The sequence below is a fragment of the Chrysochloris asiatica genome, unplaced genomic scaffold, assembly GCF_000296735.1.
Source record: "Chrysochloris asiatica unplaced genomic scaffold, ChrAsi1.0 scaffold00124, whole genome shotgun sequence".
Classification (NCBI taxonomy): Eukaryota; Metazoa; Chordata; class Mammalia; order Afrosoricida; family Chrysochloridae; genus Chrysochloris; species Chrysochloris asiatica.
This window is the reverse complement of record NW_006408642.1, coordinates 6008734-6080639: the sequence shown is the minus strand read 5'-3', so window position 1 is coordinate 6080639 and position 71906 is coordinate 6008734. Positions and strand designations below refer to the sequence as shown.

The following is a 71906-nucleotide window of genomic DNA, read 5'->3' as shown; positions in this document are numbered from 1 at the left end:
TGCCATGAAATCAATTCTGAACTCTAAGGAGATGAACTGAGTTTCTGAGAGTAAATCTTTACAGGAACCTCCACTTTCTCCCGTGGAAGAGTTGGTGGGTTTGAACTGCCTACCTTATGGTTGGTAGTATGATGTGATGGTTGTGTACCTTTGACACAATTCACCACATCAACCCAGCCCTGTTGTTTTTAAGTGTCATCAAGTCAGGTTCAACTCATAGAGACCCTGTATAGGGTTTCTGAGGAGCAGCTGGTGGGTCTGAACCACCAACCTGGTGGTTAGCAGTCCAGTGCTTATACCATAGCACCACACCAGGACTCCAGCTCTATTCCTCTATAATAGAAACTGATGAGGCGCCATACCTGGGAGGATTTCAGATGCTCAGCGATCCTCTCAGGAACTGTTAATCCTCTCCTTACTTTGCTTGTTGTTGTGATGTGCCATCAAGTTGGTTCTGACTCATAACGACCCTATACAGGGTTTCTGAGGAGAGACTGGTGAGCTTGGGCCTCCAACTTTGTGGTTCAAACCAACTTTGCGGTTCAGCGCATTAACCCACAGCACCACACCAGGTCACCTTGCTAGGACTGGTCCAAAACTACAAAGCTTGCTAGAAGACAAGAATCTCCCCTACAAAAAAGTGACCTCCTTTAGGAAAAGGGACTACGTCTGATCCAGCTTTGCAGCTTCAAGCCCAACAGGCAAAACTAGACTGATCCACTTTTCAAGTCAGCAGTGAATCTCTAATCACTGCATTATTTTGAAAGACTACTTCAACAAATCTTCATCCTGCATTGCACTGATGGTGCTGGCAATGAAAAAGGCACTGGGAATGGATGGTCAGGCCCATAGCACCCAAAAGGCAACTATTAAACTTACTCCTTTTGAAGGCCACATAACGGAGTCACCATTCACCCCCAATAGCCAAAGCCAGAGTGAGTATACAATCTATCAGGGAGACCAATTGTTTTTGCATGATATACTAGCCATGTTGAACTGCATCTCTCTTTGGAATCTGATCTGGGAAACAGTTGAGAGAAAGGCCTGACAGCTCCTGATGTGGTGGAAAGCTGGATAGGCAATACTGAAGCCAAGGTATTAAGGTGAGGGCAGAAGCTACCAAGATAGAAAGGAAACTAGACAGCAATGGCTAGGAGGAAGGGATGAACTTTAGAAGACAGAAGGGCAGACCAAACCATATAACCCATGAGGGATGGGTAAAAGACAGTGCCCCAGAGATGCTGGAGGACTTTCTGATCCTTGTCATAATCTAATTCTAGTTCTTGACACAATCCCCTTTTTTCTTTGACATAAACTTACTCTCTAGCTCTCAACGCAAAAGAGCTTAACTCTCAAGAGTTATAGGCTGAACCCCAAATGGGATTATTAAGGTTGGGGTATAATGTGGATGGTTTAGGGGAAAAACAAACTTGAAAGGGAGTCAACGGTTTCTTTAGGACTTGTCAGGTGCTTGGTACCTCTCATCATTTCTCACAATCCCACTCCAAGGTGAACAGGTCATCATTTTACCCTGGTACAATCATTCTTACTGTGAATGGTAGACCTAGGAAAGGAACCCTGCTCAGTCTTACTCAAGATGCTCATTCAAAAGGAGACCATGTGACAGTCTGACAGCTGGTAGCAGATTCCTGAACCTCGCCCTAAGCTGGAACAGACCACTGGCTCACAATCACAGCCTGGCAGCTGCATCCACACCTTCCAGCACTTTATAAAAATGTCCATTTCCAGACCCCAGTCTGAGTTTCTGATTCAGAAGGGCAGGTAAAGTCTGGGAATCTGTATTTTGTGGATTAGTGAAATGTGCTTTGAGACTTCAGAGTCACTGAACTAAGATGGAGGTTATTTTCTTGTGCATGACCAAGTAAACCAAGAAACATAGTGTTAGAATTTGGAAATTCTGTAGTTTTCCCTAATTTCCTAAATACTGTAGAGAGGACAAATGTTTGAAAGAGAGTAGTAAAAAACACACAAAAAAAAGCCACACCAAAAAAATGCAAAACAGAGTCCTATAGGAACTGATAATCAACTGGGGGAAAATACTACCTAAAAACATGATAAAGCATGCCATGCCACATACTACGTAAGGTCTAGAAAAACTGGAGGGGTTGGATATCAGAATTTCTCCTACCACTACCTGTTTCACACATGCAGAGATAATGTGGGGTAAACACTGGGCTAACCGAAAGCGTAGCGGTCCAAACCTACCAGCTGCTCCTTAGAAGATGAGGAAGGGTGCTCCTGTAAAGATCTGCAGTTTCACAAACGTTATGTAGGATCACTATCAGTCAGAATCAACTAGAAGGTAGGGGGTTTGGTTGCTGGTCCTGGTGGCACTAATTAGCTGCTGAATAAGTTGCCTAATATCTCACTACTCTAGGTGATACTAGTGTGAGAGAGACTTGATTTTAAAAACGATTGTCTAACCAATTCTTGTCCCCCACCCCCCTTAAGTTCGGTCAAGTCAATTCTGACTTAGAGCAACCCTGTATAGGGTTTCCAAGGAGCAACTGGTGGATTTGAACCACTGATCTTGTGGATAGCAGTCCAGTGCTTATCCTACAGTGCCACACTAGGACTACACACACACACACACAGACACACACACACACATACTCTTAAGGCCACTTTATTTAATGTCACTGAGTACCTATCAACCTATCAAGTGCAGGACACTGGCTAGACACTAGGGATATCATATAGACAGGTCAACACACCATCACGACCAAGATCCATAATGGGAGAGTCACTGGTTTCAAGTCACCTCTGCAACCCAGTTTGGCTCCATGATACTCACCATCCCATCCTTCTAGAAAGCTCATGGCTAAATCTGTACTCATTCCAAGAGCACATTTCAAAAGCCATTTCCACCACCGCCCCAACTAGATCAGGTCTGTTTTTTTCCTTCACAGCACTCAGAATTTTTAAACATTAAATTTATTTTAATTTGTACATCTTCCTTCTAGCATAGGAGCAATATAAGGATTGTTGTTGTTAAGTGTCATAGAGTTGGCTCTGACTCACAGGTGACCCTGTATAGGATTTCCGAGGAGCAGCTGGCGAACTTGAACCACCAACTTTTGGTTCAAACTGACCTTACAGTCTAGTACATGAACCCACAGCACCACACCAGGACTCCAATATAATAAGATGGTGGTGGTGGTATGCTCTGGAGTCGGTTCCGACTCACAGTGAGCCTGCATGGGATTTCTGACACTGTAAATCTTTATGGCAGCAGAAAGCCTGATCGTTCTCCTGCGGAACGGCTGGTAGTTTTGAACTGCTGACCTTTAGGTTCGCAGCCTGATTTGTAACTACACTACCAGAGCTCCTTCCAATATAAGATAGTTTCCTCTTATCTCCCAAGTCTTGTTCAAGCTCACTAGCCGCTCCTTAAACAGGGTCACTATGGGTCGGAACTGACTTGAAGGAACATAACAAGAACAACAAACACAAATAGAACAGACTTAACAGCAACAACAAGGGGAGTCTTTCAAAGTATTACAGTCCCCAGAAATCTTTAGCTCCTTTGACCTCCACTAACTATACCATTCCCTTGGCATGTATCTTTTAGTTCACTGCCTCTATTGCTTGTCTCTCTATCCTTTATTCATTTCACAAAAAGAGCCCCCTGTTTTCCATATAATATGCTGGAGGTTGGGTATGAAGTGAGTAGAAGCAACTAACTTTGCCCAAACTATATTTTAAGTATCTCAAGGCCCAGAACCATAGCTTTCCCCCACCCGCTCCCCACAGCACTCAACATATTAAGAATGTAATAAATTTAAACAATGTGCTGACTGCCTATAAAGTAATGAGGGAGAACTTGCGGCCACATAGGATCTTTGATTATCTGCTGAATAGTGAGTTGCCATGGGAACTAGGGGTTTTTTGTGAGCTATCTCTAACCGTCGGAAGATAGAGACGAGGAAGACACACTTGCTTTCCTGTCATGTGCCCCATGGTGTCACTGTCAGAGATAGAATGTGAGAGAATTGGCTGCAAAGCATAACCAACATTTTGTGGTTGTGGTAGCAAATACCCCAAAGGTTTTTAGATTTAAAAATAAAACGTCATCCATAATGCCTCCCCCAAGCATCTTTCCAGGGGAAAAGCACCTGAACGAAGTTGGTACAAAGGATACAAAAAGGAAGCACAAGCCTAATTGCTTTGAAGAGCATTTTTATATCTTCCCAAATCAAACTCACCTGCCGTTCCTCGGAAACCCTATACAGGGTCACTATGAGTCAGAACTGACTCGATGGCACATAACTAGAAAAAACACAAATAGAACCGACTTGACAGCACTTAACAACAACAAAATACAAATAAAACACACCTGTTACCCAATAACACCTACATATATTTGCCTATTTCTAATCCTGCACCGAGGTATGTAAACTGTTATGTAATATTTAGTCATAATTCCTACTAAAAGTAACATCTCTTCTCCCTCTTCAAAAACATTGTTTCCTCTAGTCTTTGTTTTTGGATGCTGTATAATGAAATCGTAGTGGTTACGAATCGGGCTGCAAACCTTAAGATTAGCAGTTCGAAACTATCAGCCGCTCCGCGGGAGAAAGATGAGGCTTTCTGCTCCCGTAAAGATTTACAGCCTCAGAAACCCTGTACAGGGTCGCTATGGGTCGGAACTGACTCGACGGCACTTAATAACAACAACAACAATCCTAAAGTACAGCTTTAAAGCTTATGGAACTGTGAGTTCTGACTCCATTATCCAGGTTCAAAATGCAACCTGTCAGCTAAATATTGACGTTCATTTCCCCTAGAACCGACACAGAAGATAAAAGTGGGGCATGGCCTTAACTCAGAGCTGTGGAGCTTTAACGACAGCCGGCTACCTTAATCGAATGGCTACATCTTAGGATCACTGAATGCAGTTGGCCTTAGCAGAGAAAGGGGCATGAGGGGAAGGAGGAAGGGCTCCAATAGGTGAGCTGAAGACTTGGATGGGCACACCGCACGGTGGGTGGGTCGGTGGGTCTGTGGGTGGGTGGGTGGAGAAAGAAGTCAATTAGCTCCTTAGCAGGTCCAATATCCTCTAACTCTCGTTCTAGAGTGGTCAAAACTAGGGTCTGAAGTCTGAACACAGATGGTATTGGGTTCTAGTTGTTTTTAGGGACCTTAGTTCTCCACTAGCAAAATGTGAAACTGCAACAATTATGCTACAAACTGCGCCGCCACCTTTTAAACTGTAACATCTTTCCCCTTTTATTTGTAAAACAATGTATATCTTGAGAGCGGCCATGTGCGCTCTCTGTGCCTCCGGACCTTCAGGTGAGGAAGAGGACTAGAAATAACCTGCCTTCTATTTCCTAGGGAGAAAAAAAAAAACAACCTGAGGGTAGGCAAAGTGAAACGTCACAGGAGGTGAACAGATGGCCTTGGAGGAGGTCATTTCCCCCGAGACCTCAGGAATGGCCTGGGGGAGTGCCCACCGCTTTCTGCCCAAGTTTAGAATCCTTTAGACACAAAAAACTTCAAATACAAAAACAATTTTAAATGGATGCTCGCCGCCCAATTTACAACTCGGCGGCGTTGCGGGCTTCGAGATGCAGACGCGGGCCACAGACCCACTTAATCACAAGATGAATCCAGATTCGCGAAAACATGGCTGCCTTCCCTCCTGGTGAACCGGCCGACGCTTACAGGGCCAGGATAAGCCGTGGCCAACCTGCTGCTGCAAGTACCTGGACTCCGTGAACGATGTACACCTTCTCCGCCTCGCTCAGCGCCACAGACGCCATGCTGCCGAGTCGCCCCTCGCGACACACGTCATCATTTCGCACCCCCCGCTCGCGGCCGCGCCCCCAGCGCTCAAGCGTCATCAACCAGCGCGGCGGCCGCTCCTGCAGCCGCTGCTATCGCCGCCGCCGCCGCCGGGTGCTCGATGGGCTTCTCCTGCGCGCCGCCGGGTGTCTGGAGGAGTCCTGGGAGCCGCGGTGCAGCCCGAGGCCGGGTCTCGGGTCGGGGACTGCAAGGAGAGGCGGCGGCGGCGGGCGTCCTCCCAGAGGCCTGGGACTGGGGATCTGCCTCCGGCTTCACGGTCAGTTAAAAGAGGGAACTGGGGTTGGAGTGAAAAGCTAGTGTGAGGCTAGGGGCGCGGGTCAGGGCCAGGGGATACACACTGTGGGAGAGGCGCGCGGGGCAGTTTACGTACAGCGGGAGTTGAGGTAGCAGGGTTTGGGTGTGTGTGAGAGTGTGTCACGGACCCCAAGTGAGAGAGCCGGACGTCGTGATTGGCCCGGGGGACTATCTACCCTGTCTCCCCGCCCCTCCATCTCTCTATTCTTCGAATGGTTGAAGAGAAGTAGCAATGAAGCTCTTTTCGGTTCATTATCGGTTGAAGGGTCAGGGCCGGGAGTGGGGTCACTACTTCCGCGGTATTGTCACCACCCCCCCATCCCACCCCGAGGACAGATAGAATGCTGACCCGGGACCTTCTAGGTCCTCTTTTCCAGATGGTCCCTGGAGCGTTGTCCCGAAAAAGAAAAAAGAGAGAAAAAGGTAGGGAGTAGGATCTTGGCAACCGGTACTGGCGACGGCGAAGTTCCCGAGCGCCCTCAGACCTTCCCTGAGGTGGCTGGAAGCCCCGACTTGATGGGGGTGATCATGGGAACTGTGGCAGCTTCCCGGAAAGAAAAAAAAAAAGCCAGCTCCGCTAGGTGGCTTAGTCGAAGTGTGGATATTAATATCCAGAAAGGATACCAAAAAGGTGAAGCTCGGAAACCCTGTACAGGGTCGCTATGGGTTGGAACCGACTCGACGGCACTTAACAACAACAACCGTCACCATAGGAGCGTCTTAAGGCAGGACAGACTGGGTCAGGTACAAATTTTAAAGGGCCATGCTGACCAATGGGGGGAAATTGATCTAAAGTGATTGAAACAAGGAGTGGGTCTGACGACTTCCTGGTGTATCACTTAAGGAATCTCCTTCCCTGTTCTGAAAAGTGAAACTAACCTTTAGCAGTTTAATTATCCAAAGAATGATTGGTTTTCACAGATGTTGGCTTCAGTACAATGTCACCGGTAACTATTGGGAGCCTTCTACAGATGGCTTTGTGCTAGCTTTGGGACACGTAATACAAGTAAAACACAACTTCTGCCTAGAGAAACTTTCCGTGCAGAAGGGGAAGTTGAAGTATTGACAAGACCATAGAAGATTGTGGTTAGAACTATGATAGATGGTAGCACCAATAGTTGCAGTGGGACTCAGAATCAGGTGAGTCAGAGAAGGGTAGCGAGAGGAAATGACTGCCCACGTGTTTAAGTGCTTAACTGTTGTGCCACAAAATTAAGGATCATTTCTTCTTAGTAGAGTGGGCATTAGTTATTTCTAAAGTCTCTCCAGAGTTCTCTAGAAAGGTGCACCTATAGAGACGATACCTTTCAGGGTTGGACTTTGCGCTCCAGTGAAACTAGGAGAGGTGAAACCAGAAGAGTGCCCTCCCCAGTGAAGACACAGGTGCTCCACCTGTTGTTGCACCCAGATCCCTCAGTATATGGTTGAACAGCTGAATTCTATGTAAGGAACTTTGTGTTGAGATAACAAGGGACTGCTGAAGATAGAAACAGTATGAGGGGGTTCAGAAAGTTCTTGGAAAAATGGAATGAAAAAGATAGTGGAATTTTCCTACAAACTTTTTGAAGCCCCCTTGTATTTTGTATTAGCAATTACTCAGAAGGGAGAGTCCCTGAAAGTGGAGTTTTAGTTGTTAAGGTATCTCAGGATATTGAAGATTTCAAAGGTGCCAGCAGATTGATTGATCACAAATGGCACAAAGAAAGAAAAGTTTGAATTTGGATACATACCATGGAGTCATTTTTATTTAAAAAAAAAAAAAAAAAGACTTACAATATGTACTTTTAAGCACACAGCGTATATTTAAACTGTCCTGTTGACTGGCAGAGAGTTACTTGTTGGAGAGAAGGGTCAACAGTATTGCCAGTACTGTTATGTTATATAACATAAATACTGTTATGAATGATATCTGATGTTAGGGTAAGTAGGTATGGGAGGTGTAAACAATAGAATGTTTATTTTAAATTCTCAACTAAAACAGTACATTTTCACTCATTTTTTTGCTTAAATGTTTCCAGAACTTTTATCACATTTGTTGGGATAATGATTTGACCTTTTTAAAACCCATAAATTCACAGTTCTTTGTTTAGTCCAAAGTTTAAGAAGTCAGGATAGCAAATAATCCCATTAAACCAACTTGTTTTCCCATCACTGTCAGATTCTTTTGGGGGCATATTATTTTGTAGGTCTGTGTTTTCTGAAACACTGAACTCTATTTAACACAAACTGATATAATGCTGATTATATGCCAAACACTGTTGTTAGCACTTTGAAAAGTTAACTCATTCAGTCCTCATAAGAAATAATGAGCAAGGCATTATTCCCATTTTACAGAGTCGTAAACTGGTTTACAGAAAAGTTAAGCATCTCTGCCAAGGTCGCAGGTCATATAGGCTAGTAAGTAGCAGAACCAGAATTTGAGCCCAGGTGATCTAGCTCCCCTGCCTGCACTTCTCCCTATCACCTATACATTCTCCACCCTCAGACCCCATCTCATTCCCCAGAGTAGTTGAAGGAGGTCTTTATTATTATGAAATTAGCAACTGTTCCATAAACTATGTTGTTATTGCCATCAATCAAATCAGTCTGACTCCTAATGACCAAATGTGTGCAGAGTAGAACTAGCCCATAGGGTTTCCAGGGTTGTAAATCTCTACGGAAACAGACGGCCTTGGTTTTTTCCTTGTTGAGCAGCCCAGTGTTTTAATACCATGTCACCAGAGCTCCTTGCCAGGGACTGTGTTGATATCAGAGTCCTGTGATGCTGTAGGATAAGCACTGGACTGCTAATCCCATATAGGGTCTCTATGAGTCAGAACCAACTCGACAGCACTGAACAACAACAACAATGTTGTTAGATGTCATTGAGTTGGTTCTGACTTATTGTGACCCTGTATTCAACAGAACAAAACACTACCGGGATCCAAAATTGAGAAGTCCATGTCAGGTATAAACTCACAACCCTTGACTTGGTTTTTTTTTCTTCTTGAGGAACATGTGCTGGTGGGAAGTTGCTGTGTCTGTTTCAGTCCAACCTTGTAAATGAGGATAAAGGTTAGATGCAGGCTTGGTAGAGCTTAACTCCAAGTAGCTGATAAGAGCCCTCACCAACAATGAGGCCAATGGATCTGATAGAGAGGGCCGAAGTAGACATCCCAGCTTCCAACCATGTGCCATATTTCTAGGACAGACATCTGGAAACTTCATACACTCAACAAGTGGTGTTTGCATGCCTGAAAAGTCCCTACTGTGCTTATGGGCCCAAAGAAACATTTTTTTTTTTTTTTTTTTTAAACAGAGCATCACTTCAAAGGAGTGTAGGATCTATTATAGTTGGAGAACCCTGGCACTTGAACTAGTGCATGAGCAAGATAATAAAATAAAGCTCTCAATTGAGATGTATGGAAATTAGAAGAGAGGCCACCCTATAAAAGGTGCTAATTGTGCAGGCCAGGCATCTAATACAAGAGGTGATGAGCTGCTGCTCGCCAACAGCAGGCAACAGTAACATTACAGAGACAGAACAAATCTGTCCCACCTAGTCTTGGTTAATTAAAACAATAAAAGTCAGTTACAGAAGAGCTTGGGGGCAGTACATCAGTCCGTGGTGCTGAAATTGCAGTGTTAGAGAAGCTCTTAAAAGCCAAGCAGGGGAACATTTTGTTCCCAATCTTAAACAGACATGACCAAGTTTTAATCTTTCTACTGTTGTTTTTCACCATTAACCCAGAGCCCCAAGAAAGGAAAAAGTGAGCTACTATTTCCCCCCTATAGATCTGTTTTCTTTAAACACTCTATTTGTTCTGCCTTTATTTTGCCTTAGCAAATAATGTGATATAAGAAACCTGGAAGTCTGACTAGCAGATCTTTGTCAGTCTTACTGGTCTACAAATTTTAACTTGAGAATATAGTGATAGAAATATATGTACAAGGGGACTTCAGAAAGTTCGTGGACAAATTGAATTAAAAGATAATGGATTTTTTCCCCACAGACTTTTTGAAAGCCCTGTTGTCCGTAGGAAAAGTTTATTCCCACTTGGAGGAGGAGCCTTCACATGTGTTCCATTTTGAGGGCACAGGAGAGTTCTTCCTATGTTTCTCCTACAATGTATATGAGAAAGGGGGAACACATATCCTGATTACCAGATCTATAAGTATGTAAACGCACTTACACACCCTGATAGCCTTAGAAACTAACTGAATCTCAAGCAGAAATGAAGGAATGAAGTCTGGATATTGACCTGTTGGGGAACAAAAAAGAGGCTAGGATCTGCTTCCAGACTATGGTGGCCTTGGAACAAAGACTTGACAATTTACTTCTCAAAAATTAATCAGTAAAAACCCCACAAATCCCAACAGTCTAATTAGCAACAAGTATGAGGACGATGTAGGACTCTTATTAAGTGCTGTTTAGTCAATTCCAACTCATAGCAACCCTGAATAGGGTTTCTGAGGAACGGCTAATATAGTGCCGTCGAGTCCATTACGACTTGTATAGGGTTTCCAGGGAGCGACTGGTGAGCTTGAACCACTGACCTTGCAGTCCAGCACATTAACCCACACCACCATACCAGGACTAGTCAGCATTTAATTCCATTGTGCATATTACCTTTTATTTCTTACTAATTTTGCATTTTTAATCATTTGCCTCATTGGAAGCTGATTTCCTAAGACAAATGATCAGATCACCCATGACACTGTTGTGAAGGCTACAGTTGTATGTCCTGTCTAACTTAACTATTCATCCCAATAAAACTGAAATGTCAGGAAACTGCCATCTTTTCATATTGTTGTTGTTAAATGCCATCAAGTCTGTTCTGATGCACAGTGACCCTGTATAGGGTTCCCAGTGAACGGCTGGTGAGTTTTAACTGCCGACCTTGCAGTTCAAATGCTTATACTACAGCGCCACAAACTGTAAGCTTCCTCAAATGTAGAGATTTGGCGATCGAACTTTGGAGTTTTTGTGCTGAAACATGAGTGTCTACTATTCAAGTTCCAGCTGTTCCTTGGTAACTCTACGCAGAGTCGCTATGAGTGAGAACTGACTCAATGGCACTTACCAACAGTTCAGAGTCAGTGAGGATAGAATGCCTTTGGTTGGGATTGATAGTTTTACCTTATGAAGGTGATACTAGTGGGGCAAGTTCCATTCTGTTCACAGGTCTGTTGCAATACATTTGTACAAAGTAAATACTTCTAACCAAGAAACAACTCAAATCTAGAAAGGTGGGTTGGTTAGGGAGGTAGCTATCTATGGTGTCAAGACTATTGAGTGTCTAGTTCAGAGAGCTAGGCTTCCTTTGTAACCTTGAACAAATTGATTAACCTAAACCTCATTTTGGAGTCCTGGTGTGGTGCTGCAGGTTAACACGCTGAACTGAAAGGTAGGTTTGAACTGCAAGGTCAGTGGTTCAAGCTTACCAGACACTCCTTGGAAACACTATACAGGGTCGCTATGAGTCAGAATCAACTCAACAGCACTTAAGAACAACAACAACAACAATAGTTGATGTATTTTGATAGTACTTTTTCCTCTCTGAAAGCAGAGACCATTACTGGTCGATTTACTTTAGAATATTAGCAAAGATTGGGGAAAGAAACTTAAGGGATGCTTTTTGTAAAATCCAAGAAATTAACAAAGGAGATGTTGATTTTGTTCCAGAGAACAGAGGAATTATAGAATCTAAGCTCTGAAAGGGTCCTTAGCAATCAATTGAACCATTCCCAATTTATATGTATATATGAGGCTCAAGGAAGGTGAAAACCTTTGCCCAAGATCTTAAGGCTAGTATAGCAGTTAAACTGGGAGTGCAATTCTGGGTTTTTGATGCCAAGCCCACTCTTCATTCTTTCTAGCTCTAAAACCCTTTAGCAAATCTGGAGAGCCCTAGCCCAGTAGGTAGGGGCTATGGACGTGTAGCATACTTTTCAACATCATTTCCGTAGTCCCAGGTTTTCCCAAAGCTCTGTCTCTTGCATGGGCATTTCTAGTGCCTGAGATAAGTGGGATAGTAGAGACCTGAAAGCCAAAGGTCTTCCCGCCCCTTTTCCCCTTTTGAAACTTGGGTGCAGTTGCAATAACTAATTCTTTCTCTCCCTTAGCTATTTCAGATCCCTCCAAGTCACTTTTGCTTTTGGTCCCTAAAAAAACCCAAGCTTTTACCTAAGTGATGTCACCATGCCTATGTGTCTGTGGGGCCAGGCACCATTCTCAGTACCCTCAGGTGGGAAGCTTTGCTGGTTGGTCCCTGCCTAACATGGATGGACTTTCTCTCAGAAAGAGCAATGTCCCAATGTTTCGCCCCACAGGCAGCTCTACAGAAAGTGTTCTGTAGCAGAAACAGAATTTAGTAACTGAATCTTAGGGTGACTCTCCAAGCTGAGGATTCACAGCCCTCCTTCCTCCTAAGATAGGCAGGATGTTTCTTCTGAATGTTGACTGGTGTCCCACCAGAGCTTCACCTTAGAGTGTTAAAATGCTTCCAAATTCAGGCCTGTGGTTTGTGAAGATCTCTGGTGGAAGACCCACCCAAGAGAGCCATCTTTGCATAACTATATGTAGAAAAAAGAACCAAACTGGAAGTAACTCAGGGTCGCTAGTGGAAAGAGCAACACTCCTTCTCTTTTAAAAATGTAATAGTTGCAACAAGTGGGTAAAAGCAGACTCAGTAAGAGCAGGCTTTGAGGTGTATCCTGTCTCTACTGCTTCTAGGCAGTATTTAGGCAAACCTCTATGCCTCATTTTCCTCATCTCTAAACAGGGAGAGTCATATTTATGATAGAGTAGATGTGAAGATCAAACAGAATCCAGGCTTGTCTAGTTCTATTCAGCATGTTCCACAAGTGAGTTAACAGCCCAAGTGTAATGATGACAGAAATCAGAGGGTAATTCAGTGTCAAATGAGGTCCGTACACTTGATTACAAAGGGTTTTACATACTAGGAGAGTATTATTTTCATTGACAAGTTCTAACTGGGTTGCTGGATCAGTAGTTCATTGTTGCCTTTATAAAGATTTTCCTGCTGGGTTGCAGACTTCCTGCAAGGAGGGGTTAATGCAGGGAGACGTCAACCGAGCAACAAATCAAACTGCAGTAAGTTCCATCTGTCAGACCTAGAAAGCAACATAGCCACCTCTAGGCATTTTTGGAAGATCACCTGACTTCTTGCACTTTATTTCTTTACTCTAATGGGTTCGAAACTACCAGCCGCTCCGCGGGAGAAAGATGAGGCTTTCTACTCCCGTAAGGATTTACACCCTCGGAAACCCTGTACAGGGTCGCTATGGGTCGGAACCGACTCGACGGCACTTAACAAACAAAACAAAACAATGGGCTAGACTAAAGTTTGGAAGAGACAGCTAGTCCTCACAGTCTCTTTCAAAAGGTTGTATTTTTTAGGATCAAAGTACATGAGGTAACTGAGTGGCTATCGAGCCAGAAGTAAAAAGGCTCATACAAGAAGGAATGCTCTATTTTCAAAAGAAGAATGGGAATTGTGGGAGTCCTGGTGTGGCGCTATAGGAAAGGTTTGCTTGAACTGCAAGGTCAGCAGTTCAAACCCACCATCCACTCCTTGGGTCACTATGAGTTGGAAACGACTCAACAACACTTAACAACAGGAGCTAGTGGAAGGAAAACCTGCATAGAGTTAATCTCTCCGTTTTTTAAAGTCACAGCACTTAAAGCTCTAGCACCAACTCCCATTCGAGATGAAGTGCTAAAACTGAGTTGAAGTGCTCTTCAGGTCCCTCAAATTTGTGTGAAGGCGCAAGAAGCACAACTCAAGTTTCCTGCTTGGTCATTCCTCCCTTCCCCTTTTGCAAAAAAAAAAAAGAAACCATCTGCTGTGGGCCACAAATAGTGTGGTCTATGGCAGCAAGTTGAGCTGGTCTTGGATCTTAGTTTCACTACTCCCTTGCTCTGTGACCTTGGGAATATTATCAAACCCCCCCTGAGCCTCATACCTTCCATCTAAGCAATAGAGAGAAATAACTACCATGTCAGTCTGTCAGACACATTCAAGCAAGGTGCTTTGTGTAAATAGCTACTCAATTAATGTCGGTGACCATCCCACTAGACAGCACTGTGTGAAAGTTTATGTTTTAGACATGATCATAAATGCATTGATTTCAATTTCTTCATCTGAACAGGAGTTTGAGTAGAATCTATTAGATGGTCTTTAGGGTTTCTCTTGGTTGTAAGTTTTTTACTTAGACCATTAATTGTTTTTTATTTAGGTAGATAGTTATTTAGTTTATTTAGATAGTAATTATTTATATGGAGCCCTGGTGTGACATCATAAGCACTTGACCTCAAGGCTGGTTTGAACAGCAAGGTTGTCGGTTCAAATTCACGAGCAGCTCCTTGGAAACCCTATATAGGGCTGCTGTGAGTGGGAACAGACTCTATAGCACTTAACAAACAATTATTTGTACTACTTAATCTTTTCCTTTCCTATGTAAAGTATGAATATTTGTTTTAGGATTTAGATCCCAATTGATTTCAATTATGTTAATTCTTCTCCATCTTCTTTATTAATTTTCCATCTTGCACATGCATATGAGGCAATTTTTTCGTGTTTTTTTTTTAACTGTGTCTTGGGTCAGGTGCACCTTAGTCTTCAGTAACATCTTTGCTCTTTAATACTTTAAAGATTTAAAGAGGTCTTTTGCAGAAGATTTGCCCAGTGCAGTACAGCATTTGATTTCTTGACTGCTGCTTCCACGAGTATTGATTGTGGTGGTGATGGTGGTGGTGGTAGTTGTGTGCCATTGAGTTGGTTCCAACTCTTAGTGACCCTGTACAGGGTTTCCAAGGCTGTAAATCTTTCCAGGAGAATGACTGACCTTGAGGTTAGCAGCCCAACTCATAGCCCACCATGTTGCCAAGGATTATGGATCCAAGTAAAATGAAATCCTTGACAGCTTCAATTTTTTTTCTCCATTTATCATGATATTTATTGATCTGGTTGTAAGGATTTTTGTTTTCTTTACATTGAGTTGTAATCCATACTGATGACTGTATTGATCTTCATCAGTCAGTGCTTCAATTCCTCTTCACTTGAAGCAAGCAAAGTTGTGTCATCTGCGTATCACAGGTTCTTAATGACCTTACTCCTATCCTGATACTGTGTTCTTCTTCCAGCTTTGGGGAATATTTTCTCAGCATACAGATTGAATAAGTATGGTGAAAGGACGACTCTAATGCTCACCTTACCTGATTTAAAACTGCACAATATCTCCTTGTTCTGTTTGAATAGCTGCCTCTAGGTCTATGTATAGGCTCGGTGTAAGCACAATTAAGTGTTTTGAATCCCCATTCAATGCAATGTTTTCCATAATTAGTTATGATCCACACAGTCTTTACGTAGTCAATAAAACACAAGTAAACACTTTTCTGTTCTCTGCTTTCAGCCACGTTCCATCTGACATCAGCAGTGATGTCCTTTGCTCACTGAATCTGGCTTGAATTTTTTACAGTTCCATATTGTGCTGCTGTAACAGTTTTAAAGTGAGCTTCAGCAAAATTTCACTTGCACGTGATATTAATGACATTGTTAAGTGATTTCCACATTTCATTGGGTCACCTTTCTTTGGAAGGGGCATCTATGTGACAAGATAGTAAAATAGCGAGTTGTGGGAAGTGGAGGACACCTCCCTGAGCTTTCCAAATCCCCAGGATTTTTCTGATCAAGTGTAAAGAGTCCAAATGTGTGCTACTTTTTAGGCTTTATAAGAGAGTGACCAGTTATGAGACAGATAACAAAGTTAGCATATTAAACACTTCCTGGTTTCCTCAGTAAACTTTGATATATATGGAGTTTGCTTTGGGAGGATATGTGTGTTTGTACTATTTAAAAAAATATTTGTGTTGGTTTTTTATTTTTTACCTTTTTTTAGTTGAATGTTGCCTGAGACAAGATGTAAAAAACAGATCCTCCTGTTGAGTGAGAAACTCTCTAGACTTATTCCAGAAAATCTTGTAAAGCAGGTCTCCTCTGCCTGTCTGGTTGCCTGTCTTGGCTGGCAGGGTGTGAGGCGGAAGATAAGACATCTTCCTCTATTAGGGTTTGAGCCACACCCTGACCTTTTTGAAAACGGTTACTGACTCATTCTGGTTTTTGCTTTTTTTTTTTTAATTAAATATTTCAAACATGTGCATACAGTGATTCATGGCTGTTCATTCTTCTATGCAATCCTTTAGAATCCTTATACAAACTAAATTACGGGGATTGTAGCTCAGATAAATTAATTTTCTACTTGAGCAGGTGCATTTTTAAAGCCGCCAGGGCATGGGCCATTTATTTTGCATTGAAACTGGGCTGGCTTGTGAATACTTTTATATTGTAAGTCTTTTACTCGACAACGTGAGATGTCATGAAAGAGCCAAGCACCATAATCTTAAAACAGTACGATTTAAGTCGAGAAGGTTAATGCCATACTCTTTAGATGGAAGTTCAATTGAGAGTTATGATAGAAATATCAAGAAAGATGTCACCTTCTTTCAGCAGACATTGTAAGCAGTCTTTTTAAGGCTACACAAGTTATTTTACTATGGTACAAATTAGTTTAGGTAGAGCTTCAATGACTAGGTAAGTTCAAGAGAACACCAGATCAGCAGTCTACTATAACACTAAATTTGTTAAACTTTAAATGTTGTTGTTAAGTGCCGTCGAGTCGGTTCCAACCCATAGTTCCCAACGAGCGACTGGTAAACTTGAACCGCTGACTTCATAGTCCAGCGCATTAACCCTAGCGCCATAGCAGAAGTCACTTGAAATTAATTTTAACCTAAGTCAGAAGTCTCCTATTAAAGATTTCTACTACTTTACTGATGTTCATGGCACCTGATAAGGTGATCCGCTATACTCTTACTAGTTGTTGTTGTTGTTAAGTGCTTTGGAATCAGTTCCAACTCATAGCAACCCTGTATAGGATTTCCAGGTAGCTCAAGAAGACAAAGTAAAATATTTTAATGAAATGTACAAAGACCTAGAATTAGAAAACCTGAGGGAACTGAAGAAAAAATTCAAGCCTTGACTTTCAAAACTGAAGGATTCTGTGAGTAAAATATTGAGTGACTCAGAAAACATCAAAGCAGATAGAAGGAATATACAGATCCACTGAACCAAAATGAAATGGTTGATGGGCAACCATTTCAAGAGGTAGCATATAATCAGGAGCCAATGTTAATGAAGGAAGAAGTCCAAGGTTCATTAAAAGCATTGGCCTATAAATTGAAATCTTAGAACAGACTGATGTAGCACTGGAAGCACTCACTCTTCTGTGCCAGGAAATCTGGAAGACAACCACCTGGCCAACTGACTGAAAGAGATCCATATTTGTGCCCGTTCCAAAGAGAGGTGACCCAAGCAATGTGGAAATAATCAGACAATATCACTGATAATCCAAAGCGAGTAGTTTTACTCAAAGTAATACAGAAAAGGCTGCAACCATACATTGATGGAGAAATTCCAGAAGTCCAAGCCAGATTCAGAAGAGGTCGTGGAACAAGGGATCATTGCTGATGTCAGATGGATCTTGGCTGAAAGCAGAGAATACCAGAAAGATGTTTACCTGTGCTTGATTAACTACACAAAGGCTTTCGATTGTGCAAATCATGGCAAGCTTTGAACAACATTATGGAGAATGAGTATTCTGGAATACTTAATTGTGCTTACAAGGTAATCCTCAGTGTATTTTGAGACCATTCTAAGGACTTGGTTTTAGATCTAGTACAGCATCTTGTTGCCTGAAAGCAGATGAAGGTAGGGTTTGCTTGCAGTCTAAAAGGATCTGAGGTCCTTGGAGGATGCGCTGGGTTGAGAACTGGAGTTTTGGAGCTCATGTATCTTATACAGAACATTTATGGTTTATGACAGTCATACTTTTGAATTTAGTCTGTAAAGCATGGACTTTGGGTTGGATTTTTATATTAAATGGTAGATTTGTAGAGATCTGATCCTCATTTAACAAAAGGTGATTAACTACAGGAACCATCTTGTAGGTGGATTCTGTTCATCACTGTCAGCACTTGGCCAGGCCCAGAGTCCAGCCTGACCAGTCTCCTGGTAGTTCACACTGGGATGAAGCCTGTGGGTTTGATCTTACAACCCCACCGCCACCCAGTCCTTCTTTCAAACCCTTTGAGCTGCCCAGCTCTGGATCAGCAATCTAGGAATTGAATCGTAAGTGGGTATGCCTGCAAGGTTGACCCAGCACCCCAGCACCCCAGCTCCACTACTACTGAATACATCTGTGTATGTCTGTCTGGTAGAAGATGGGAGCACTAGTAGTCAGGCATAATGAGGCATTTATCTCGTACATGGATCTGGAGGCAATTCTTTGGAACAGAAGCAGTTTTCAGAAAATTAACACTCTTTTCAATCATTTCTTGGTTTTTGCTTCTGAAACTCTGGGAAGGTAGACTAGATGGTTTTCTTGGCCTTTTCCATATTTTTCCCCACAGAGTGCTGCTTGTCATGTTGATATCATATCTTCATTACCATTAGGATTTTGAGCTCTAGAAAGCTCTAGAACTCTCCCATGACTTCTGTACCCCAAGATTGAGTCCCTTTGCCTCTCTGGGCCTCAATGTACGCTTCTGGCAAGTGGAAGTAATAATTATTTTGAGAATGGATTATTTTGAGAATGTGGAGGTGCTTACTCTTTAATTCTGTAAGACTCTTGGCCAAAAAGATACCCTGTAGACTACTATAAAACTGTAAAACAATCATTGTTTCAAACCCTGGTTTTGAAAACTGGTAACCACTTAGAGGAACCTAGTGCCACCACTCTGGGACTTGGGCCTGTTACCTCAGTGCCTCCCTGGTTCCTGTCTGTCCTACCTTTCACTGCCGGAGTGGTCTTGTTACACCATGTTTCTCATCCCCTCATTACTTAACTTCCCTAGAAACTTTCAGTGGCGTCCCAGGGTGAAAAGTACCTCCAAGGTGATAACCCAACTCATAATGAATCTAAAACCTTCCAAAACATTGCCTCCTCTTACCTTTAAAGTTTTGTTCCAGTAACACAATTCCCCCCAGTAAAGCCCTGTGAGTTCACACACAGCACTGGGTGTCAGCCAACCCCACCCCCCCACTCCCTGGGAGCTGGCCTACCCCCTTGCCTTTGTGTAAGCAGTAGACTTCACCTGGTTCTCTGCCCTGTTTAAATCCATCTCTTCAGAAGTCATGAAAATGTCTGTTAATCTCACTTCTTTCTTTGCACTATGTTTGTCCTTGTGCTGTTCTTGAGTTAGAATTACTGGGAGTTATGTGAGTGGGTCCGGGGCTTGCCCTCCTCCTGGGTCAGACCCAAGGCCTCAGCAGCCAGTTCTGCCTAACTCCTTGCAAGCCATTATAGGCCCCTGGCAAAAGAGCTACTGCTTACTCAGTAGAGAAGGACAAGGCATAAATGCTTGTGCTTTCGGTTGTTGTTGTTATGTGCCATGGAGTCAGTTCCAATTCATAGCGAACCCTGTACAGGGTTTCTGAGGCTGTAAATCTTTATGGGAGCAGAAAGCCTTATCTTTCTCCCGTGGAACAGCTGGTAGTTTCGAACGGCTGACCGTGAGATTAGCAGCCTGATTCATAACCACTATGCTACCAGAGCTCCTTGTTGTTAGGGGAGAGTAAAGCTATATATATAATTTATTTGACTGAGGCCTCCCCTTGTCCCCGTATTTTGTATACTTTCTCATTTGGCTTATTTCAATACCTATTGAAAAATTGTTGGGTTTTATTTTGTTTTTGAGGGAAGGCGTGTTAAGTAGACTTTTCACGAAAATATACCTTGCTTGGTTTTCCTTTGAGTATTTTGAAACTCTTAACATGTAGGTTGGAGTGTGATCTTCAGTTCAGCACTTCATGACTGGTTCTACCAGGTGCATCTTTGGCTAGGTCCTTTCCCAGATCACAGCTGTCATTCACCAGTGAGATCCAATAGGAAAAGAGCTCCCCTGGCACACTCTGGTCCCACATTGTTTGAGAGTGGCGCATCCTTTCAGTGGAGTAAGTCTCACAGTCAGTCTACTTCATGATCCTGCTTGGTATTCCTACCCTTTACCATCCAGAATATGCCTGCAACCTAACACCAAGCAGATAGGACCTCCAGATAGGACTCTGGGATCACAGAGCACATGCATTTTGCTCTTGCATTTGTTTATTGAACACGTTCATTGGTGACTACTGTTCGCCAGGGGAGTCCTGGTGTAGCACCGTGGACTAATGCGTCAGACTGCAAAATCATTTTCACTGTAAGGTCTGTGGTTCAAGGTTACCAGCTGCTCCTTGGAAATCCTATACAGGGTCACAATGGGTCAGAATCGACTCGATGGCACTTAACAACAACTGTTTGCCAGGAGTCCTGGTGTGGTGCTGTGGGCATCAGATTGCAGAGTCATTTGAACTGCAAGGTTGTTGGTTGAAGCTCACCAGCTGCTCCTTGGAAACCCTATACAGGGTTTCTATGGGTTGGAATCAAGTTGATGGCACTTTAACAACAACAACTGTTGGCCAGGAATCCTGGCGTGGCTCTGTAGGATAAGCACTAGACTGCTAACCACAAGGTCAATGATTCAAAACCACTCCTTGGAAACCCTATACAGGGTCAGTATGAGTTGGAACTTACTCACCAACACTTAACAACAACTATTTGCTAGTCACTGGTCAAATAAAAAGACAGGACTCTGGCACTCAAGGGTTGAATAGCAGACCTACCCTAAAGGCCTGTTACATAAGATGAGTAACCCTTTACAAACAAGTCAAATAACATGAAAGAAGGTTATGTTTTTTTCCAGTCCACACCCAATTAGCTGTAGTAAATAGAGGATATGTTGGAAAGCTTGGTGACTAGACAGAGCAATAACAGTAGCAGAAATGGAGGAGGAAGAGAAGGAACATATAAACGAGGTGCTGGAGTTATAATTATAATGGCCTGAACAGGCCAATTGAGGCAGTGAGCCCAGTGAATCCCAGTAGGCCTTGAGGACATCATTACATAACATGTTCCAGTAATTGGTGTACCTGGTAATGACTCGAAAAAAAGGCCGGTTATTAAAACAGGAACAGCTATAGTAATATCCCCTAACATCTTTTTGTTTTTCATTTGTTAAGATTTCTAACTCAAATGGTTAGAATGTTGCATTTCTATTTACAGACAAACCTGGGAAATTCATGTGTGTGAAAGAGGTTATCCCTCAGCAGAATTACTCATAAAACGCAACTCTAGTCAAAACCAAAAGTCAAACCAGTTGCCACTGAGTTAATTCTGACTCATGACAACCTCATGTGTATCAGAGTAGAGCTGTGCCCCATAGGCTGTACTCTTTCAGAATGAGTGCAGTAGTTTTCTAAGATAAGCACTGAACTGTTAATCATAGGGTCAGCAGTTTGAACCCACCAGCTGCTCTGCAGGATGATGATGAGACTTTCTGTGCCCCCAAAGATTTACAGTCTCTGAAACCCTATACAGCTCCCTGTGAGTTGGAACTGACTTGATGGTACTTAACAACAACAATCGAGAAGCCTTTCTTTCAAGGCATTCCTTAGTTGGATTCAAACCACCAATCTGTTAGTTGGTAGCCAAACACTTAACTATTTGTATTAATAACTTGTTTAATCAAGTAATTGTCACATATACAATCAAGAATAAGCGACGGCATAAGCTGCCACCTAAAGTGTGGATATTAGTCACTTCGTGTTCAAAAGAAAGAAGAGTAATGAGAATTGAGGCTTACTTAGTACAATGGACTAATGGAACATGTGAACATTAGTCTCCATGACCCAGAGACCAGAAGAACTAGAAGGTACCTGGCTACCACTACCAATGTTTCTGAAAGGGATCATAATAGAAGGTCCTGGAAAGAGTGGCAGGAACAAAACTCAAAATTATCTAGAGCAAAAAAATGAGCTTACTGGTCAAAAGGAAACTGGAGGAACCTGAGCCTATGGCCCTCAACCACCCTTCAGGTCTGGAAAGATGCCTTGTGGCATAATTTTCAGCCAACAGTAGATAGGCATATGGGGGGTAGGGGGGAACACAACAACAACACTAGTAAGGTATGGTCACCATGGAATGGTCAGTCATCCAATACCAAAAAGGCAACATTTACCTTAGAACAAAGTTGAGAAGGAATGAAAATAGAAACCATAGGGAGGAAGCAGGATAACTGGTGCTGCATGGAAGGGATAGCACTCGTAGTATATATCATAGTGTATGATTTGTTGAATGTAAAACTGATGGTCTTGTCTATAAATCTTCACTTCACAATAAAAAGTTTCAAAAAAAGAAGTTATAAAATGATAGAATGCAGTAAACTACACTGAACGCATTATAAACATAATTTAATCACCTAAGTATCTAAATAAGAGAATTGTTATAAAACTTATTTTTTGGAACAAACAAGATGGCAGATTGGGTAGAAGTGCAATGAGGAGCTCCGTCAGCAACAACACAGAATACTGGACCAAGCAGGCTCTGGGGATGGTGCCAGAACTCTGAACCACACATAAAGGAATATTTAGAAGGTTGGAAGGCTTACAGCTAGGGGAATTTGTAGCAGAAGCAGGAAGTCCGTTGCTTTCTAATTCAAGACGCTCAGCTGTTCCTGGAGCTGCCATCTTGGGAGAAACCAAGCGGAGGAAGGATCAGAGCAGCCATGGACGCCTGATAGAACTGCGGAGATAAAGGTGTAGACATTCTTTATTTTTTTTGTATCTGTTCATTGATCTCTCGCTGTCTGCACACCTCCATTCTGGTGACTAGAGGGGGTGCCTGAGTGAGAAGACACTCCACCCCTACCCCCAGATGATTCTACCAGTCATGTGCACAGATCTCCTTGAAATTTAAAGTGACAGTTTCCACTTAAAATGAAACAGCAGTGTTAAATGGCCACAGCCAGCTCTGAACTGTTTATCACTGGGAAAGAGGCCTGAACAGGGATTGTGGAGCGGGACAGACAGACTAAAAAGGAAATAGGTCAAAAATTAAATCCTGAGTTACATCACAATGACCAACAGTGGCATCTTGAAATTTCTCAGGAAGAAGAGTGAAAAGGGAAGCCCATCTCCTGATCACATCTACCTGGAGGCAATCAGAAAGCATAAACAATTCCAAAGTACACACCCATCTAAGTATTAAGGCCATAGATAACTCCAGAATATGTCCCAAAAACAGAAACAGATGACCATATCAGCACATGTCCAGAAACGAGATAAGGTGACTGAGGCAAGTGGGCTAGAAGTAGACCTACACTCCATACTGGAAGATGGACAGGCTTTGGAAGTGCCGGAGAAGGAATTCAGAAAAATGATTATAAAATGTATCAAAACACTATACAATGGAGTTGGGAAAAATAATGAAGAAGTCAGGAAAGCACTATAGGAACAATCAAACAAGATAGATACAGCATTGGAAACAATTCAAAACCTACAGAAAGAGGTCCAAATGATTAATAATTGAATATCAGAAATGGACAGTACACTGAAAGTGCAAGGGAGTAGAATTGAAGAGATAGAAGCCAGAACTAGTGAGCTAGAAATAAATCTTTCAACACTACTAAGATAGAAGAACAAATGCAAAAAAGAATTAAAAAATCTGAAGAAGACCTAAGATTCATGTTGGACAACATGAAGAGGAATAACTTAAGAATTAGCATTCCGGAACAGGAAGAATCACACAAGTCCACAGAGGAGATAGTTGAAGAGCTTCTGAAAGAAAATGTCCCTAACATCCTGAAAAGCGAAAAGATAAGCATTCAAGAAGCTCAACAAACCCCAGGAAGGCTAGACCCTAAAAGACAATCACCAAGACATAAAATCAAGCTCTCCAAAATCAAAGATAAGGAAAGAATCCTGAAAGCAGCTAGAGAAAAGAGAAGTGTAACATACAAAGGCAAGCAAGTCAGATTAAGCTCAGATCTCTCAACAGAAACCATGCAGGCAAGAAGGCAATGGGGAGACGTATATAAAACCCTGAAAGAAAAAACTGCCACCCAAGAATCCTCTACCCAGCAAAGCTGACAATCAAATACGATGGTTTAATCAAAACATTCCAGGATAAACAGAAGCTAAGGGATTTTGCCAAAGCCAACCCTGCTATGAAAAATATCCTAAAGGAAGTTTTGTGGACTGAGAACCAACAAGAACAGACAACAACCAGAGAATGACATATGTGGCAGCATCACCCTGAACTCAGTCAACAAAAGGAAGAGTCAAGAACAGAATAAAATTATAAGAACAGAGGATCTGGGAGGTCAGTGTATGATCAAAACAATTACAATGTGAAAGAAGGTAAACACAGAGGAATAGAGATCCAGGTTGTGGGAAAGTCAGGTAGATTTCAAGATAAACTAGACTGTCTTAAATGAAGGGAAGAATTAGTGGAATATAAGGTAGCCACAACAGTGGGGTTGGGTTGGGGGTTTAGATCGGATGTTGGGGAGGGCAATACAAAAAGGTGGAAGAGGCAGAAGAACAAGTAGCTAGGGGAACACTGAGACAGGTTTGCATGTCCTAAGTGAGACACAAGTAAATAGTGATGCATGCTCAACCTTGGAACAACAGGGCTCTGTGATACAGGGATCTAGGCATAGTTTGAAGATGTGAAATAATACTAAAATGCTTTACTGTCTTATGAATATTGCTTTCCCTTGCCTACTATTGTAAAATAGACACTTCTGTGGGATAGAAAGGAATGTTTGGGAACATGTTTACAGAAAACTTGTAAGCCAGTCTTCAGCCTATAACTGATTGGAATACCTAAAAGGGGTTTTAGAACTTGCCCAGTGAAATAGGCCTCTTGCAAAACCTTTGCAGAGTATAGGACCTTAGGTGGAACCCTGAGTCCCATTCAGAACCTTATGAGGTGGGACATTTCCACTAGAAAGGACAAGCAGACCAGCCTGGAATAGCTAGGGCAACAGAAGATACATCTTCAAAGAAAGATCATCAGGAGAAACCCATACAAAAATGTCAGCATGACTGGCTACTACAAGAATAAGCAAGCTGTTCGCCAGGAAGACATCAAGGCAAGCAATCAAGTTCCTTCAGGTATGTAAAGTTGCTGGTGACCACATTGGCCTACTGATGAGTGGAAGCAATGAAGAAGTGGGCTGAGTTCAGCCACAGTCCATTGACTCCCGTTGACCTGGAGATGAGAAAGAGAAGAGGAAGGGTTGGTTGCTCCAAAGTGTGGTGAGACTTGGGGATACTTGAGCCCATGGACAAGGACATAGCCACAGAGGACTAGAGCTGAGAGTGAAGCATCCAGCTGATATGAAGCGAGGGGAGATGCACAAGAACACCCAAACCTGCAGACAGTACCCATTTCACTTAGCCTCCATGTCTTGATAATCAGAACTCAACTAGAGGAAGCTTGCAAAAAAAATTTTTTTTTGATAAAGGAAACAAGGGTCAATTGCTACAATTTGATGAGCCTGACCTATATACTCATGGAAGTAGTAACTCCACCATCAGAGAGGGAAGGAGTCTTCACATCAAGTATCAATGCTATCACATCTGTACATGGGGTAAATAGGTAGGGACGGGCAGCTTAGACATTGGCTACCTAAAATGAGGGGGCAATAAAGGTATGAAGTGACTGGCTTACAAGGTTTCAAGAGGGAGTTTAGTTTAAGAGTGTGAGGGGGCTGGGTTGAGAGAAAGGGTCCCCACTGAATAGTTTTCATCTTGTTTAGATGAGTCTGGTAGAAAGAGATGGGGATAAGATCCGAATGATTCAATAGTGAATAATTGTTATCATGACTAATTGCGACTGTCACAATTGTAAAGGTAGATGTTTTGTAACAAAAACGGTAGTGGTTAATCTTACAGTCCAGAAACAGGACCCTAGGACTAGGACCATCCAGGGAAAAGAGCACAAGCAGAATGCAGGACCTTATCCAGAGAAGCAGTGACTCCAGAGATGGAGGCAGAGATGGGATCATGGAGAGGGGGAGTGGCTGAGGACTCTAGATTCATGGGAAGAGAGGGACTAAGGGCCGGTGGCCAGGAGGCAGACTTGCAGAATGTGCCCTTTGGAGGTAAAAATTATAATATATGCCTGAGTGTTGTTTATTTGTTTGTTTTATTAAAAAAAGCTAAAGTAAATAGAAATACTGTTAACTGATGGGTACATTGAGGGGATTATAATCATTGTAATGAAACATGGTGTATGATTTGTTGAACGTAAAACTGATGATCTTGCCTGAAAACTTTCACTCAATCCACAATAAAAACCTTAAAAAAAATTAGTTTTCATGTTCATACATTTATTAAAAGCATCATATATCATAGTTGAACAGTTTAGATTGAGTCACATTTATGGCCCGATGACTATCAGGCTGCAGGTGATGGGAGGGTGTGCTGCCACAGAGGTAGTTTGGAGGGGGTGAGTTGTAATCGACCATCTCTACCATATCCAGATGTTCTGCTGGGAAAGCGAGGCTTATGATGGCTCTCAGTTATTTATTTAGTGGGTAGCAACTGTTTAGAGCATGGGGTGAGCAAACTTTTTCTGTAAAGGACCAGAGTCAATACTTATTTCAGCTGTGGGCCATATAGTCTCTTTCACAGCTACTTTCTCAACTCTGTTGGCATAGTGAGAAAGCAACCAGAAACAATGTGTACTACAGTGATGTGATCCCATAAAGCTTCATTGGCTTTGCTGTTGTGTGCCGACGCCCTGCCCGTGCTGCCAACTCTTTCATTGGCTAAGAGCAGTAAATAATAATTGTGAGAGCATACAAATCTGTCTGGCAGAGGAAAGACCAAGAGAAAGCCTGTATCTGGAGGATGTCGAAATGTTGAGCTTGGATCTAGCTTTTTTTTTTAAGCATTGTGGCATTTCAGCTGCTTGTTTTTGGTTAAAGAGAATTTAGAATTTGTTGGGCACAGATCAAGTCCCTGCCATCCCTGATCTGTGGCTTCTTCCCCCTTCAGAAGACAGGCCCACACCTTTTAACTAATGCCCTTAGGTTGTTACTGGCTGCATTAATTACCACTGCCCTGTGGAGAGCCCAGAGCCCTCTATTAGAAAAGTCTAATACTTTTACTCTCCTTGGGATGGCTACTCCACACGTGACATGACTTTTGTGACCCAGCTCCCAGCACCATGTAATCATTGCCTGGAATAGAGGGTGTCCACCGTGTCCCAGTGTGTCCACTCTGAATATTTGTTGAATCGATGTTCCTTTGGACAAGTACATGGTACACACTTAGCTGCCTTTCAGCCACTAAGTCTCTGCCACCCTGGAGGAAAGCCCTAGCCTTCAAGTTTCCTTATTAATATAGCCATGCACTTTTGACTCTAGAATGTCATTTTGAGTAGTAGTTACCGCTCTGCCCTCTCTTTCTGAACATGTCCTTACTTTTCACGACTGTTCTATATTCAATCCATATACTTTTTCTTTTGGGGGAGTCGGGAGCAGTAGGACTGAAAAAGGTAAGAATAACCCAACATGACCATTGAAAAGCTAGCTCTTTCCTTCAAAGCTGAAGTCTTTGTAAAAACACACATGACCAGTTTTACTTTGGAGTGATTTCTCTTGCTATGGAATGACTTGACTTTGGAAAAATCCTAATGTTACTTGCCTGTGCTTTAGGTTACTGTTTGTGGCACCTGCATCTGGTAATGAACTTGAGCAATCAGTTTCTAATTGAGAAAACTAGTTGGTGATTCAACAGGCCATAGAGTTTAAGATAAAGAATTAGAAGAGAGAAATCCATGCTTGCTGTGGCTTGCAGCACATTCTGTGAACAATAGACTTTAGTTATTGATTCATAGCTACTTCATTTTTGTCTCCAGAGTCTCAAGCTGCAGCTGTTAGGAAGAAAAGGGCACATTGCTTAGCGCTTGATTCTAAAGGCAAGAGAGAATAAGTGCACAGTCTGTGATGTGTACAGGGGATTACAGTCTCCATCGTTCATCAATTACAAGCATTTCCACTAACTTCCTCTACCCTCAAACTAACCCTGTGAGGAGGTATCCAGGACTGGAATGTGTAAACAAAGGCTCACAAAGTCCCCCAGCCAGGTGGTAGAGAAATGTCTTTGGGTTCATTATCCAAAATTACCTACCCTGTCACCTGCAAGAAGAGCAAAAATTAAAGACCGTTTTAAGCCTGGAAAATAAGCCATTCTGGCCAATAGAACTTTAAGAAGAAGAAGAAGAACTGACTTGTTTCAAGACTGTCCCCATTCTGGTAACTAATGTGCAGTCTGATGTGGCGCTGTGGGATAAAGCACTAAACCACAAGGTTGGTTTGAACCGCAAGGTTGGTAGTTCAAACTCACCAGCTGCTCCTTGGAAACCCTATACAGAGTCACTATGAGTCAGAACTGACTTGATGGCATTTAACAGCAACAACAATGTGCAGCCAGAGAGAGTGGCTACAGCTTAACTAGTCCTATGTGACCACTGTTTTCCTCCTACTGAACCCTGTTAGCTCTAAGCAGCCTCAACATCAGTCTCCTAGGTTTGTCCATGTTGTAGAGGCATTGGTGTTACTGCTGAAAAGAGTCTCCTAGAAGACTTGGTTCTCTCTTTCTCTCAATTTAAAATTTAAACACAGCTATTGAGGTACTCTACCCATATATCCCTAACACAAGGAGACCTGCATTTTAGTCTTGCTTCTGTCTTGTCATTCTGTGTCTGCTGTTGTTGCTCTAACTGTACTTGGGAAGACTTTTATCCTTTTCCTTGCTCCATTTCATTGTCATGTGTAGGCTATGGGCAAGTGGCCCTTTTCATTGTCATGTGAAAGCTACAAGCAAGTGGCCATTCTCACAAAGGTTAAATTAACTCGGTAACTGGGATGAGAACTCAACATTTTCAGTGAACAAGAGGTCTAGGTGTGGCTCTGCGGGTTAATGCGCTGGACTGCAATGTAGATTTGAATCACAAGGTCAGTGTTTCACGCTTACCAGCCGCTGCTCAGAAACCCTATACAGGGTTGCTATAAATCAGAACTGACTCGACAGTACTTAACAACACAAGATGTCTAGACAGATTTTCTGCAGGGGTTCCCACACTGGTGCTTGGGCTCACTTTGAAAGTTTCCTTGATAAACAAGACACCACCAAGTGTTTGGGTTCTTTCTTCTCTCTTTCAGATGCCAGTATGGACAGAATAACTTACGATGCTTATCCCTGCCCATCACTTTCGAGACATTGAGCGGAAACCAGAATACCTGCAGCCGGAGAAGTGCGTTCCACCTCCCCACCCTGGTCCTGCAGGAACCATGTGGTTTATCCGTGATGGCTGTGGCATCGCCTGTGCCATTGTCACCTGGTTTCTGGTCCTCTACGCGGAGTTTGTGGTCCTCTTTGTCATGCTGATTCCATCCCGAGACTATGTCTACAGCATCATCAACGGAATTGTGTTCAACCTACTGGCCTTCTTGGCCCTGGCCTCCCATTGCCGGGCCATGCTGACGGACCCCGTGAGTATGTCTGGGCTTGTTTTGACCAGCCCACACTCTCCTCTGGCTCCTGCATGGCCACAGCCTGCATGCTCCCCTTGGCCCTTGGGAATGTGGAGAACAGGAGGGCCAGGACTGGCATGGGAAAGTGATGAATTCACAGGCCCACGAGTTCAGAATTCTGGGGAATTCAGACTTGGGAAGAGGGGGCAGCATTCATATCACAACCTTGGTTGAATGATACATATGTACATTGAAGCTACTATGGTTTGGTCTCAGGGAAACTTAGCCTCTAGTTAGAAAGACAGAGCAGAGTCTGGTAATCATAGAGACAGGTCATATGATGAGAGCAGAAAGCATGCTAGGAGAGTGGGTCATTTGGATCAGGATGAACCGTCTCAGTAAGGATAGGACTGGCTGGCACTAGGTACATTTGAAATTAAAGCCATATCCAGTTGCAGAAACTTGCACAGAAATGGCATACACTTTGTTTGGGTGAGGCTCACCTTTTCCTGAAAAACTAGACATGCCTGTTCAGGCTGCAACAAGTGCCTCTCAGTGCTATCTGTGGGTAAAGTAGTGGTGTCCCACCTGATGACTTAGCTAAATATTCCACATGGTACAAGTGACTATTGAATGTGCACCATGGTATTAAATCCTTATCTGTGCTCATTATAGGAAAGTAAGATAGTACATTATTTGATAAAGATTTCCTGTGGTCTAATTATTTCAGTACATGGGACATGTGTGTTTAAATTAAACAAGGGAAAGCAAGCCAGCACTGCTAATGGCACTGGCCCATCCAGTTTAATTTCTGTGAGTCCGAGGGAGCATGTAGGAAGGATACTGAGGTCCTCTGACAGTTCTACCTTCTCAGAGGGCTCTGTTTCCTGCTGCTGGTTCAGGTGTTGGATTTTTAATCCATCCCAAGGGAAGACAGCTTTCCCAGCTCAATTACCTGTCAGCTACTGGTCCTAACTGCACTTCTTATGCACGTGCCACAGGAAGGAACCCACACACTGATAGGCAGAGGCCTCTTGGCCCAATATCAGCACCCCTTATGGAGTTATTGGACACCCATCACCTGAAGGAAATGAAGTACACAGTTGTAATCGTAGGTGCTCTGAGACACAAGTTTATAAAGAGTTTTCCCAGCAACTTCAAGTTGGTCATGCTGAAAACAAACTAGGGCTTGATTCAGAAGTTTTTATGGGACCTTTGCTACTTAGGGACATAGGGGCAATTTGTTTTCTACTGAGTCCTAAACATTATGCCTGCCCTCTGGGTACCTCTTTGAAGAAAAGACAGGTGAGACTAAGTGTGAAAGACAGCTGTGAGATGAAGGCGGTGGCAAAAGAAGCACAGGTTGCTGTGGGAGAGCAAGGGGGCTGCTGTGCTGGTACACTGCTGGATCCCCCAGCCAGTCTGGACAGAATGGGTCCAGTTAGCAGGGAGGTGGAGGGCAGTGAAGCAGGAAGACAGCAGCATCAGAGGGAACGTGAAGCTGCAGAGGCCTGTGGGAGTGTGGCTCCTCTAAGGAACCTGGGATGTAGGAATGTAGGAGGAAAATGGGATGAGATGGGAGTGTGGTGAGATGTGAATGAGAGTCCTTGGTGGCACAGAGCTCAGATGCTGTGAAAGGTTGGCAATTTGAACCCACCAGCAAGTGGCAAAGAAAGATGAGGTAGTCTGCTTCTGTAAAATTACAGCTTTGGAAACCCTCTGGGCAGTCCTGCTCTGTCCAGTAGGATCACTATGAGTCAGAATCAACTTGTCAGCAATGGGTTTGGCTTGTTGGTTTGTTTTATTGGTGAATGGAATACCAAAGAAGTAGGGTGGAGTCAGATACTGAGGACAGTCTGGATCTCTTGAGGGTTTTAGCCCCAAAATGAGATGATTCTATGTCAATTTATAAGGATCCTTCTGGCAGGAATGAGAAGGAGCCCTAGGTACACTGATGGATGGAATGAAATGTGTGGCTATGTTTATTGAGCACCTGCTAGGTGGAGGTTCCCTTCTGGGCAGTGGATACAACTGTGAGCAAGACACGTGGAAATTCCTGCCCTCTGGCAGTTCCGGTTCTAGTGGCACAAGGTCCATAGCGAAGACTTACCAAGCAGCTAATGTCAGAAAGTGTAACTGCTTTAAAGACCATAAAACATGGTGATGTGATATGACATTTCTGGAATGGCACAGGAAAGGGAGGGGGGAAGGATTTTAGATTATGGTGGCCTGAAAAGGCCTCTCTAAGGTGTCACCATTTGAGCTGAGGCCTGTATGACAATAAACAGCAAGCCAGGCACATGGAGCGCTTTGAAGCAAAGGAGAGCAGGTACAGAGGCCCAGAGATGGAACATGATTTTGGAGACACAGGACTAAAACCAGTGTGGTCAAAGCACAGTGAGTTAGGAGTGCTAGAAGAGTTAGCAACAACTGCAGAAGTAAATCATGGGAGCCTCGAGGCCCCGTGAAGACTTTGGTCTTTATGCTGAATACAGTGTGAAACTTTAAGAACAGCATGGCGGTGGCATCAGACCTCCTGACTTCACAAGGGAGAAGAGGAGAATCACCAGCCCATGGCTGATTCCTATGAGACAGAGGTCAGACAGACATGCCTCCACCCTGTAACCTTCTTTTCCATTTCTAACACCAACTGTCCTTCCCAAAGGACTTTCAGCTTCTCTGCTGGGTTCAATAATCCATTGCAAAAGCCACACAGAACTCAAGGACAATACTCATGATTATGGGGTTTATTAGGGAAGCTAACAGGGTATACAATTGTGGATCAAAATTGAGTCCTTCCAGTCAGCAGTGCCTCTTCTCAGCCAGGCCTGCAGGCACACGTCTCTCTCATGGTTGGCCTCCTAGCCACATGGCTTCTTGGCTTCTGCTTGAGCAAGTGTTATAAAGTTCCTTTAATGCTGCTAATAAATGCTGAAAGGGCACACTGCTTTGCAAGCCCACCTCCTGCCCCAAGGTGCTCAGCTTTACTACTTCAGTGGGCTGGGAAGACCACTGCTGTGTCTCGTGCTCTCTGCATCCCTGCCTTTGCTGCCATGTCTGTTACTACCACTTCTTCATGCAGGAATCTCGGCCTCTGAAGGACGTACTCTGCTCTAGGTCTTCTTTCCTGAAGGTGGCAAGATTCCCCCATTCCTGCTTCTGAGATGGATCATTTTTACACCTAGTGGTATGGCCAAACCAACCATTCTCTGCCTTAGAGTCTCATATACCCTGTTTACTTAGTCTCATCCAGCCATTTGGTGGAAGTTACAAAGACTATAGCTAGAAAAGTCATATTAAATAATTTACAGTACCACAAATGCTGCCAGAAAGGCCTGATGTAATCTGGCTTTAAAAAGAGAATGGATTGATGGATTAAGTTATAGGGGCCTGGAGTGGGTGTGTAGAAGCAGGGAGAGGAGAGCTATTGCAGTATATTTCAACCAAGGGGGAAGCAGTGAGGCTGGACAGAAGCCATTGGACTTGGAGATGTTTTAGGCCCTGAGTTCTCAAGTAGAATCCCCTGGAAGCTTTTCAGAAGTACTGCTGCTCAAACCCCACCCCTAGAGAGTCTACTGTAACTGGTCTGGGGCAGTTTCTAGCTATTGGATGCGTTAAAGCTCCCAGATGACTCCTGTTCAGCCAGCTGTTCTGAGCACCTACAGAATGGAGATGAATGCAGATAGAATGCCTTTAGAGTCTTGCCCCAAGCAATTGGGGAGTTGGTTGTGCAGTTTATTGAGTGGGAAAGTCTCGGTGTGTGGGGTGAGGGGATATGGCTACAGATATGAAGGAGAAGCCTATTCTGGCCAGTCTCCATGACACACAAGCAGAGCTGCAAGGCGGGCAGTGAGGAGTCAAAGCTTAGCGGCAGGGGGATCAGGGTGGAGAGTGGAGGATGCAGTCACTGGCTTATAGAAGGCCTGTGTAACCAGGGTGAGGGAGGAGCCCCCTGCACGGTATTCCTGCTGCCCTTGTGCAGTGTTTTCTTGGATGCCCCACACTGAAGTATGGGGTCTCTTGAGGGACCTCCTTCATTGGCCCCCTGCAGTTGGATGCTGGAGAGCACAGTTTCAATCCCAAATGGGAGAAAGTCACAGACTACTATATCCCGAACATGAGTCCACTTTTCGCAGGCATGTTCTGCTGGCGTCTCTAAAGAAATGGGCAGAAATTAAAGAAACTGTCACATACCTACTACTAGTAAGGAGAATGCCTCATACTGTATCCTACAGATGTGCCCATCTCTGGGTCTGCTGGCTTCCCAAGGACTCTCCATGCCATTGCCTGCCTCTCCCTATTCCCAGAATATGGCATTTTATGCAAAACCCAGAGTATAAAACAGAAGTGAAGCTTTGGAGGAGGGAGGCCCTGAGGCAGGCCCAATTCCAGGATTTTAACATGGCAAGGATTCCTGGTGGCACTGTGGTTAAACACTCAAGTGCTAACCAAAAAGTCAAATTATGTGAGCCTACCAGCTGCTCTGTGACAGAAAGATGTGGCAGTCTGCTCTCTCTGTACAGATTTACAGTCTCTGAAAATCCAAGGGGCAGTTCTACTCTGTCCTCCAGAGTTGTTGTGAGTCACAATTGATTCCACATTATTGGTTTCTGGTGAGTATTAATACTGCAAGGAGAGTCTGTTTCTAAAAAAGATCCCCTGAAAGGGTTTTAAAGAGTTCCCTAATGGGATTATGATGTTTATATCTCAAGAATTCATGTTGCACATTGTTTTTGTCAGCAGGTGTGGCACTGTAGGGTCAGCACTGGACTGTAAACCACAAGGTTGGCTATTAAAACCACCAAGCAGCTGCTCCTTGGAAACCCTATACAGGATCTCTATGAGTCGGGACTGACTCAACGGCACTTAACAACAAAAACCACAAGATTATAAGTAGTATACACGCTATAGCTTATTTTGTTAGCCTTACTAGTTAAAAAAAAAAAACACAGAAAACCTCTTATTGTTACTCCAAATAGTTATTTTACTACATCCAGCTTTAAAATTCTTGTCACAAATGTAACACCAGAACAGTTAAAGCCACCACAGCTTTTTTTGGGCCATTTATCAGTCACTTACTTACTCAAAGAAGCAATAAATGGGTCCTTGTGGCACTCAAGCCAGTCACACGCACCTACTGTCATTGAGTTGATTTCAACTCGTAGCAACCCTATCCTGTGTTTCAGAGACTCTAAATCTTTACGGGATCAAACAGCCTGCCTCATCTTTCTCCCACATAATGGCTGGTGGGTTTGAACCACCAACCTTGGAATTAGCAGCCCAATGCCTAGCCCAAAGCACCTAAAACAGAAGAAGGAAATGACTTGTGAAAGTGTATATCAGCCTCTGGAGGTGAAACTTCCATTTCAAAAATAACATACAGGGTAAATCTATAGAAAGAGGGGGAAAGACAGGTGGACAGGCATGGCAGGCATGGCAGTGGGTTGACCTGAAGACAGGCAGCAGGTCTGACTGGTGCTTAGTCCCAGATGCCCTATCCTTGCCACTCTGAGGGGTTGTAATGTCATCAGAGGAGTGTTCTGTGTTCCTGGAACCCTCCAGATGCTTAGAGGTTGAGTGGCTGGCCCCACTGTCCTGGGGACACAGCTTCTGGAAGACAGCATGGACTTAGAAGTCCTTTTCTAGGTGTCCCTCCTGCCTATCTCCTCTCCAGCCTTCACTTCATGTCCAGTCATTTTAGTGCCTCATTTTGTAAAATAATCATGTAAAGAATTCCCTTTTTATTATATCTGGGATGGTGTCTGTCTCCCATAGGATGGATGCTAAGAGGTGAGTGATAGAGCTTGCTTCCTTTTGCCCTAGCTGCCAGGAAGCGCAAAGCCAAGCATTTGCTTAATTGTGTAAGCCCTTATGTTCAGTATATTTTTGCCCTTCCTTTCCTTGACCCTAATTGTCTGTTATCGTCATTGTAAATGATTTCATCTGAGGTTTGAGACAAGGAAGAATGTAAAAAAATTCCATTTAATCACATTGTTAAGAAAAGCCTGCATACCTCTGTTGCAAACTCACTTGTAATCTCACCCTCTGGACATCTCACTCTAAACTAGGGATGGGGCTGTCATTTGATCTAGCCCTGCCAAGGCAACTACAGTTTCAGCCATAACATTAGTGGTGGTGGTGCTTTGCCCTGGAGTTGATTACGACTCATAGCAACCCTATTATAAACCTTTGCGGTTACAAATCTTTACGGGAGCAGAAATCCTCATCTTTCTCCCGCAGAATAGCTGGTAGTTTCAAACTGCTGACCTTAAAGTTAACAGCCTGACTCGTTACCACTACGCTACCAGAGCTACTTTGCCATCACATTTGAGGTGAGTTAATTAAGTGTTTGACCAAATATAGTAGGCTAATTTTTAAGTAGATAATTTTGTATGACCCATGAATGACATTAAAAATTTTGGCAGAGAAAAGGTTCCCCACCCCTGCTCTAAACAGACCTCACTTGACCACTCCAGGCACCGCCTTTAGTTTCAGCTGCCAGAACTCATCGGTAGGACTAGTAGAGTTCACTTTGGGCAGTTGGTATTGAGTAGTACCCACTCTGTGGAGAGAAGCAGTGTGGCAGCATGATGTGGGGCCTGTCCTCCTGCAGCTCATATCACAGTGCTGGGCCAGGCGTCCAGGGAAGAGCCTCACCCATCTTGCCCAAAGGTATTGCTTTCCTAGGTCGGGTCAGAGGCTTGCCTCAGAGTTCATTTGAGTAGTGAGCTAAAGTCTCTTGCATGCTGGACAACATCTCAAACCTGCTACTGAGCAACTTACAAATATCAGCGGACAAATCTTTCTGGCTCCAGAGAGAGGAAGGTGACCAATTCATAGATCATCTACTTCTTATCTGTGGAGGAGACAGGTGACATCATGAAGCAGGCCTGTGGCCAGTTCATAAGGCCTGCACCTGAAAGCTAGTCACCAGTGTTCCTAGCAGAGCCAAAAGGGGGTCTGCCTAGACCAGTAGGTGTCCACATGGCTCACTGTACATGGCTCCAGAAACAGTTTTAACAAGTTTTTGTCCTTGTTACTCAAAGTGGACAGCAATGTTTCTTAAGAGCCTGTCTGTACTGCTTTCTGTAGTATCCTTTGAACATTGTTGTATTATCTTATGTACTTGTTGAAGTACGTCTCCTGGGGTCTATTTCCATCCTAATGTCAGTGTGGTGATACACTTGTTAGCAGTAAAATGACACTAGGTGTCAGGATAATGAAAAAACACCTCTTCCAAGCACTTAATAGAACTACCTGATAAATGTAGTTTGTCTCCTGAGAGAGGCATAGATTCTAGGCTCTTAGTGTAACTTACTAGTTCTGCGGCCTTGGAAAGTTGTTTAACTTCACCACTTCAGCTACCTCATCTATACAATGAGGAATATCAAAGTCTCCATCTCAGAATTAATTGGGTAAATACATATAAAACGTTTAGAACTGTGCCTGGCATATGGTAAGTCCTCATACATTTCTCTGTGTGGCCATTATTATTCAGCTTGGGTTTATTGAATACATGCACCATGTCAGGCCTTGGGCAGTTTCTTTGGTTACAAGTTGAAATATGTCTCTGTATTCAAGGAATTGTAGGCATGCAGAGAGATCCATGTGTAATTAAATGGTATGTGTTAAAATCAGGACTTCCTACTGGTTCTGTCATAGCCAGCACAGCAAAATTGGAACAGGAAAAATTGCAGATTGAAACCCTGAAATAGGAGAGGCATAGTGAGTGAGCCCTTTCAGTAGCCTGATGCGGAAGTTTGGAATATTGCCAGGACTGTGGAGCATGACACACATTCAAAGCTACGAGGTCAGGTACGATCTTTGAGCAGGGCAGTTTTCACCTCTGTCAGTCAAGAGACTTGGTTGCTATATAGTTCAGACACTGCCCTTGTTTTCTAAGAGGGGGATTGAGTTTCTAGCAGAGTGTTAACGTGCAGTTTTTGTTCCAGTACACCATTTTACAAATTTGCATCTGTCCCGGTGGTGTCACTTTCTTGACCTTGACTGACTGGGAAGAGCTGATGCAAAGCTCTGTTATATTATAAATACAGACTGTTGGAGCACAAATGCCAACCATGGGTTCTGCTTTGATGGTGGGCCATCTGGAAGAACTGCAAAAGAGGCATCCCTTGCGTGGATTTGGGTGGGTTCACAGGGTAGGGAGGTGCCAGGTACAGTGGATGGGGGTATGAACAGAGGATTAGACTTAGGATGGCTTATAGACTTCTGCCCTGGATGTGCCATGGACCAGGGAAAGGAGAATAGACTGAACTGGTTGAGGAGAAAGTCATGGATTCAGTTTTGACTTTTGGGAGTTTGGTTCTATGTTGTTTTAATGCTTCTTGGACAACCAGGGAGAGAGATTTGCAGTTCCAAGGAGGTCAGGTTGGGAGCGTACTTACTGGGTTGGTAATACGGACAGTGGTCGTTTATAGAAAGGATGGTAGAGGGTGCAGAATGAACAGGTAAGAAAGCGAGGTGGAACACTGAGTAATACTAGTGTCCAGAGAAATCAATCATAAGGTAGCTGGAAGAAACACAGCCCCACCGAGGCAGCAGGGAGTTCCAGAGAGAGCAAGTCCCTGGTGTATAGGGGCAGGTGCCAGTGAGGGAATGAGCGGTGAAGTAGAGGTGGAAGGTGACATGATTAGAAGGAGCTCACCTGTGAAGGGAACGGAGAGAAGAATCTGCTCAAGGGACAAGATGGTGGGTACTGGCAAGACCTGGGACAGAGAAGGTAGCAGGGAGATGAAGAAATGAAGGGTTTTTATCCCAGTGACCATCCTTTTCTCCGAAAAATAGAAAAGGAAATATTTCGGTGTTGAGGCTAGGGCTAGTCACTGAGGGGAATGGAGCTACATCACCCCCTTCTAATACACACACACACCACATTCTCTCCCCACTAAAAACTCTGTAGAGCTCGTTGGAGAGAATCCTGACACTCCCTGAGCAGAAAAACTTTGAACAGCCTCTACCTACTTCTTTTCAACCAGATGGAAATAGATTCTACTACAGGGCCTAATATATATTTTGGAAGCATCTGAGCATTTTTATGGACCTCTGGGTGTGGCTCTGTAGGGTTCAAAGGTCAGTGGTTCAAACCCACCAGCCACTCCTCGGAATCCCTATGCAATGTTGTTATGAGTCAACAACATAGATTGTTTTGAAGGATCCCTGGAGGCACTGTGGGTTAGGTGTTAGACTGCTAACCACAAGATCAACAGTTCAAACCCACCAGCTACTCTGAGGGAGAAAGATGAGGTTGTCTGTTCTTGTGAAGACTACCAGAGAAACCCTATATAAGGTTACTCTGAGCCAGAATCATGATGGCAGTGGGTTTCAAAGTGTCTTCAACTTACTGTGTGCAAAGAGAAAAGACTACAGGAGAATATGCTAAACTGTTAGTAGGCACTGCTTTGGGCGATAGAATCATAGGATGGGATTCTCTTTTTCATTTTGTCCACTGTATTTTCTTTTCTTATATCCTATCCTGAGCACGTATTACTTAGGAAATAAGGGGGGGTGGTGTTGGGTGGGATCCGTCTGTTTTGATTTGCTGGGCTTCAGTAATGGGAATGCTTCGAGACTCCTGTGAGCTGTGTGTGAGGAGTTGGGGCAGAGCACGTGTCTCTCAGCAAGTATGGTGGCTGGCAGAGATGTCTCAGCAGGGCTTCCCACTCCCTGCCACCTGTCTGGAGATGTGCAGAACCAAAGCCCTTCCTCCCACCTAATACCATGGTACTCTAGAATCTGTGGGAGTGATGAGCCCAGGGAGCCCGAGGACAGTACGTGTGCCACAGACTCCTAGTCTGGGTGGGGACTGACCCAGCTGGGTAGACTCCAAGCTTAGGCTTAGCGGGCTGGGCAGGAGGGATATTGCCTGGATGGGCTTGAGCCTTCTGGCAGATTTGTGATGTTAAATGATGTTTCTAATCCTAGTCTGAAGTGACAGGCAATGAAACATAAGAAATGAGAATTCTAACTGCCCTTTACCACAAGGTGGGGGTAGGAAGGTGATTTCCTCTTGCAGCCTGCAAATTCTGATACCTGGGATTTTTTTTTTATATATAGATCTGAAAAACATAAAGCCAAATACCTGGGCTTTTATTTAGAAGAAATCCGCCTCCTCACTCATCTCCGAAGGAAAATGGTGTCCCTTTATTCTTTTTGCCCTGCACATGTGACAGTAGTGGCTTCCAGTGTCATTTTGTGGCTTCAGAATTCAAAAAAGGTCACACAGTTGTCCCTACTCAGTTACTTTTTGCATTAAAAAAATTTCTGTGCAACCCTCTCATATGCCCAGGCCAGTGCCCTTCCCATGCCCCTTTAGAAATTCCCTCATACTTGGTGGTCTGGGCTCTACTTGCCTTTGTGAGAACTTGAGACCCAGGCCCTGGGCTGTCTCAGTGAGATTCTAATAATATTCTGGTCACACACTTCAGAGAAGTTGATAATATTGTTACCTTGGTATAGTACCTTTCTGAAGTTTATTTTTTGTTTTTAATGAATTTTTTCCTTATTATAAAAGCCATGTAGTCAAAACAGAACCTTAAGAAATACAGTTAATAAAATAAAGTTCACCTGTGATCCTACCACATGCGAGACCATTAATACTTTTGTATGTATCTTTGTCTTTTTTGCTATTCATGTCTGCATCTCTCTTCCAAAATGGGGTCATATTCTGCATACTGTTTGGAAACCTACTTCTCCTTTGATAGTCTGTCATAGACATTTCCTATGTCACTAGCTTATGCACTTTTATGTCATATTTAATGCCAAGAGCTATATTCTGAATGATGTTATACATACCCCATTGTTGTCCTTGCCCACCAAAGTTTCTTTGCTTTTAAATTTTTGTCTTAAGGTTTTCTACTATATCAGGGCATTTTGCAGACCAAATTTTATCTTTTAAAAATTGTTAATGAAGCATTTCTGACAGCTGAAAGGACATAAAGAATAATAGATGAAGATCCATGTATTTACCATCCAGGTTCAGAAATAAAATAGTGAATAGTTTTAGCTTCCTGTTCCCCCCACCACCATGTACATTCCACCCCAGCCTGCCCACAGAGGTGGTCCTTGTCATGAATCTAGTGATTTCCAGCATCTTGGTGCCCAGGATCCACATCTCCAGAAGTTTCCTTTTAGAACCCCCTGTCCACCTCACTTGCAGCCCTGAGCTCACCATTGAAATGAGATTTCCTGTTGAGGAGCATCCTCATACTCCCCCGTCTCCTGTCCAGCATGAGCCTGCAGTCCCTTGACCTTAACATAGACCAGTGAGGAGGCATGTCATTACTCCAAATGACAAATCAGCCAAGTACTGCCCCTCTCAGGAATGGGGTCCTCACCTGGGTAGGAGTTAAGTGCCATCAAGTTGGTTCCACCTCATAGAAACCCTATGTAGGGTTTCTGAGGAACAGCTGATAAGTTTGAACCACCCACCTTGTGGTTCAAACCAACCTTGAGGTCCAGTGCTTATCCTACAGCGCCACACCAGGAAAAGGAGGGGTAAGAGCTCATGGTAACGGGAGAAGTTGGAAGAGCTTAGACCAGCACGGCCTTTGTTCTGACTCAGTGTGATCAGAAAAGAGCATGTGTGACAGAGCGGAGAGGAGAGGCCACTAACAGATGGAGGTCTAAGTACATGCTGGCCTGGAGACCCCCAGAGTCACTCCAGGGTCTCTTTTGTGACAAATTGATAATATCTCCATAATTGAACTGAAGTGCTAAATTTCCGAGACCTTTGCACATGCCCTCTGAATGCACATGCACATGCCATCATTTCCCTGAATGTGTTGACTGCCTGAAATCCTCCCTAAGGGCTAGTGCTCCCCTTCCCAGGCACCTCTCTCCTACCCACCATCCACCAGGATTCTCCTCACCTTCTAAGCCCACATTCTTCCTGGAATTCCCACCTGGATGCCTTGAGGATTTTGTTCTTTAAGATCTAGCTGTTGTTGTTATGTGCGGTGGAGTTAGTTCCAAATCATAGCGACCCATGGGGTCAAATGGACAATAGCAACACAAAAAATTAGCTAAAAAATTTAGAGGGTAATGAGTTTATATTAATGAAGGAGGAGTAACTCAAAAAGAGGGCAAGAATGGTTGTACATCTTTTAAAATGTGATCAATGTAACTGAATTGTACATGTAGAAATAGTTAAATTTATTAAGGACATACATACAAAATCAGCAGTCAACATTATTCTCAGTGTAGAAAGATTAGCACATTTCCCTTGAGAATAATGCCCTTTGTCACTACTCTTAGATTGTGTTAGAATCCTAATTAGAAAGAAGTAAAATAATTCTTATCCACATTAATATGATCCTATGCATAAATAATTGCAGAGACTCCACAAGATAGTTACGAGAACCAACAGAAAAATTTTATCAAGCTGACAAGGTACAAGATTCAACACACAAAATTCAGTAGGATTCTCTATACCAGAGGTGGGGAACCTTTTTTCTGCCAAAACTTATAATAGCATTCACAAGCCATACAAAATTATCAACTTAAAAATTAGCCTGCTACGCAAAATGTGGAGGGCTACAAAGGCAAGAAGTGACTGGCTTACAAGCTTTCAAGAGGGAGCCTAGATCCAGAGGGCACAGAGGAAGGTAGAATCTCCACTGATCAGTATCCAATCTGTCTGGGCGGGGCTGATGAAAGGAGATGGGGATAGGTCTCTTATGGTACAATGGTGAATAATTGTTATCAGGACTGACTTTGAGGGTTGGAAATGTAAAGGTAGACATGTAGCAAAAGGAGGTGAGTGATTGACTTTGCAGTCCAGAAGCGGAGGTCCCTGGGACCATCAAGGGAGAAGAGCGGAGTGTGGGACCCTATCCAGAGAAGCAGTGACTCCAGTGATGGAGGCAGAGACGATGAGGTGGAGAGATGGAGCAGCTGGGGACTCTAGACCCAGAGAGGGAGAGGGGCTGTGTGCTGACGACTGGGGGGCAGGCTTGCAGGGTATACCCTTATGTTGTTTGATGATGCATGGAGGGGATTGTAATCATGGCAATGAAACGATATACAATAGAATGAATGTAACGTTAATGTTCTCCCATGTAAACTATCACATAATTCACAGACAAAAAAATTTTTTAAATGAAGGGTATATTCTAACATCTTTGGCTATCTAAACTGGCAAATGCAAATTAAGAAGATAGCTTTCTTCTTGAAGTCTGTACTCAAGATGAGGCAGAGACTGATACTTGCCTACATCTTAACTAAGGAGGAAAAATCCCTATAAATTCTGCTAAATTATATTAACAGCCACCAACAGATGCAATAATTCATTGTTGATCAAACAAACAAAAAACCCATACAGGATCACTATGGGTTGGAACAGACTTGAGGGCACTTAACAACAACAGTGACTAATGGAGTCCTGGTGTGGCACTCTGGGATAATGCACTGGACTGCAAGGCCAGTTTGAACTGCAAGGTTGGTCATTCAAACTCACCAGCCGTTCCTTGAAAACACTATACAGGGTCACTATGAGTCAGAACTGACTCGACAACACTTAACAACAGCAACAACAACAACAATGGCTAATGATAGTGAACATTTCTTCACGTTTGTTGGTTGCCTGAATGTTTTCCTTGATGAAGTGTCTGTTTATGTCCTGTGCCCATTTTTTAATTGGGTTGTTTTTATTTTTCTCATAGAGATGTTGTGATACTGATGGTGGTGGTTGTGTGCCATGGAGTCGGTTCCAAGTCATAGTGAGCCTGCAAAGGGTTTCCAATCTTTACAGGAGCAGAAAGCCTCTTCTTTCTTCCATGGAACAGCTGGTAGTTTCAAACTGCTGACCTTGAGGTTAGCAGCCCAGCTCATAACCACTATGCTACCAGAGCTCTGTAGAGGTGTTATAGTTTTATAAATTTTAGAGACTAGTCCCTTGTGTGATATGTTGTTGCAAATTTTTTTTTCTCAAGTCTGTGAGCTCCCTTTTTCCTCTTTTGGAAAATTCTTTTGAAGCACATAAGTACCTAATTTTTAGGAGGTCTTAGTCATCTCTTTTGTCTTTTACTATTTGTGTATTTTTAGTAATGTTTGACAGTGTATTTATGCCATGTATTAGAGGCCCTAAGTTTTTCCTTATTTTATCATTGATGGTCTTTATATCTCTAGGTTTTACATTTAGGTCTTTAGCCCATGGTCAGTTTGTTATTGTTTATGGTATGAGATATGGATTTTGTATCTTGCTTCAGCAAATGGATTTCCAGTTTTGCAAGCAGTCTTCCAATATTGAAGGATTCTAAGGGCAAAATGGGAGTCCTGGTGTGGCACTGTGGGATAAAACGCTGGACTGCAAAGTCGATGGTTCAAACTCACCAGCTGCCTCTCGGAAACCCTGTCTATACAGGGTTGCTATGGGTCGGAAGTGACTCGATGGCACTTAACAACAACATATTTGGTCAAACATTTCATTAACTCACCATAAAGTGATGGCTGGAACTGCAGTTCCAGTTGCCTTGGCACAGTCAGACCAAATGATGTGGGTTAATGTGCTAGACTGCAAGGTCTGTTTGAACTGCAGGGTCAGCAGCTCAAGCTCACCAGCTGCCCCTCAGAAACCCTATGTAGGGTCACTATGAGTCAGACCCAACTCGCAGGTGCTTATTAGCAAAAAAAAACAAGAAGATGGCCCATGGGCCAGATGTTCCCCACCCCTGTCAACCCCAACAAAGAGGATTCTGAAAAGGAAGGAACAATAGCATTAATAATAGCCTCATTCCCCTTACCCTCAAGAAAGTACCTAGGATTAAACCTAACCAGAGATCAAAAGATTAATATCCATCAGTGTTGCCCTAATTCTGAAGACTCCACATGTTGAAATCAGTATGTCTTATCCTTGTGTGTGTGATTGCTTCCCTCCAATGACTGTCTCCACTGACACTGTGGAAACTGGTGGAACCCCCAGTCTAACCCTGACACCTTTCCCTTTTCTTGCAGGGGGCAGTGCCCAAAGGAAATGCCACTAAAGAATTCATCGAGAGTTTACAGCTAAAGCCCGGGCAGGTGGTGTACAAGTGTCCCAAGTGCTGCAGCATCAAACCTGACCGGGCCCACCACTGCAGGTACGGCTGCCTGGGCATACCTCATCTCCTCCCTACCTGTCTCACATGTGCACTTGCCCCACAGAGTAGCTGAGTCTCCTCCAGCTCCAGAGAACTCATTAGATTGAAAAAGGCATTCAGTTTGGGGCTAAAACTCTGCCACACATGGTATAGGAACTTGGGCAGATCTTTGTCTCTGTCCTTTATTTCCATGTCTGTTAAAATGAGGCAACTCCCAGCTCGTACCGCACAGCTTTATTACGAAGTCTCAGTGAGAGAAAAGTTTAGGAACTTGTGACTGTCTGATAATGTACACATTTAAAGAGGTTGACTTTATTCACTTATATTTTATAAGGAAATGAAGGGGTTGTCCTTGAATGAAGGCTTTTCTTGAAAACAAAACTTAAAACCACACACACACACAAAGGAAGTTGTGATACTGTGTGGTGGAATTCAAGCAAAAAGGCCATTTCCCCACTTTAACTGTGGTGATTTTTCTTTTATTGATTTTGAGGTTTCTCTGTTCTTTTGAGTCTTCTCAATTAGAAGGCTTCTAGGGATGGATACATAGCACTTTATCATTACAAAGGTAACTTTAAATGCTAAGCTACTGACATACAAAAATGTCCCTTGGTCTCTGCTTCAGACTGGTGTGGGGAGAGGTTGTAGGGGAATGAACAGGCTTCTGCTGTCAGGAGGACACACTCATTGATCTGAGGCCAGAGAGAGATCGGAGCCTCTGAAGGGTGGCATTTCTGTGTGGACCTCACTGCCCACCTCTCAGAGAGGAGCATTCTCCACAGTCAGTTTCCATAAACAGTTCTTATGTGCCTACTCTATCCCTGGGACTGCCCCCAATCCTGTCTCCTGGTCAGTCAGCTCACCTAAATCCCCATGGTCACCCAGTAAATAGGATTGCTAGAGGAAAGATTCTCCCTACATGAGGAATTAGGCCTCAAAAAGGGTTTGTTCAGGTTGCTGGGTTTGTACAGTTTAGGCCAAAACATGAGGTATCTCCAAAGTGATACAGCTGGTAAGTACTAGACAAGATTAGGTCCCAGTGATACTGGCTCAAGTCTATGGCTCCTTCCTCTAGAAGTCTTGTTTGGGGATAATACTTGTAACTTTATTGTATGTATATGTTTGTCTTCTTACCTCTCTGACAGAGGTCTGGAGAGCTCCCCATCCAAATGCCACCTGTTTGAGAATGAGGGTGAGGAGTCTGCCACCTTGGATGGTCTATTTCATCTAGTTTAGGAGGGGGCCAAGGGGGATTGCTGTCTCCTATGAGATGTTCTGTCAGTGATTCAACTTCTCAGTGAAGCTATGAGACACTAAGTCTAGACTTGTTCCTTACACAACTCTTGGAGGTGTCAGTATATCTTTTCCTGCGGCCTAGTGTTGTTTTCTAAGCATCACCTGTATGAAAAGGTCCAGTGTGCTTATATGACTTCTCAGGCAACCCAGTGGGTTGGAGCAGGCTCCATCCTTGAAGCTGGAGTGTTCAGCTTGGGAAGTCCAGCACTATCTCTGCCACACTGTGTGGCCTTGGGCCATTCTCTGCACCTGTCTGAACCTCAGCATCTTCCTCTGTAAAAAATGCTGAAATAAGAGTTATTCCTCTCTCGGTTGATATGGGGATTAAATATGAATAACTGAAAGTCATCTAGCTCAACAAGTAGAAACTCTTAGTTAATAGAAGAATATGTGAGGAGTTGGGGAGATGCTGGGTTTGTACAGGCTGGATCAAAGCAGGAGATGTTAACTTCCTAGGAAAGATTTATAGAGCTATTGTAGTGGTTTGTTTCTCTTCCCTGCCTGAGCCCTCGGCTGCCTCCACTGCCTGGCATTTTGCTCACTACCTCCTTCTCGCCTCTCTCCCCAGGATGTTCCAAGGGAGATATTTTTAGGTGCTAGTAAACAAATGAGAAAGAGCAAAACAAGAGCTGCTGATTCAGATGAACTCAAGTGAGGATGCCCATGAGTTGCACGTTCCTGCCTCAGGAAGTGAAGTGCATACTGACAACTGCTTCTTTGCGGTGGCACACAGTGGTCCAAGCCATCTGGAGCCTATGGTTTGGGATAAGCAGAACTCTAGACAGAGCTAGGTTGTTTGTGGATGGTTGATCTGAGCAGTCTGCCATTTGGCTAAGGAGAGTCATGTCATTCTTGCTTGCTTAGGCGAAGGTGTATGTGCCCAACTTCATGTTCCCTCTCCCAGAAGATCCCAGAGAATTCTGACTCATATCTGAGCTTTGGGGTGTATCCTGTGGACATTCATGGGTCTATCTTCCAAGAAAAGACACTCTGGAACCCTGGTTTCAGGCTTCTTATTCATGAGGATGGAGGAAGATTTAGAGATCCTATAGGGAGAACAATTTATGCAATTGTGGAACACCAAGGTGTTAGGCTATGTTTGTTTATTTTTCCACAAGCAGCAGAGACCTCTGACCATGGCCAGGCCTCACTCATGATAGTTGATTCAAGAAGAATTAAGTCTTTGACAACTTCAATCTTTTCTCCCTTGATAAGAATGTTGCTTATTGCTCCATTGGTGAGGATTTTTGTCTTCTTTACATTAAGATTCAATCCATACCAAAGACTGTGGTCTTTGATCTTCATCAGTAAGTATTTTAAGTCTTCTTCATTTTCAGCAAGCAAGGTTATATCATCTGCATATCGCAGGTTGTTAATTAGTCTTCCTTCAATCCTGATGCCACGTTTTTCTTCCTATAAACCAGCTTCTCGTATTATTTGTTCAGCATACAGGTTGAATAAGTATGATGAAAGAATACAACCTGCACACCTTTCTTAATTTTAAACCATTCAATGTTCCCATGTTCTGTTCGAAGAACTGCCTCTTGGTCCATGTACAGATTCTGAGCACAATGAAGTGTTCCAGAATATTCATACTTCACAATGTTGTCCATAGCTTGTCATGATCCACACAATCGAAAGCCTTTGTGTAGTCAATAAAGCATAGGTAAACATCTTTCTGATATTCTCTGCTTTTGGCCAAGATCCATCGGACATCAGCATTGATATACCTCATTCCACGGCCTCTTCTGAATCTGGGTTGAACCTCTGGAAGTTCTCTGTCAATGTATGCTTGCAGCCATTCCTGTATTAACATTTAGTAAAACTTTACTCGCATAGGATATCAAAGATATTGTCCAATGATTTCCGCATTCTGTTGGGTCACCTCTCTTTGGAATGGGCACAAATATGGATCTCTTCCAATCAGTCAACCAGATAGTTGTCTTCCAAATTTCTTGGCAGAGATGATGAGTAAGTGCCTCCTGTACTGCCTCACTTTCTTGAAAGATTTTAGTTTTTATTCAATCAGTTCCTGGTACCTTGTTCTTTGTCAATTCCTTCAATGCACCTTGGACTTCTTCCTTCAGGTCATTGGCTCTTGATCATAGGCTGCTTCTTGAAATGGTTGAACATCAACCATTTCCTTTTGGTACAATGACTGTCTGTTTATTCCTTGCGTCTTCTTTTGAAGATCAAGGGTAGTTCTCCTAAAGCTGATTTGGAGAAGTGAAGTTTCTTTGCCTTGAGCCCAGGGTGGAGATCAATCCCTGTTCTTCGTACTGTGCTGCATTGTGTTATTCAACATTGTTTCTGAGCCAGAGTCAGGGTGTGGTATATTTTGCCCTTTGGCTTATCATTTTCATCATAGTTGATGAGGTGTAAAATACAAACCTCAGTATGAAGCTGTGGCCCACTTAATATCCTTGCTTTTTCATTGTCATGTTCCCAACTGGAACATCCCAGTTTGATGTAGCTGAGCTCATTTACCAGGCTTGTTCTCTCCCTGTCAGCAGTGTTAGGACCTTCCTTCAGACTTGACCTGAACTTGTAGTAGTGGGTTAACATAACCCTGATCCTGGGGGACTCCCAGGCAGAGGACCCCAGCACACTTGTCCTCCATGATTCAGTGTACTAGTAAGTGCTACTTCAGGGAGGGACACAGTTTCCCTGAGATACACTGAGTTTCCAGGGTGGGCCACCTCTCAGGACAGGCTGACTAAGGACTAAGGGTGGGCCCTTGTACCTCCCTGGGGAGGGGGTCACATGTGCCTCAAGATGTATTGGAGTCAGTGAGCTTGTTGGGTGTGACTAGGCCTTAGAAGGATGTGCTCTGGGGCTTAAAAAGTGGGAGGAGACCTGGAGGAGAGGGGCAGGCAGAAAAGCACTTGCCTGTTTCTAAAACAGTGGTTTAAGATCACAGCAGGGGACTGGGAAACACTGACATCAAAGTCACAAAAAATATGCCTCCATTCAGTGACTATTACGTGTGCTCATGACGTACTGCCAGGCACCTGGTCCCTGTAACAGAGGAACTCTCAGCGTCTCTTAACACAAGACCCTGTATCAGTGCCAGAAAGGAAAGCCAGGAGAAGGCTGGTGGACACCTAAAGGAAAGAGCAGTTCAGTCCCTGACGGAGAAGTTGAGGAGAGATTCAAGCCTCAGTGGCTAGAGCAGAGAGAGGGCCCTGCTCAGGCAGTGAGGTGACTGTGCAGGTGTGTTTGGAGAAGGTTGGGCAGGCTCCTGGCCTGCGTGAGTCCTGAGCCACCTCAGCCACTGTGTTTGGGCTGCCTTAATGTGGTCTGGGGAGAGGACACCGTGCCATAGGGACTTGGGAGAAGGCTGGCTGTAGGTGATTGGCCCCTCAGCTCATAGGTGTGAGTAGTAGTAGGAGGCCCATACTTCCTCCCTTTGTCCTATGGAGCCTGAGCTGACAGAGCAGGGCACGGTGGACCTGACCCACTCACAGACTTCCTCCTGGCCTCACTCATAGCACTCTCCAAGTCCAGGCCCCAGAAGCCCTCAGTTTGAGTATTATGTGAATCATGGGTTAGCCAGTCTTTAAGTGACCCACAGTGGGGTCATGCAGGATGGCCCTCTCTTTATCCAATGAGCCCAAGAATCTGCTTTTGAACTGCTCTGTAAGTCAGGAAGAGGTGCACATTGGCAGTTCATACTTTTCAACACAGAAAACTTGGAGACCAACATTTTGGACCAACTTTTGCAGCTCTCAGTGGCTGTGCCTACTTTTCCCTTCCTCTGAAGGATGTGCATTTTTCTCATTTGGGTGTCCAGCATGACTGGGTCTATTGTGACACTCAGCTCCCAGTGTCACGCCTTATCTCTTCAGGGGCTGAGAGGACGGTGAAGGGCGGATTTGCTGTGAGTGCTTTTTAAACACTTGGGCGGCTTTCAGAGGCTGCCAAGCCACTTGGCCCCTCTCTGCTGCTGAGCAAACACTGCCTTGGAGAACCCACTTGACCTTTCTCTTGGAAATAAGTACACAAGGAAGAGGAATTGCTCAGGAGCTAGAGCAAGAAAGAGGTTATCCTCAGGACATTTTTTCCCCAAATGGGGAGGTGACTAAGAAACCTTGAAGCTGATGTCTAGGGAAGCACACACAAGAAACAGGCTACAATGGATGCTCCAGGCTATGGCTTAGGGTGCAGAGGGCAGTTCATACTTCACTGCCTATTTATACCTCTAAAATTGTGTATGGGGAACAAATGTCACCAATATTAATATATACTTATATATTGTTGTTGTTAGATGTTGAATCAATTCCGACTTATAGCAACCCTATGCACAACAAAACAAAACACTGTCCTGTGCCATCCTCATAATTGTGACACTTGAGCCCATTGCTGCTGCCACTGTGCCAATCCATCTCATTGGGGGGTCTTCCTCTTTTTCTCTGACCCTCCATTTTACCAAGCATGATGTCCATCTCCAGGTATGGGTCCCTCCTGATAATATGTTCATAGTATAAGAGATGAAGTCTTGCCATCCTAGCTTCTAAGGAGCATTCTGACTGTACTTCGTGCAACATAGATTTCTTTGTTCTACTGGCAGTCCATAGTACTTTGAGTATTCTTCTCCAACACCATAAATTAAAAGCATCAATTCTACGGTCTCCCTTGTTCATTGTCCAACTTTCACATGTAGATGAGGCAATTGAAAATACTGTGATGTGGGTCAGGCACACCTGAGTCCGCAAAGCGGTATCTTTGTCCTTGAGCACTTTAAAGAGCTCTTGTGCAGCAGATTAGCCTAATACAATACATCATTTGATTTCTTGACTACTACTCCAAGAGTGTTGATTATAGATCCAAATAAAATTAAATCTTTGATAACTTCAATCTTTTCTCCATTTATCATGAGGACTTTTGTTTTCTTTACATTGAGGTGCAATCCACACTGAAGGTGAAAGTATTTTAAATTCTCTTCACTTCAAGCAAGCAAGGTTGTATCTTCTGCATATGGCATGTTGTTAATGAGTCTTCCTCCAGTCCTGATACCACATGCTTCTTCATATAATCCAGCTTCTCAGATTATTTGCTCAGCATACAGATTGTATAAGTATGGTGAAAGAATACAGTCTTGGCGCAAACCTTTCCTGATTTTAAACCATTCAGTGTTCCCTTGTTCTGCTTGAATGACTGCCTCATGGTCTGTCTGTATACAGGTTCCTCATGAGCACACTTAAGTGTTCTGAAATACCCATTCTTTGTAATGCTATCCATAGTTTGTCATGATCCACACAGTAGAACGCCTTTACATAGGCAACAAAGTACAAATAAACATTTTTCTAGTATTCTCTGCCTTCAGCGAAGACCCATCTGACATCAGCAATGATGTCCTAATTTCACGTCCTCTTCTGAAAGTGGCTTAAGTTTCTGGCACTTCCCTGTCTATGTACTGTTGTCACCGTTTTTGAATTACCTTAAGTAAAATTTTACTTGCATGTGATGTTAATGATATTGTCTGATGATATCCACATTCCACAGGGTCACCTCTCTTTGGAATGGGCACAGATATGTATATCTTCCAATTGGTGCACCAAGTAGCTATCTTTCTTAGCATAGATGAATGAGCACCTCCAGTGATGCATCAGTTGTCTGAAATGTTTCAATTTGTATTTCGTCAGTTCCTGGAGCCTTAATTTTTTTACCCATGCTTTCAGTTCAGCTGGACTTCTTCATTCAGTACCATCAGTTCATGATTATATGCTACCTCTTGAAATGGCTGAACATCAACCATTTCTTTTTGGTACAGTGGCTCTGTGTGTAACTTCCATCTTCTTTTGATGCTTTCTGCATCCTTCAATATTTTGTTTATGGAGTCCTTCAATATTGCAAGTTGGGGCTTGAATTTTTTCTTTAGTTTTTCAGTTTGAGAAATGCTGAGCATGTTCCCTTTTATGTTGTTTTGAAAAGGTATTTGCAATGAATACATCATTGGTCCGACAAAATTCTGCCATGCAATCTCCAGCATCATTTCTATCACCAAGGTCATAATTTCCAACTATTGATCCTTCCTCTTTGTTTCCAACCTTTGCATTCCAATCACCAGTAATCATCAATACGTCTTGATTGAATGTTTAATCAGTTTCAGACAGAAGAAGTTGGTAGCACTCTTCAATTTTACCATCGCTGGCTTTAGTTGTTGGTGCATAAATTTAAATTATAGTGGTATTAACTGGTATTCCTTGTAGACATGTGGATATTATCTTATCACAGACAATATTGTTCTTCAAGATAGATCTTGAAATATTCTTTTTGATGATGAATACTGTGTCATTCCTCTTGAATTTGTCATTCCCTGCATAGTAAACCATATGATAACAGATTCAGAATGTCCAATACCAGTCCATTTCAGCTCACTATTTATTGCCTAAGGATGTCGATCTTAATGCATTCTGTTTAATTTTTGACAACTTTCCATTTTTCTAAATGAATACTTCTTACATTTTATGTTCCGATTATTAACAGATGTTTGCCACTTTTTCTCCACATTTTGAGTTGTGCCCCATCAGCAAATGAAGGTTCTGAAAGCTTTACCCCATTCATGTTATCATGGTCAACTCTACTTTGAGGAGGCAGCTCTTCCCTAGTCTTATTTTGAGTGTCTTCCAACCTGAGGTTCTCATCTTCCAACACTCTATCTGATAGTGTTCTGCTGCTGTTCATAAGGTTTTCAGTGGGGAAACCTTCAGAAGTAATTCTCCTCTCCTTCTTCGTAGTCTGTCTTAATCCGGAAGCTCCACTTAAATCCATCCACCATGGGTGACCCTGCTGGTATTTAAAATGCCGTTGGCATAATCTCCAACAACACAGCAACACACAGGCCACCACAGTATAACTGACAGACAAGTGGTGGATATTTATATACATAAACACATATAGGCACATATAAGGTCACTGTGAGTCGGAACAGACTCAGCCGGACACAACAACAGCATGCATATACACACAAGGAGGGTTTCTCAAAGTTCATGGAAAGAGTCCAATATCTTTCAGTTCCATTTCCCATTAACCTTTTGAAACCCTGCCCCAACCCCATTATGTGTATGTAGTGTAGTGGTTCAAGACATACTGATAACCTCAAGGTCAGTAGTTCGAAATTATCAGCAGTTCTGCAGGAGAAAGATGGGGCTTTCTGCTCCCTAAAGATTTACAGCCTACATAGGGAAAGGGTTGCTATGAGTCAGAACCAACTCCGTGATACACCACCACCACCGTACACATATAGAGAAAAGGCTCTGTGGAATAATGCGCTGGATTGCAAAGTCAGTTTGAACTGCAAGGTTGGTGTTTCAAATTCACCAACTGTTTCTCGGAAACCCTATACAGGATCTCTGCGAGTCAGAACCAGCTGACGGCACTTAACAACATGGAGCGTTTCGAAACAGAGAAAGCCAGGCACCAGCAATTCCATTTTTCGATTCTCTCTTATATGGAAAATGGAATTGCTAGTGCCTGGCCTTTTCTGTTTCCCTCCATTCCCTTTCTTGTTTCCCTTTCTTACTCTGCCCTTCTGACCCCCAGTAAAGGCCTGGTGCTGAGTCAGCATCTCTGAGATGTACCCATTCCCAATATGTCCACGTTAGTGAGGCCTTGGGAATTGTAGAGAAGAGGGAGGATGGAGACAGCATGAACCTACCACTCCTCTGAGCCAGGTCCAGTGCCTTTTCTCATTGTTCCTTACAACACCTACTGGGTTTAAGTAGGGAACCTAAGGCCCACAGTTGAACCAGCTTGACCACATTAGCTCAACTAAGAAGTGAGCAGAGCCAAACCCAGAAGTGCCTTCCAGCAAATCTCACACCCCCTCTTTGGTAGCGTAGAGTTGCCTGTGAGCCCTGTGTGGAGAACTTCTTCAGAGTGGTCTGCTTCCAGGCCCTGTGGTCCCAGGGACTGCTCACTTCTTAACCTGGAAGAGCATGACCTTTCCCTGTGTGAACAGCCCCATGCTTGAATACACCTCTCCTCCAGAGCTGACCCTCATTGCCCACTTCCGAACCTGAGCTATGGAAACAAGTGGAGAGGAGAGTTGGTGTGAACAAAAGGAACTGTTAACAAAAAAATCTAGTTGTTTTCCTTCTAAGGTTGCATTTGTAGTATTTCAGAGTCTATCCCCAAGACAGACTTTGGGTCAGAACTGGAAAAGAGACAGTTTGTGATGAGCACATCTATTGGCAAATGGATCCTTGTAACCTTTAGCTTTGGAGAGCAGTGGCTGGCTTTAAACCGCTATTAATGTTGGATTCTTATTTCATACTATCAGTGTACGTTTTCCAAAAAGGAGAGGGAGGCGTTTGCTTTCAAATAAAATTGAAACCCTCTCAGTCCAAAAATTACCCCAATAACAAGTTTATAGTGTGCAAAGTAATGAGATTATCTGATCAGCAGGCACTCAGGTGGCTCCGTGGGCTGTTGGGCTGATAACTGCAGGGTTACCGGTTCAAACCCACCAGCCGATCCATAGGAGAAAGATGAAACTGTTGCCTTCCATAAAGATTTACGGGCTCAGAAACCCTAGAGGTCAGCTCTGTTGCATCATATAGGGTCGCTGTAAGTCAGAATCAATTTAATTGCAGTGGGCTATCAGATCTTCACTTAAGTGGATATTAATGTGGAACTGAAGCTTCGTGGAGCAGAACCTGCACTTGACCCAGCTTGGAATGAGGAACAAGCTTTCTCCTTCCCCTCACTCTCCAGGTTGGAGGGACCACACCCTCCTGGGTTGGACCCTCTGGGTTTTGGTCTTTAAGGGAAATTGGAAGCATCTGTTCTTTGTAGCTCATCCCACATTGTGAGGTTTTTAAAAAACAACTTCTTCAGTTATTTCTTGTTTCTTCTAGAAGGCCGCCTCTTTTCTTGGCTTTCTCGTCCTCTAACTCACTGCCATCACTGGAGTCGGTTGTAATTCGTAGTGACCCTGTATCGGATTTCCGAGGTTGTAAATCTTTCCAAGAGCTGAAAGCCTCCTCTTCGTCCTGTAGAGCAGCCACCCTCCTTGTGATTAACAGCCCAGTGCTTACCTTACATTGCCACCAGAGTTCCGTTCTCATTCTGCACATGGGAGTCCTGTCCCTGCCTTGCTAGCTCCACACATCCTCAAAACATGTGGCAGCACCCCACAGTATGTCACTTCAGAGGGCGGGACTGGAGCAGATGGGACTCTCCTGCTTCTCCCTGGTTTCCTACTTAGCCCTCCCAATTCCCTGACAAAACCCTCAAGTTCTGGTTTGTCGTGCATTTCAGTGTTTGTAAACGGTGCATTCGGAAGATGGACCACCACTGCCCCTGGGTCAATAACTGTGTCGGCGAGAACAACCAGAAATACTTCGTCCTGTTTACAGTAAGTCAGCTTCCGAATTCTGCCCCTCCCTCCATGAGACAATGAAATACTTGATTCCTTTGAACATTTTCAGCACTCTGAGTGTTCTTTGTACTGATCAGAGTACTGCTGGACCATGAAAATCTCTTCCTTCCTGGCGTAGATCTCCATGGCTCAGCAAGTGCATGTTCCTAAACCCTTCACTTGGGTGTTTAATGGTAATTAACTTTGGTGGTAATTAACTATGAGCAAGGACTGTGTTCTGGGCTCCCATCCCAAGTATTGGACCTACATAGCTGAAGAAGGCAGTTTGGGCACTGCCCTCAAGCCCTCCCTCAATTACAGGTAGATGGAGTATGTTTAATGGTAGAGCTGGAAGAACCATTGGCAAACAGCATCCTGACTTTTCAAGTGAGAAGAGTGTGGGCAGCTCAGCACTGCTGAAACCCAGGTCCCGCATGGTGACTGGGCTTTACTGTTGTTCTTACTCCCCATACTCCTGGTGGATGGCTGCTCACCTCAGTTCCCAGGGCTGGAGGATTAGCTCTCTGGCCCCTGCCTCCTGGTCTCACCTTAGTCCACTATGACTTAGATGGTCCCGGGAGGGAGGTTCTGAGTGTGCCCATGTTCTGCTAGTCAGAAGGTCGTCACGACAATGGGGTCTGCACTGCTTTCCTGTTTCAGATGTACATAGCTCTCATTTCCCTGCACGCCCTCATCATGGTGGGATTCCACTTCCTGCATTGCTTTGAAGAAGATTGGACAAGTGAGTATGCACCAGGATGGATGTGACCTGAGTGGGAGGTGGGCACTTTGCTCTCTTCGTGGTGCCAGGGGCCAACCGCATTTTACTAGATCTCCTGCAGGCCTCTGGAATGACCAGGGAAGAGACAGCAGAGAATCTACTCTCTCCTCATGACAAAGAGCAGGCCCTTAAAGTCAGTTACTCAGGTAAAGTAGTGAGTGGGAAATGCAGGCCCCACACTGGGAGGCAAGCTCCAGGGAGTAGGAGCTGTGCTGGGAGAGGAGAGCTCTTGTTTCTTGTGTCTTTAAGTGAAGCACTTTAACCCTTGCATGTCCCACAGGACATAAAGCATCCACCTACATGTTCTGACTGACTCCAATTCCCAAGTCTTCTCAGCTGTTCTGTTGGTTCTTTGGTCAAGATTCCTGACAAGTGGTTCTGAAGTGCCCTGCTCCCATGGCAGCTGGACAGGAAGCACAGGAGAGGCTCCAGAGCGGAAGCCTGGAAGGCTCACTAGGTGGCGGTCAATACCATCGCTGGTCAGCCCTGTTCAGCCCTAGGAGTTTGTATAACAGGGACCAGGGACCCTCCCCCAGGATGAGGGCACTGCGAGTTGAAGTTTAAAGAAGGGTAAGCAGAAACCTATGTCTGGTTTCTGCCTCCCCAAACTCCCTAGAGGAGAACAACACTTGTAACTGTGCAGAGATCAAGAACAGGCCACTGGGCTTGCCCTCCAGCTCCAGGGAAGTACTGGGAGAGGGCAAGACAGTTCCATTCACTGGGTTCCCCACCCCCATGCTAGTGCTGTGCCTAGACCTAGCTTTGCAAAGCTATTCTCAGGAATCAGCAAAAGGTAGGTGCACACATTCCTACTTTGCAGAAGGGAAAAGGAAAACTCAACCTCTTGTCCAGATTCTTTTGTTGTCAGGTAGCGTTCCAAGGCTGGCTGTAAAGCAGTGAGCAAAACAAAACCCCTACCCACATAAAGCTTGAAGTGTAGGGAGAGAGGCAGTTCTCAAATAAGTTCAGAAAGAAATAGGTAATTACAATGCAAGGTGTCGGAAAGTCACAGCAGCCAAAATAGTATCGGTGGGGAGCAGTTGAGAGCTTGTGATTTGGAGTTGAGGTCAGGGTTCGAGCACCCTCGTGTCTGCCTGACTTCACAGCCCTAGTTCTTCCCACCATCACTATAGCCACCCAAGGACAGCCCAAATCTAGCCCTGCCCAGCAAGGAGCCAAGAAGAAAATGTGTCTTTTTGTGAAGTTCCAAAGGAAAAAACAGGAGATAAAGGCATTTTAGATGAGCTGTTTCTTACCTTTGCACCCAGACAGTGTTTGGTATCTGCGCAAGCCCTTCCCAGAGTTGACTTTCCTTACTCTCCCTGACGTTCTCGGGAGGGAGCAGCAGGGTGGCTCAGAGGAGCACTTCTTCACTGTACTTCTACAGCCCAGGGAAGCCTGAGTCTGCCCTCCAGGGAACAGGCCTGCACTCTGGAGCTCATAAATCCAAACCAGGCTGGCCCAGCACAGGTCACAGTACTCCAGAGGACGAGAGCCCTCAGGAGAGTCAGACAAGAGGCACAGAGGATACTGTCCATACCATCCAAGGGCCAGTCATGCTAGGTGTGGCCCCCATTTCCCCAGGGGGATCCTGAGAGGCCACCTTAAAGGTAGACTATGAGAGAAGGGCTGCCCCTTTCACCTACCATCTTCCACCACTGCCTTTCTCTACCTTTCTGTTCCGTGCCTTGGTTACAGTTTAGACTCTGTTCAGTCAAAGGATTCTACTGCTTCAAACAAAGCCACATACCGAGTCTCACATACACACACTGTTTCACAGTAGAGGGAATAGAGGCCCAGATAGAGACAAGGACTTACTTTAGGTTAAACCCTGGGTCAGAGCAGGCTTGACCAGTTGCAGAGTCTCCTAAGCAGGGGTAAGAGAAAGGGCCTACTGTGAGCTTTTCAGTTAGTGTCCCAGGCCTGCAGAAGCTACTGGAGATTCTCTGGCCCCTATGTCAGGGCTGAGCCCCAGCTGGTAACTGCCTTCTGCCAAGCTTTGAATCCCAGAGCCACCAAGTGGTCCTCCAGACCTGCCCTTTCCTGTCCCCTTGAGAAGATTGAGGTACAGAGGAGGCAGCACCTCATATGGGAATGCCCAGGAAACCAAGGCTTCTGCACCTGTTCAGGCTGTCTGGTGCCCTCTGAAGAAAGGAAGGTCTCCCTGCAATGTCATCAGGCCTTCTTCACACCTCAGTTCAGTACACATTGGCTATAGACACCACATGGAGGCCGGCAGAGGAGTCCGTGACCAAGGACTGGTGCCTGTGAGGGAATGGGGGACGTCTTCAGCAGGGCTGACCTGGTTGAGGAGGGCTTCCCACAGTGAGTGCTCTTGCAGCCAAGCTGGAAGTGAGAGGAGCCAGGTGTCGGGCTGGATGGTTCCCACTGAGGGAACGGTTTTCCCAGAACCTTGAGGCCAGAGGCATGTCATCAAAGAGCCAAGAAGACCTGTCCTGCAGGGCCGGAGGCAGAGCCTGGGCCCTGGGTGGTAGGGGGAGGCGTGGTGGTAGCGGGTGGTGGCGGATGTCCCAAGCCCCCCGTGTCCTTCTCTTTCAGAATGCAGCTCCTTCTCTCCGCCCACCACAGTCATCCTCCTCATCCTGCTATGCTTTGAGGGGCTGCTTTTCCTCATATTCACGTCAGTGATGTTTGGAACCCAGGTGCACTCCATCTGCACGGATGAGACGGTAAGCAGAGACCCCACCAGCACCTCCGTGTTGGAGTTAGGGAACGACCTTGGCAGGTGCTGCTGGGAGGGCAGCATATAGACTTGACCCCAGGGCTTCAGGCTTTCATCATGCATTTGCAGCGACACTCGGACCTGCTTCACACTCGCATGCACCACACACACACATGCACAACAGGTTGCAACAGGAATCGGGCCTTGCCACCCTGCTGGAAGTTCCGTTCACCTTGTGGAGGTGGTTTTTCATGCATACCACATTGGGCCAGGCACTCTCTAAACACTGGAAATAGACATCCTTTCCCTCTGCAAGTCCAGCCAAGAGATAGGGGGCCTGCAAAGGGTCAGAGGCCTAACGAGTCAGAGGAGGTGTGACTCGATAACTAGGTCCTGAAGGTGCTATCTGGTGACAGTCAGGCTTTGAGCAGCGAGCTCTTGCCTTGCTTTTAGGTCACCTCCACTTGGCAGCTCTGGTCCTTGTCCCTACTCCCAGTCCACTTACTGCTCCCTAGCAGAACCTTTGAGGCTGCTGGCTAGGCTGGGCTGGCCTGGAGCCTGCTCCCCTGCTGCCTCGCGTCACCTCTCCACCTTCCTCAGGTCTCCAAAAACCTTGAGGTGACCAAACCATGGCTATGGTAGGGCATAGATATAAGGCCCCAGGAAGGTGGGCAGTGCTAAGCTCTGGGGAGGAGGAATGGAGTCATGTGACTCTGTGCTCACACTGTTCCTGACTCCCTGAGGTCCCCTCAGGCTAGCAGGTCTGCACAGTAGTCTGGGGGCCACTGGTGGGACTTCAGGGCCTATTTGGTAGTCAGCTTAGATGGAGGTTCATAGGGGGCAAAGCTATTAACCACAGGCTGCTGAGCTTCCCCTTCCCTACCTCCCTGGTGGACATAGAAGAGTGAAGAAGGGCAAGCATGGTGCTTTCCAGCTGCCCAGGCCTACCATCCAAATCTGTGAGGACTCCTCACAGTTGAGAGGACCCTCACCAACCTTTTGCTATGAAATAACATTACTGCATATGAGTTTCTGTGAAAATAGTAACCACTGGTATAGATCCAACTGTTTATCTGAGCAGTAGATGTGACCAGCTACTCCACATATGGCCTGCAGATACCCCAAAGGTGACCTTGTCAGACCCCAGTCACTGTTGCGCTGCTGCAGGCTACCTAGGTCCTGGTGTGGGGAACCAGAAGGAAATCGGTAACTGTCCTGGTCTTAGTGGTTCTTTCCCATTCAGACACTCTCCTAAAGGGGATTATGTTGGAAAGGAAGGAAGGGCCCTGAAACTTTTTGGGAAAGGCCTTCTTTCCCGTGATCTGTATCCTCACAGGTCCCTAGGCTGTGAAGAAATACTCAGACTGGGGGTCCCACTCAGGCACCACTTTTGGGGCTTAGCAAGAGAAGCACAGCACAGATCCTGGGACATGTACCAAGGTGGTGGTCTTCACACTCCTCCCCTAGGGTCCCTGACTGAGGCCTCTAACCTGTACTAACCGTTTCTCCTTCCTCCTCTGTGGTGACTTCCTTTCCTCTCCCAGTCTCTCACTCCTACTCCATCTTCTCAGTTTATATCTCACCAGTTCACTAAATGGGGTGTGCCTTGGCTTCCCAGCTGGCAGCACCAAAACAATTACTGGTTCCTTTTTTTTTGTCTGCAAAGTAGTCATAGTAGCCCTAAGTGGGCATAGTGGCCCTAGACTGCCTCTGAACCTCTCCCAGACGAATGACCATCACTGATTTTCATGACCGTCAGCTTCTCACCAGCTAAGAAGGCTTCCCTGCCCGCCTTCGTGCCCACCACCCTGCACCAGGCCTGCAGCACCTCTGTAGAGCCCCAGTACGGACCCAGTCTGGGTGAAAGTCCTCCGTCCCTTAGACACAACGATGGCCGTCACAGGAGTGATGCCTTACATGCGTCCTGACTGTGCTTATCATGGTCCTTCCCTGAGGGACTTGTAAACATGCGCCCACTAAACAAAAGTATGCTTTCTTAAAACAATTTTTTTATGAAAAAAAGAAGAAAAAGTCTTATCTAGATAGCTTTGAAAAAGGAAGCATTTACACGTTCACCTCAGGCTAATGGACATCCCTCCCCAGAGCACCACAGCAGAAAAGTGCCTGACTGAAAGTATGATTGTTCTTGTTTTCAGGGCATAGAACAATTGAAAAAGGAAGAGAGAAGATGGGCTAAAAAAACAAAATGGATGAACATGAAAGCCGTTTTTGGCCACCCCTTCTCCCTAGGCTGGGCCAGCCCCTTTGCCACGCCAGACCAAGGGAAGGCAGACCCGTACCAGTACGTGGTCTGAAGGACCCTGACCAGCATTGCCACTCAGACACAAACCACATCACAGCACTACCGTCCGGCCCGTTCTCATGAATGTTGAAACCGAAAAAAGCAACTACTCTCAAGCTTTTTTTTTATTGTCTCAAGTAAAATGGCTGAGCGTTGCAGAGAAAAAAAAAAAAAATCCCCCATTTTATTTTTAATAGATCATTCTTTCTATTTTTTTTGGTAATCGAAGCTGCTCTTCTTTTTCCTTTTTAAATTATTTCTCTGGCCTCTGGTTTTCTCTCTGCTGTCTATCTGGCGTAACTAACGTGGAGGGGTGCTGTCTCCAGGGCTGTGCCCACCTCTACTAACTGAGACATGAGTGACACTGGTGGCAGAGGGACTGGCCCCAGATGCATGGTTGGGGACCCGTAGGAGAGCCTGTGACGTCCCCCTGCCCAGCAGGCAGTGGCAGGCTCCCCGGATGCAACATTAACCCTCAGCGAAGACTGACATTTACCCGCTGAGACCTGAACAGGGCAGAATCAGGGCTGGAGCCTTGACAAGCGGCCTCATCCCAATGGACACGGTTTGCCTCTTAATTCACAGATCAGATGCTTGCCTTGTACCTTTTGGGCTTGGTATGTACATTGATTTTGAGGGTGGAGAGGGCAGATGTTGGAGAGAGATTAAAGGGGTCTTATTTGTATTCTGGAATCAGTAAATATTAATTCCTTTGATTATTTGGAAGACTTTGAAGGAAAGACAATTTTCCAGTTTCAAATGCCTTACACAATCAAACAGTTGCGCAATTTCGGGCACGCTATGTTTTCCTTTGTTTACAACTACTTACTCTCTTACCCTGCCCTACCCCCTTCCTAGCAAAATGCTAGTTAAGCAATGTAATGCTGACTAAGTGAGCGCCTCAAATCCCACACATGGCCGAAACATAAGCCCTTTCTTCCAAGTTTTGTAAATCTCTAAAGTGGGTTCCCTTTCTGATACTTTAAATCTATCAATTTGCCCCTATTCATGTCCTGTCTCTATTTTAACCTGGGAGGCTGCTTGCAGGCTGGTGCTCATGTGTGCCTACTGTGACTGACCATGATGTGAGGGGCATATCATGGCCCCTAGACTATGGTGCCGAGACTGGAGTAGCATTTTCCATTTGGGAAGGACCTTCCGTGTTTAATGTCATTCAAAAGAGGTGGTGGCTGGCTACCAGAGTTAGACAGTAGGGATTGGCAAGGCCTGCAAAAATGACAGAAACCTGAGTAGTGACCATCTGGGAATTCTTACACTTTGTTTTTTTAAAGCAGTTGCCACAAATACAACCTTTTTCAGCTTTTTCCTGGGGTTGGAGTGGGAGCTGAAGTTTAGTAAATTTAGTCTTGGGTAGGGAGAGTTGATCAGAAAAATCAGTGGAACCTGCTGCACCATTTCAATTCTGTCAGTACTTAACACATGGACACAAAATACAATAAAATATTTCTAAAACCTGTTCTGATCTAGCTCTGCTCTCTAGCAGTATGATGCTGAGAGGCAAGCAGATTGTCCACCGTCTCGGTTTTGTTCTTTTTACAAACTACATTGATGCTCCCACTTTTGGTGAGATCTTAGTGTTGTTGTAAAGAACTTTCATCCCTGTCTTTTGAACAAGCTTGCGCCACCAGGCCCCTCTCCTTTGGCTTTCTGCCACCGAAATTGCTTTCCCTGTGTTAACGGGCTCTCAGCTGCTACAGAAAGTCACCGGCCAGCTGAGTTCCTGGTATCTGACTGAGGAGACCCTTCTTCCTCTGACTGCGTAGCAAACAGCTGTCAAGCTAAAAGAAATCACCGAAGTCCTCCTCTCCACACATGCTTCTGATGTGTTGTTTTTTCAAAATCCAAGAAAGAGCATCATTCCTCTGATGTTTAACCAAAGAACTTCTGCTGGCTGCTACTGTGTTGTTTATGATCTACAGCCAAGCCTGAGACTCTCCGGGCATTTTAAAAATGCTATCTTTACATCTAGTTTGTAGCATTCATCCGCCACATGCCTTTAAATTTTTTTAATTTACAGCCAGTTAAGTGAATCAGAGAAGCATGGCTGTGTAGGAGGGACTCTAGGTTGGTTTAGCGCCTCTGGCCTTGCTCCCGCCCTTCTGATGATCCTCTGGGATTGAGTACTGCTGCTCTGGTCCTCCCCCTAAGGAGGACAGGCTGGGCCTTAGGAAGGATTTTTTAAATATTTGGAGGCCCTGGAATACTCTATCTTCAAAGATATTTTGTTTTGCTTTTAAAGTAACCCGAATAGGTTCTTTTCTCTGTGGAATTTTTAAGAAAATAGGGCTTCTAAGCAGTCTATAATGTTGAAAATGTACTGAATTTTTTTTAATTCCTAAAAATAGAAACTCATCTCTCTCTTTCCGAGAGAAAGGCTCCCTTAGACATCCCCCTGATTCTACCTCTGGGTTTTTCACGCCTTTTGACTGGAAAGAATGAACAATTCCCCAGTCTCAAGCCAGAATGAGATGCTGCATTCTCAGAAGATACGAAGGAACTCTCCACTGTGCTCTGTCTTTTTCCTATTTCATTTTGCTGGAGACTGACCACATTTTGTGAGAGCACAGTGACAAACGAGGTGGTCGCTTGCAGCATAATGATTGACTCCCAGCCACACGAAAAGATAGAGGAGTTCCTGAGCATTTCGAAAGAGGCCATCTACCTACACAAAGGCCGTCGGCATTTTGCTCCGTCTCGGAAGTTCTGGGAAAACAAGCCAGCAGCAGCAAGAGCCTTCAGAGCATGGGCTCCAGGGAAGGAAAGGGAGAAGTGGAGAGGAAGGTGACCTGGCACGTGGACGAGGTCATCCCCAGGTTCCTCTCTGCCTGCCAACTGCAGCTCTGTTCATAGCAACCAGACAGGACATGCAAAATGCTTAGGTCCAAACAAATCTATGCATATTTGCACAGGCTTGGCAGTAATCTGCACAGTGTTATTTGAATAGAAATGCATGTGTTTTGTCTCCTTTAGTCATATATTTCTTCTTTGTAACATTTCCTTGTAAGAGCCCAAAACAAGACAAATTGGACTACCTGCTTTCTGCGCTTTCTGGTTAGGCCACGTCAATAGTTTAAAAAATTCACCATTCTAATGAAGAGACCTTTCAGATAAAACAAACTAAAAGACACTTGTTAAAATGCCCAGGTGACTGTGGCATCACACAGAAACCTGCCCTGCCATCCAGGGTTTTAAATTTCATTCTGAAGCTTGTAGTGCATCAGCTTAAGGGAGATGCTGGCCAGTAGAAGCAAAGGGCCTTAAACATCAAAAAGATGTGAAGACAGGAATAATTTTCTAAAGTCCATTTTGAAGATACTGAGCCATTGGATCTCAAAGCCAGGTCTTCAAACCAGCAGCACCTTTTTAGAAATGCAATCTCCAGCTCCACCCCAGACCTATGGAGTGTGAAACTCTGAAGTGAAGCCCAGCAGTCAGGATCCTTTATAGCGGATTAGGGGATTCTGACGCACGTGCAAACTTGAGACTCCTCCACTCAGGGCTCACAGGAGTTACCTACCAGGGGCCCGTGGTGCCTACTGATGGCATGGGTCTTGTGTACCTGGCACAGTGTGGTTGACTGAGAAGCCAGTAAATGGATGCTGAGAAAATGAGGGTACCTGTCTGTAGGGAAGCCAGATTATTTGTCTTTCCAGCACTCCTTCCTGAGCATCTTGCATCAGCTGGATCATCTCTGGACCTACATGCTCCCTTGGTGATGAACCTGTCCAAAGGAAGAGGGAAAGAGAGTGAGACTGGGATCCTCCAAGTAGGAAACAGACATCAAGTAACCTGGACCCAGGGGCATTATGTCAGTGCAGACAGAAGCACAGGTCCTGGTTTCAGTTCTTCTCTGGGGGACTTGTCATTCATATGGCCTTTTCTTGTCTCTTTCAACACATATCAGACCTTGAGAATCACCTCAAAGATGATTCAAGAATTTACAGGGAAATGGCAATTAGCCACTGGCCAGCCTACTTCCTCAAAATGAAGCCACCTTTTCTCTGCTCTCTTCCCCCAAGGAAAAAAAATTGGCAGCTTGAGCAGCATGATTACCTTAGCATAATAAAAAGGGGCCCCACCACTACCACCGGTGCACACACGCACACATGAGCCAATGAAATAAGTGCATATAAGGAGTAATGAAAAAAAGCATTGCCAAAACACCTGAAGAAGGCACAGGCACTAATGCAGACAAGAGGGATGCTCTGATTTCGGCAAGTGAGCTAGGTTAGCATGGCCATTAAGCCTGTGGGTCCTGTTCGGCAGCTTACTACCTGAGGGGACTTGGGCATTAACCTCCCTAAGCCTCAACTTTCTGAGCTGTCAAATCAAAATGATACAAGGAATGATGTGAGAAAGAAACGAGCTAAATGAATGTAAATGTTGTAAGTACAGTGTCTGGCTTTTGTAAATGTTAGCTCTTGTTATATAGAGCTGTGCTTTTCAAACCACAGATCACAACTGTTTGTCATTTGTAAACTCAATCTATTGGTTTGCAAACCAGCACTTTTTAAAAAAATAAATAAATAAATTCATTACACATTTGCAACAGGAAATTATTTCCTATTGTGGGTTATAACAAAGTATGAAGCCACTGGTAAAAAGGGACTGTCTTGTCTGGCCTGATAGACTAGGTCCTGCTTGTGTGGCGGCAGGGAGAGACTCTGACTTTCAGATGGACAGAGCAGGGGGACAGCATGCTCATCACTAAGGAGGGGATGGACGCGGGGGTCACAGTTCAGTCCATGCAGAGCATCTTTGTGGGTTTCTGTCTCCCTCAGGAGCTTTCAGCCTAGAGCATTCATGTGAGGCACTGGTGGGTGTGTTCACATATCACAGCTCCTGTATCATCCAGCCAGAGGAGGCCCAAAAGACCCCAGTCACACACCTCGTCCCTCACCAGGAATCAACCATTCTTGCTCTCTTTAGCTTGAAGTGGGTATTACTGCCACCTCTGCAAACCTTGAACATAACATTGCTCACCAAACACCTTTAAATCCACACAAAACCCAAAATTAATTCCTACCAAGAATAAAGACCCATTGTCAGCCCCTAAACATGAGAATCCAAACCGTCAGTCCAAACTGTTTATGTCTAAGATTCCTGAGGAATAATTTCTTCCATTTTAGACTAAGCGTTGGTACCACTTGAACATTTGCCACTTACCTGCTGAGGAACTTGGTCTGTGGACAACCCCAGGTTCTGTCTGGAAACCAGTTGGGAGCTTGTTGAAATTGAGTGTAATCTGAGAGCCCGCTGCTGGGAACATGTAGCCCAAATGAAAAGTCATAATTCTGGAGGTACTTTTGTTTTGTTCCCCTTTACAAATTTACTCTGCTTTAAGATCAGCATGAACAGAGTGGAGATGTACAGAGAATTGGGAACGGTTTGGACGAAAGGCATCAGTTCTAGTCTTATTTCTGATGTGAGCTTTGGCCACTGTCATGGCCTCCCAAGGTCATGGGTCAGTGCCAAGGGTCAGTACTAATACCACCTCCTCTCACGGTGGCCATGAGGACTCACAATAATGGCTTTCAATGAACCCGAATGTATAAACAGCCAAGCATCCCCTTTTGGAGGTCCCCTCCCCAGGACCTTGAGATAGCCTGATCATTTAAGTTAAAGGGCTCCTTGACAGATTGTGAGTGATGGCATGGAGGGGAATATAGGAGCATCTCAGTTGGCTGTTGCTGCTTCAGCTCCGCCTCCATGCTCATGACCCATGGGGTCTTTCCCCTCTAAAGCTCAGAGACAGGCTTTTCTAACATGTGCAAAAATTTAAAACACCAGTTTTAATACCTACGTAGTATTCTGCTTTATAGAATAATTTATTGGACATTTTGGTGGTTTCCAACTTTCAATTACTATAACTCAGTCTTCACATTTATATTGCATAAATCAGTGTTTCTCAGATTTCCTTTTAGCTTTTTATTGTGCAATACAAGGGGACTTCAAAACGTTTGTGGAAACATTCCAATTTTTTAAATTCCATTTTCCCACAGACTTTTTGAAGCCCCCTCGGATTTCAGATTTACACAAAGTGGCAATAAGAATACAAAGAATTGTCACATACATTTCAGTCAGTTTCTCCAAATGTAAACATCTTATATAGCATGAAGTATATGTGATAGTACAAAAATAAAAACCAGGAAATTAATAATACCATTAACTAGTCTGCATACCTCTTTAAAGGTCTCCACTTACCCTTTTTTTCTGTTCTAGAATCTTATCTTGCACCTTTTCTTTTTTAATGTTTTATTGTGAATTATGTGATAGTTTACATGGGAGAACACTGGTTTTACATTCATTCTATCGTATATCGTCTCATTGCCATGGTTACAATCCTCTCCATGCAATCCTTCCCCCGTGCCCCCCAGGTCTTCAGCACACAGTCGCTCTCCCTCTCTGGATCTAAAGTCTCCAGCTGCTCCATCGCTCCGCGTCATCATCTCTGGCTCCATTTCAGGCCTCACTGCTTCTCTGGGTAGGGTCCCGCTCTCTGCTCTTCTCCCTTGATGGTCCTAGGGACCTCCGCTCCTAGACTGAAAAGTTAATCACTCCCCTCCTTGCTATAAAACATCTACCTTTACATTTCCAACCCTCACAATCAGTCCTGATAACAATTATTCAATATTGTATCACAAGAGACCCGTCTGCATTTCATTGCATCAGCCCCGGATAGTCAGACTGAATACTACACACTGGAGATTCTACCTTCCTCCAGGCCCTCTGGATCTAGGTTCCCTCTTGAAAGCTTGTAAGCCAGTCACTTCTTGCCTTTGTAGCCCCCCGCCCCCATTTTGGGTAGCCAATGTCCAAGTTGCCCATCCCTGTCTACTCTGTGTGGAGGGTGTGGGAATGATTCTCGCTGTTAGGACTTGTTCCCTCTTTTGAGTTACTGCTTCCATAGGTGTAGGTCAAGTTCATCAAATTGTTTGAGAATTTTTTTTTTTCCTCTTCTTTTTACTTCTGGTTGAGCTCTGATCATCCAGTCATTGAAGCCAGGACAAGTGGGTATTATCTGCAAGTGTGGGCGTTCTTATGCATATGCCCTCTCTTCTTATCAGCCGGACACTTCACTCTCCGCTCTAGTCCTCTGTGGCTACGTCACTGTCTCTGGACTTGCACCTTTTCTAATGTTTCCTCAGCCTTCAATCCATGACAGCTTCCTGAGTCTTTATTTTCATGACTTTGAACTTTTTTTGAATTGAGGTGAAATTCATATAAAATTAACAAAATTCAATGATATTTTGTACATTCAAAGTGTTACACAACTACCACCTCTGTGTAGCCTCAGAATATTTTCCTCAGACCTTGATCTTTTTGAAGATCATAGGCCAGATGTTCTAGAGTCTCCTTCCATTTGAGTTTGATGGTTTCTCATGTTTAGATTGAGGTTGTGCATTTTGGGCAAGAACATCACTGAAGTGATACTGTGTGCCTCCCAGTGGCCCATCTCAGGAGGCACATGATGCTGACACATCTCGTTGTTGTTAGGTGCCATCAAGTTGGTACCGACTCATAGCGACCTTATGCACAGCAGAACGAAACACTGCCTGATCCTGGGCCAGCCTCACAATTGTTGCCACATTGATGCTGCCACTTTGCCAATCCATCTCGCTGGGGGTCTTCCTCTTTTTCTCTGACCCTCCACCTTACCAAACATGATATCCTTCTCCAGCAACTGGTCACTCCTGAGAATATGTCCAAAGTATGAGAGATGAAGTTTGGCCATCCTGGCCTCCAAGGAGCACTCTGGCTGCACTTCTTCCAACACAGATCTGTTGGTTCTTTTAGTAGCCCATGGCACTTTCAATATTCTCCTGCAACATCATAACTCAAAAGCATCAATTCTACGATCTTCCTTTTTCACTGTCCAGCTTTCACATACATATGAGGTTACTGAAAATACCATGGCTTGGGTCAGGCGCACCTTATTACTGGTATTAATTTTGGTCACTTTGTGGTTACTGTGGTATCTGCATGGCTTCTCCATTTTAAAGTTAATATTTTCCCTTTATGATTAATATTTATCCTTTAAGAAGACACACAGATTCTTTAACCTAATTTTTTTTTCTTTAAAAGCTAAAAAACTTAAATCTCTGAAATAGTGTGGAAAGAAAGAGAGAGATTGGCCCAGAGTACAGTCTGCCCTCAGTCTATATACACCTCAGTTTCTCATTCTGCATAATAGGATTATAATACTTACATAACAATCTTTTATGGAAAGGCAGAGAAAACCCAGAATTAGGCACGCAGAGATCTTTCCACAGTGGCCTTGAGTCGTATGACTTAGCAGTACCCATGCCTGACAAGCCATAGCATATTCTCCCGGCTTTCAGAAGAGATGGAGAAGGCCCCGCTGAGGGTCAAAACCCTCTAGAGGGTGTTGAGGGTTTGGAGAGGCGGCCTGACTGTGCCTCTAACTCCTTTGGGCTTCTCCCCTTATGCATCACCCTCTCTGGCCTGGCGGGTGAGTCCAGCTGAAAGCCAGAGGCAGGTGAGTGGCCAGCATGGGGAAGGTGCAGGGAACATCTCTACATATCCAGGCCTGATGTCAGCGTCACCATCCCATGGCAATCCTGGACACCCCTAAGTGCCCACTGCATGCTGGCACTCTCTGTCCATGCATTTGCTTCCTCACCTCACATGCCATTTGTATCCTGCCCTCTTCCCATAACCCTGTTATTCTCCTTCATGCTGTCTTCCATGTCTCCCATGAGGGGAGTGGCCCTAAATATTTAGGAGAGTCACCACTTTTAGTAGTCTCAGAAGATGGGTGTCCCAACTTATGCTGGAGAGACCTTGGTCATCAACCCATCATAGACCCGGGTCTCTGCCCAGCAGTTGGCCTATCAAGGTGGGTAGACCCTCATGCCTGTGGAAAGAGATGTAGAAATGGCTGATTGGTGGGTGGGAAACATGCCAGTCCCCAGGAAGGCCATTCCCCTCTGAGGAGCCTCTCAGGCCCCATCTTACCTGCCCCAGAACCTGTTTTCTCTGATCATCCACAGAGAGGCCATGCTGACCCTTTGTATCTGCTTGTCCCTCCAGGGCATCGAGCGCCTCAAACGAAAGCATCAGCCCCGGGAGCGCACTGGCAGCTGGAAGACCGTGAAAGACACCTTTGGTGGGGACTTTTCCCTGAACTGGTTCAACCCTTTCTCTAGACCATGCCAGCCAGAGCCCTTCAATGACAGGGACTTGGTGCGGCGGGTAGCATCCCTCTCAGACCTGGAAAACACTGAAACCACTGAGGAGCAGTCGGAGGGTATGAAGGATGAGGACTCTGCGGAGGTGATAGATGAGTAGCTACTGCTGTGAGGAGAGAACCAAACCGAAACAATACCGTCACCCTTCATCCTGGGGCTTGGCTGCAGGGGCTCACGGGTATGACATGATCCCCACACCCCCTCAGACACTCGCTCAATGTTGCCATCCCCTGTGACCCCCTCCTCCCTCTGTTGGGCCAGATATGAGGGTGGGATGGCAGAGGGAGATGAAGAACTTTCTCTGAGTTCATCTAAGAAGTCTGCCCTGGGAGGGGTCATCAAGAACCATTTTCTGAGATCTTTGACAGCCTCCTCCCAACAAAAGAAGCTCATAAGAAAAGGGCTTGCCTTTGCCTTTCCTTGGGATGCCTGCCTTCTCTTACGAGGGTTGGGACCCTGGCTTTTGAGAACTAAGGCCATGACATCATGATGAAAGGACAGGTGAGACTGGTCCTGGGTCCTGGGGTACCACACTGTCATTAGGAGAGACCCACCTGAAAAGGGCTTCCCCTGGGCTTCCACATCAGCTTTGTAGAGAGAATATGCCCGGGGGGAAACAAGCCTGAATATCACAGTGGCACCAACAATCAATACTCATTTCAAAGACACTAGATTCCTCACTGAGTCAGCTTAAAAGAGTTCTTTCTGCCTACTGGCCAGGCATGGGTCTCATGTGCACACCCATCCACTCACAGGATGTACCTATTGAGAGCTACTGGGGATTCTACCCTCCTCTAGGAGAACCTAATTTCCCTCTCCCTCCCAGAGGGTATCTGGCAGCCCAGATGGGCCAAGAACTAAACAGATTTAGGCCATCGTTTCCAAGATGGTACTCATCTTGTTTCTCTGAAAGGATGAGTGGTTGGCAGATTGGTGAATCTGAAGATACACAGACAGACACGCCCCAAGCTTTACCAGCATGAGTCTGGGACCTGGGTCACTCCATTTGAAGCCTGGGGTATCTCTGGCTGTTAATGAAGGTCTGAACTGGGGTTCTTGAGTTCTTAATTACATCCCAGTGATTGCGAAAGCAGCATCTTCTGCACAAAGCCCAAAAGAAGGGCTTGTGTCTCAATTCCTTGTAACGAAGACTGAATTTTTTTTCTTCTCTTTGGCCCCTTTCCCCGATATCATTGGCACCAAAATCAGTGGCGGGCTTAGGCACTAAGGCTGTCCCAGCTCCAGGGCAGCAGCATGAGCCCTGGCCTAAAGGGGCATGTAGCCCTAATTCATTCAGAAATTAGAGGTACAGCCCTAGAACAGTGAGAAAGTGGGACTAGAGAGAATGTGGGAAAATAAGGGAGAACAAAGCAGCAGCCTAGTTCTTTTTGACATCCTTGAGGCTCAGAGCAGAAGGCCAGGTAATCCTGTCAAAGATACCCTATAGCTATGGCTGATGGCCCCCAGGCTCTGAAGTTAATGGCCCACAGGGCTCAGTGTTCACAAAGCTTCCTCTACCCTAACCCACCTGAGAGCTCAGATAATGTCCCAATCCAGGCCTCTGACATTGATGAGCATCCAGAAAGGCATGTCCAGGTTGC

The 71906-nt window shown here is 44.5% G+C and overlaps 2 protein-coding genes across 2 annotated transcripts in view; one reads left to right on the top strand and one right to left on the bottom strand.

Moving 5' to 3' along the window:
• EXOSC7 (exosome component 7) overlaps nucleotides 1-5809 on the bottom strand; it is a 53838-nt gene extending 48029 nt beyond the window's left edge. Inside the window, exon 1 of the mRNA XM_006868784.1 lies at nucleotides 5730-5809. Coding sequence (XP_006868846.1) covers nucleotides 5730-5786 — 57 coding nt within the window. The 5' untranslated portion in view covers nucleotides 5787-5809. The remainder of the gene's footprint in view (nucleotides 1-5729) is intronic.
• Nucleotides 5810-29239: 23430 nt separating this feature from the next.
• Nucleotides 29240-61247, top strand: ZDHHC3 (zinc finger, DHHC-type containing 3). The gene is made up of 6 exons (XM_006868783.1): nucleotides 29240-29569; nucleotides 44522-44646; nucleotides 55207-55303; nucleotides 55967-56048; nucleotides 58647-58777; nucleotides 60927-61247. The coding sequence occupies exons 1-6, from the start codon at nucleotides 29267-29269 to the stop codon at nucleotides 61083-61085; spliced, it is 897 nt and encodes a 298-aa protein (XP_006868845.1). The 5' UTR covers nucleotides 29240-29266; the 3' UTR covers nucleotides 61086-61247.
• Nucleotides 61248-71906: the final 10659 nt, after the last annotated feature.

What these genes read in the sequence shown, in the direction of transcription:
- ZDHHC3 (XM_006868783.1), top strand. Translation starts at nt 29,267, where the DNA reads ATGCTTATCCCTGCCCATCACTTTCGAGACATTGAGCGGAAACCAGAA. An exon ending in AATACTTCGTCCTGTTTACA is followed by an intron (nt 55,304 to 55,966) that starts GTAAGTCAGCTT and finishes TTCCTGTTTCAG; the next exon opens with ATGTACATAGCTCTCATTTC. An exon ending in CCATCTGCACGGATGAGACG is followed by an intron (nt 58,778 to 60,926) that starts GTAAGCAGAGAC and finishes TCTTGTTTTCAG; the next exon opens with GGCATAGAACAATTGAAAAA.